General features: G+C 44.4%; 1 protein-coding gene, 1 long non-coding RNA gene, 5 other non-coding genes and 1 pseudogene across 7 annotated transcripts; 6 read left to right on the top strand and 2 right to left on the bottom strand.

Moving 5' to 3' along the window:
• Positions 1-7,711: 7,711 nt before the first annotated feature.
• Positions 7,712-7,794, bottom strand: LOC125987563 (U2 spliceosomal RNA; annotated as a pseudogene).
• A 1,731-nt stretch (positions 7,795-9,525) lies between these two features.
• trnaq-cug (transfer RNA glutamine (anticodon CUG)) lies at positions 9,526-9,597 on the bottom strand. Its single transcript has one exon. It is a non-coding gene; the product is annotated as a tRNA-Gln (tRNA).
• Positions 9,598-19,047: 9,450 nt separating this feature from the next.
• Positions 19,048-19,120, top strand: trnat-ugu (transfer RNA threonine (anticodon UGU)). The gene has a single exon. It is a non-coding gene; the product is annotated as a tRNA-Thr (tRNA).
• A 9,396-nt stretch (positions 19,121-28,516) lies between these two features.
• Positions 28,517-31,039, top strand: LOC137839724 (uncharacterized). The gene has a single exon (XM_068649046.1). It carries the CDS (start codon positions 28,796-28,798, stop codon positions 29,963-29,965), a length of 1,170 nt encoding a protein of 389 aa, XP_068505147.1. The 5' UTR covers positions 28,517-28,795; the 3' UTR covers positions 29,966-31,039.
• A 2,827-nt stretch (positions 31,040-33,866) lies between these two features.
• Positions 33,867-34,056, top strand: LOC125987561 (U2 spliceosomal RNA). The gene has a single exon (XR_007488041.1). It is a non-coding gene; the product is annotated as a U2 spliceosomal RNA (small nuclear RNA).
• Positions 34,057-34,766: 710 nt separating this feature from the next.
• On the top strand, positions 34,767-34,928 carry LOC125987559 (U1 spliceosomal RNA). Its single transcript, XR_007488039.1, has one exon. It is a non-coding gene; the product is annotated as a U1 spliceosomal RNA (small nuclear RNA).
• Positions 34,929-40,061: 5,133 nt separating this feature from the next.
• LOC125987566 (U5 spliceosomal RNA) lies at positions 40,062-40,176 on the top strand. Its single transcript, XR_007488042.1, has one exon. It is a non-coding gene; the product is annotated as a U5 spliceosomal RNA (small nuclear RNA).
• An 804-nt stretch (positions 40,177-40,980) lies between these two features.
• LOC137839685 (uncharacterized) lies at positions 40,981-42,998 on the top strand. The gene is made up of 3 exons (XR_011085745.1): positions 40,981-42,356; positions 42,572-42,789; positions 42,859-42,998. It is a non-coding gene; the product is annotated as an uncharacterized lncRNA (long non-coding RNA).
• Positions 42,999-72,089: the final 29,091 nt, after the last annotated feature.

Here is a 72,089-nt window from a genome sequence, read left to right as displayed (position 1 = left end):
AGAATTCTTCCTGGAGCATGCACTTTCCCTTCTGAAGAAATCACGTTGGATGGTCACCATTTGTTGGATTTTGGTCCACAATTTGGGAAGCGCGCTATTCGCGCCTCACGGCAAAAGCCATAGCCAATCACCTGTTATTCCATTTACTCACTGTGTGCTCGTTTTTTTTTTTTTTTTTTCAGTTTTAGGAAAAGGCTAAGACACCGAAACGGAATTTAGACTTACACAGGTTGGTTGAGTTCAATCACAATTCTTGTTTAGAAAGCTCTGTTTTCAGGAAAGTACAATACAGCGCTGGGCCTTTCGTGCGACCATGCTCAAGAGCAGAAAGTCTCCATTCAGAAAAGGCAACGTTCAAGGTTCTTTGGTCAGCTTATATTCAGTTGCACATGCTAGTGTTGGCCGAGTTTGATGGGTGATGAATCGGGGTGTGGCAAGTTCGCAGGAGAGTTTGATTCCATGGGAGTGGGTGCTGGTTCGGTGAGAGCTGGTTCCGTGGGGGTGGGTGCTGATTATGGGCGATTCGGTGTGTGGGGGGGCTGTTGTCTTCCATCCCGTCTTTCGGCCTTGGCGATCACCTTTGGCCGGGTTCTTGGTTGTTTTCCTTCTGCCGCTCTTTGTTAGGGTTTTCCAGGTTATCTTTATCGTAGGATTATGTTGGAATGTAGACTATAATGATTAAATCAATCTTGTCTTGCCCTCACAATGCAGAGTAAGATGAAGTGGTTGCTTCCTCTGCTTGATTGACCAGCTGCAGGGGAAGCAATCAAAGTTGTTCTGTTTCCCACAACAGTGTAAAACACCCCCTGCTCTGATCTTATCAGAGGCCGGGGGTTCACCAAACCTGTCCACTCACCCCCACTCTGTTCCTCCTAATAAATATGCCCTTGCAGGGAGGAGACTTTTAGATTTCATTCCTGTAGCGAGTGATCTCTCCACCTGCAGGTGTCTAAAAGAACTTGCCTTGTCTCCGTGTGGTTCTTGCAAAATAAGTTGGAGTGAGCAAATCTCTAACACTCTTCCTCTGGCACCTCTACCGGTTTTATCTCCAAGGCTCCTTCCAGTAAACCATTCTTGCACATACATCCTCTTTGCCCACTGCCGCACACCGCCCATTCATCATTCTTTCATTTTTGTCATTTTGTACGGAATTATGTGAGCTTTTGGCTGTGACATCATCAATTTATTAATGTTCCCTGACTATGCAAAGTTTGTACTCACCATGTTTTTGTTTGTTTGTTCTTTTGATACTCCATGTACTTGCTTACGTCATCAGATTCTTAGTTTAATCATGCCTCCAACCATATCTTTTCTTTGTTAGGCTAAATATTTTCCTTTGTCCAGAACGTTCAGTCGTAATCGAAAACTAGCATCAAGCATTAGTCAATACATAAAATATAATCAAGTACTGTACATTCTTAGACAACTTTGTCAGTGTCCGTGATTTAGAAAATAGTCAGCCATGCATTGAACAGTTCCTTAAGGGTCATTAAGCTATTCAGGCAATATATCAAAAAACATGTTATTTCAAAGTGCTCAGAAATACATATCAGATCTGTCATGTAACATGGGGGGAAAATAAGGTGCAAATGGTAAAAAATGGATTCAGGAATAAATTGGCAGAGCTGAAATTTGTCCAAAGGATGGCGCCAGACCAAAACATGAGACCAAAATCTATCTATCTTCTACTAAGTACTTGTACACTACTGAAACTAAAGCTTCTCTGTACAGCAAATATAGTTTGATAGTCTTACTATTAGTGCCGCAGCGACTCATCTGCAAACTCGACGAGCTGGGCCTCAGTACCTCCCTCTGCAACTGGATACTGGACTTCCTCTGTCAGAGGCCTCAGGTGGTGCGTGTTGGCGACAAAATCTCCGCCAGCATCACGCTGAGCACGGGAGCCCCCCAGGGCTGCGTGCTCAGTCCATTGCTCTTCACCCTGCTGACGCATGACTGCACTGCGACCTACAGCGACAACCGCATAGTGAAGTTTGCTGACGACACGACTCTGGTGGGTCTCATCACGAAGGGCGACGAGACTCGGTACAGGTCGGAAGTTGACCTTCTGACCACGTGGTGCAGGGACAATAACCTCCTGCTGAACGTCAATAAGACCAAGGAAATGATTGTTGACTTCCGGAAGGGTCACACAACACACCTGCCGCTGATCATCAACGGTGCTGTGGTGGAGAGGGTGAGCTGCACCAAGTTCCTGGGGGTGCACATCAGTGAGGACCTCTCCTGGTCCGAAAACACCTCGTCACTGGCGAAGAAAGCTCAGCGCCGCTTGTACTTCCTGCGGAAGCTCAGGCGTGCATGTGCTCCTCAGGCAGTCCTGTCTACATTCTACCGTGGCACCATTGAGAGCGTCCTCACCAGTTGCATCGCTGTCTGGGGTGGTAACTGCACTGAACAGAACTTGAAGGCCCTGCAGCGCATAGTGAATACGGCTGGTAAGATTATTGGTGCTTCGCTACCCTCCCTGAAGGACATTTACACCTCCCATGTCGCCCGCAAGGCAACCTCGATTGCCAGAGATGTGAGTCACCCGGCTCACTCTTTGTTTGACCTTCTGCCCTCTGGGAAGAGGTACAGGAGCCTGCGCTCCCGCACCACCAGACTCGCCAACAGCTTCTTTCTCCAGGCTGTTAGGGCCCTGAACTCGCTACCCCCTTCTGCGTAGCGTGCGGCACTGTTGCGCTATTTTCGGGAATGTCTGCTGTACGCGCACTTGCTCCTTTTTTTTCTGCTCCTCCTATTTATTTATTTATTTATTTATTTATTTATTTATTTATTTATTGTTGTGTTATTTATTCATTATTTATTCAGCACGCTTTTGTTATACTTGTTTACTTGTTTGTCTGTTGTGAGCCATGTCTTGTCACCGTGGGATAGGGGGGAACGAAATTTCGGTTTCTTTGTGTGTCTTTGGCATGTGGAGAAATTGACAATAAAGCTGACTTTGACTTTGACTTTGACTTTACTGCTACTATTGGATCATCTAATGCAACATACAGATACGCCTAAAGTTCAAAATTCACTTCATTGGCTAAAAATGTATTCTGTAACCGCTAAAGCAATATTGTTAGTCAATTCGATCAAGAGACCCCTCACTATGAGAATAGTGGCGTGACATAAATTGTTTGGAGAAGCACAAATGTGATTTTTACTTTTTGATTTCTTTGCTTGGCTAAAAAGGTATTCTGTAACCGCTAAAGCAATATTGTTAGTCAATTCGATCAAGAGACCCGTCACTATGAGAATAGTGGCGTGACATAAATTGGTTAAAGAAATAGATCAAAGGTTTAGATTTTTATTTCAGAGTTAATTGAAGCGTAACTTTAAAAATTATTCTCATGCAACAGGAAGTGAAGAAAAGGGGAAGTGAAAGGCTTTACCGGCGGCTAGCTGTACATTGGTGGAAAGTAATGCCTGGTCAAAGCGGAAACATCTGCTGAAGGACAGCAGGTGTATGAGAGGGGGAAAATTGTCCAAACCCTATACAGCGTGGGAAAACTGACCAGATTCTATAGGGCGTGGGAAACTAGGCGGTCTTATCCTATAGAGAGAATATAGGTACCAGACAAGTCTATAAAAAGTTCTGCAGGGGCAGCTACGGGGCTTTTTCCCCCAAAGAGCGCTCATACGTGAAGAAGCCCGAAGGAGTTTCAAGATTTTTTCCAGAGTCCCGGGATCTTTGTGCGAGACGCAGGATCGCTGGTCTGAAATTAACTTGGATTTACTCAAAAAAATTGGACTGGACAACTTTACAGGAGAAATTAGGTGAGGGAAAACGACTTTTATGTATTTTAGCGAGAGTGGGAAATAGTCATCGGGCCGCCGGCTCCCTCGAGGCCAGCCTGTTTATCTAATTTGGATTTTAGAAGTAAGATCGAATTGATCACTCGACTTTGCTTCCACCAGAAATTGCACGCAGCTGGCATCTACCTTTTCCCTCTGTGTTTTGCAATCGAATTGTTCTGGGATTGAATGATTTTATTAACACGGGTATCAGTGAGTGGAATTGTTCGGTTTCTGGAGTAATTGAGATTTGTAATTCGATTTGATGTTTCGTCAATAAATGTGTTTTGTATATTATCTACTTCGATGTGCGCTGATCTGTACTGAATGTGCAATCGAATGTTTGGGGTTGATTTGACGATTTGATTAATGTGCAGGGGATTATTATGGTATAACTTAGGACCGTAATAAATAAGAGCAACCTCAGACAATTTTAGAGAATTAAATAACTCCCGTAGTTATTTAAGACACGGGTTAATTTCAATCCGTTTGGAAGTTTGCTTCGTCTGAATAAATTAACGAAAGTGCTTACAACGGATTATCGGTTTAGTGTAGAACTAAAAATAATTTAATTATTTGAAGGGCGCGGGCCTGTTTCCCCTTTTTGACGGGCCGCGTAAAAAGCAACTCCGAACATGTTAGAGAATTAAATAATTTTCGTAAATATTTAAGGGAAAAGTGAATTTTGTTAAATGTTAATTCGTTTGAAAATTTACTTCCTCTAGATAAAATAACGGCGATGGTTAAAATAGATTATTAGAGTTGGTGAAGGATAAAAAAATTTCGGATTATCGGTTTAGTGTAGAACTAAAAATAATTTAATTATTTGAAAGGCGCGGGCCTGTTTCCCCTTTTTGACGGGCCGCGTAAAAAGCAACTCCGAACATGTTAGAGAATTAAATAACTTTCGTAAATATTTAAGGGAAAAGTTAATTTTGTTAAATGTTAATTCGTTTGAAAATTTACTTCCTCTAGATAAAATAACGGCGATGGTTAAAATAGATTATTAGAGTTGGTGAAGGATAAAAAAATTTCGATTGTCTGTCGGGCGCGGCCCAGTTCCTAAATTTGTCGGGCCGCGTCAAAAGTTAAACAGGACGCGGTCGAAAAATAGACTTGCCTTCCAAATTAATTACTGGGCAAATCTAAATAGAGTAAAACATTTTTATTTGTTTTAAGAAAGTTGTTACTCTTTTTTAAAGCAATCAAGTGGGGTGAAGCACTCCGACCTTTAAGTGCTAGATCTACTTATAAGAAGTTGGAATTAATAATATAAAGTGCAGTAATTTTCTTCTTAAATGCTATTATTGTCACACTTTTATTAATTCGATTCTCTTTCGAATAAACAAGTTGGTCGGCTCGCTGCATGAGCGACCAAGTGGAACAGACCCATATCAACATTTACTTCGGCAAAACTAGTGCTTGGGTGCGCTATACAAACGAATCCCTGAGGTCTTAACAAAGACATCTAAAAATATCCGTAACATAATAAGAACTTCAAACATTAGCGGGGAGCCATCAATACGATGCGGTCACTTCGAAGTCTTGCCTCGAATTGAGTTACTCGGCTCGAGCTTCGGGTGACTTGAGAGGGATTGGCGTCGTACAGAAATTAGATTGATTCCGGTGAAGTTAGACTTAGACTTAGACTTAGACTTAGACTCAACTTTATTAATCCCTTGGGAATACTCCTTCAGGGAAATTCAGGCCCCAGCAGTATCCATACCACAGAGCGGGTTTACAAAAGACACACAGATGGCATGAGCGCAACTCAATAGGCCCTCATAAGGCTGCCATACAACGGCGCCACAAAGAAAGCCAGAAAGTGCGAAAGATAAAAGCCATCAAAGCAAAGCAAAAAGACAAAAGAAAAAAGTAACAGTGCCCAACCAGCACCCCTCAATATCAGAAAACACCCCATAACACACAAAATAGCCTCCACGGGGTCCACAGACAGGTGTAAGGGTAGTCCAGTTCAACGGCACCCAATGGACCGTGGTCGTGAATCGGTGAAAACATCACAAAGCAGGCAAACGTGTGAGCAGCGTCCTGGGCACCCAGTCGGGGCACGTGCAGATGGTCACCACGGGGCTAGCACGGCGAAGGTCGCTGGTTCTGACGAGCACGAGGGAGCACAGGGGTCGCGGCTGCAAGGCAAGGGACCCGGTCAGCATCAGCCGGATAAGCAGGAAGCCGTCGTAGAGGTACGCCGGTCTCGACCGATGTGCGCAGCCATCCCGGTCCCAGGGGAAAAAAAAAAAAGAAAATCATATCCAAAGCAATACCGAGGTGCGGTAGAAGGCACCAGCATCGCCGAATGGACAAAAAGACAGAAAGAAAAAGGAGAAAAGAAGGAAATAAAGAGAAAAAGAGAGAACACTGCTGGGAGGCTGCCACTCACGTCGGCGCCATACCAAAAAAAAAAAACGAAATTAATTAATTTAACTCGGGTGGTTAGATTACGGGCGAATCTCCGAACCCGGCTAAGACAAACCCGCCTTATGGAAAGAGGTGCGTTTGACCCGGCGTTGACGCTCGCCTTCGAGCCCCACCTCGGAAAACGGAATCCATTTATGTTTTTCTTCATAAGGGGCTTGTGAGAGCCGTGCTTTGTCTGGCCCCTCACCTAGGATCCGTTTGCCATGGATGACCCTACCAGGGGCATGAAGCCCAAGACAACATGGCTCCTAGGATGTCTGTGCCTCCTTACAAGCAAATTTCTGGAAGTCCACATGGCGTCTTTGATGGCAGCAAAGGTGAGCCACTGCTTTGTAAAGTCTTCTTGCTTGATTTTCAATGGGCTCACCCCATAGAGTACAAGGTCTGCATACAGCGCTTCCCTTGCCGGGAATTGCAGGTCGCCCACAAGTCTACAGCAGCCCTGCACTACCAGAGCAGGTGCAACACCGACTCCTGGGTGCCACAGCCAGGTCGGGGGCACGTTGAGAGCGCTGACATGCCCCGGGAGTGCATAACGGACCTGACTTGGAGGACATCATGGGCCACCACCCGTAACAGGTCCCGGGGTTTGTTTCGAGAGGGCGCGGTGGTTGACATTGTGTCAAACTGTTGTGGGCTCGCCGAATGCAAGCCCGTGCACTGGACACGCCGCTTCCTGCTCCTGTACGACAGAGATCATAGACCTGTGATTTGTTAAAATTTCACTATTCTCTTGCTCTAATTTAAAGTTCTTCAAAAACTTCTTGACTAAGGAATAAGAAGGTGACAGATTAAAAGACACAGGAATTCTTTGGTCGGTGGGTATTAGCTTTATTTTCCAAAGGTATGAGCCCATCCGGAATCGTGTCATTGCTTGGCTTTTCGGTGCATTTGGTGTAACAAAGCGCGCTTCACAGGTGCAGGGCAACATATCTTCTACCGAGGAAGAGGTTTAACTCCGGGACTCCTTCTCCTCCGTTTTTTTTCTTTTTCTTCATGGTGTCCCTCTTCAGTCACTCTGACTTGGATTTCCAGGTGAAGTAAAAAATGGCTCGGTCCAATTCTAAAAGCAACTTACTTGTTGGGATGAAAACAGAAGTGATTAGTAAAAGCAAGGGTAAAATCACCACTTTTATGGTTAAAATTCTCTCTTCTACGGTCAGCTCTCTTAATCCCCCAAACCCAAGAACAGATACTGTTAGGGTTTTACAGAGTATCCTTATCATAGGATTATGTTGGAATACAACAGGTAATAAATACCTTACCTTGTCCTCCTTATCACAAGATCGTAAAACATCCCCTGAGATGTTTAGACTAGAGGACAAGGGCTTTCTATTCAGCCTACCCATACCCCCACTCTGTTTCTCTTAATAAATATGTCCTTGCAGTTGGGGGAGCTTCAGACTTCACTCCTTCAACGTGTGAACTCTCCACCTGCAGGTGTCTAAAAGAACTTGCTTGTCTCCCGTGTGGTTCTTGCAAAATAAGTTGGAGTGAACAAATCTCTAACAGATACTACACTTGATCTTAGCCAAAAGGCAGAGAAGCGATGGAGTATGCGAGTGAGGGACACGCTTACAGGCTTCCCCGTCTACCCATTCTCACCAACGGTTTGTTAGAATAGGCCTCTTTGGCACATGTGATTAGCTAGGGAGCGTGAGCTATGCCATTATATCGCTGTAACCCTTCTCTTGCTTTATTAGCTTTCTCTACTCTATGACACCCTTTGCACATATGTAGAAGTCGCTCTCGGTTAAGACGACAAGGTCACACATTATCACACAGGCTAGGCAGAGTCGCCTCCTTGCAGGAAGGCGGCCAGAGTAGTATAAGAGCAGGAACCTTGGCGCTGGGAGAGGGACCTTCTTTTGCATCTCGCAGAAAAGCCTCCACAGCTGTGCATCGATCATTTTGGCATACATTAAATAGTTAAACTGTGAAGGCTGCCTCTTGGTAATTACTGTTAGCATATTGAGCATTAAAGATAAAGAACTGGGAACAAACCTAACAGGTTACAGTACGGAACAGAGTGCTGCTCTTCTGGGCACTAATAAATCGGCAAACCTGTCTGCCGACTTATTTGTTCACTCTTCTTCACTCGCAGTAATGCATGAAGTTCTTGAGGCATATATGTGTCCCCTTTGACCAGTCTCTATCCAACTACACAGTGTAGGTACCTATTAAAAGGGTAGTCCCGATGAACATGAAAGGCAAAGATTGATAATTCGCCAAGAACTTTCCAGGGTATCATATGTACAACGGCTGCACCGAAAAGAGTTGGGCCAGAAGAATAGTACGGAACTGACAGAGGATTATAACCCACGCCTTAGGAGAGACTGGAGCCTAAATCCAGCAACTTAGACCGCTCAGCCACACTACCTACCAGCTGCAGTTCCAACATTGAATTTTGTTGACAATTCTATTAAAACATGAAAGTGGATAAAAAGTTGGTTTCTCCACCAGCATCCAGGTTAGTGCTGCCCGACTGAGCTTTGTTCATAATGTAATGAACAATATGAGTGACAATCAGAATCCATTTGCGAGTTGGAACCAAATGCTTGTTTGCCGATTAGAGGACTTGAAGAACTTCTAGCACTGAGCAGCAGAGTGGCACAGCGGGTGCGTGCTGGGCCCATAACCTAGAGGTCGATGGAATCAAGCCATCTTCTGCTGTTTGGAGTTTGTCTGCTTTGGACCTTCTTTCAAGCCATGCTTTCGAGAAGAAATGTCGTGCGCATAATATTTTCCACACGTTGGTTGTGCTGCATGGAAGTCGACCCATCCTCAATGCATACAGTTTATGAGGCATATATGTATTTTTTTTCACTAACGAGGGGTTCGGTGATTGCGCATATGAAACTGGTGGGATTCGGTACCTCCAACAAGGTTAAGAACCACTGCTCTAAACACTTCCTATAGCTTCCAATGAGAGTGTGGATTCTGGTTGAAGGTATATTGGACCATTCTTCTTGACAAATCTGTAACTCCTATAAACTTAATTTCACTTCTCAAATATCACTGTGTCTGTCTGCTATTGCTGATCCGAACAGCCAAGGATTTATGAAGAAAATCTTGAAATTGATTAGGGGTGCCCAAACTTTTGCATATGACTGTATATGACCAAAGATTTGAGGTCCAACCGAGACTGGAACTGAGATCACTGGATTCAGACTCTAGAGTGCTCATGGAACCCTCAGGTGTAGGGAAGCATACGATTTCATGGGGCAGCCCACAAGCTGCTGCCATCTGTAAATTTTTCCCAGCTAAATGACAAATTATTTGAGGTCCCACCGAGACTTGAACTCGGATCACTGGCTTCAGAGTCCAGAGTGCTCACCATTACACCATAGAACCCTAGCAGTGGCAGAAGGAGGAGCATAATTTTTCTGAGCACAATGCACTAGCGCTCATTTTACGAAAGTGACAAAAGTAGTGGAGGCAGGGCTCACACACTCATAGGGCTGTACACAAAGTACTGAATTGGAATTTTCAATTTTTTTTTTCCATGTAAATGACTACATTCTACCGTGGCACCATTGAGAGCGTCCTTACCAGTTGCATCGCTGTCTGGGGTGGTAACTGCACTGAACAGAACTTGAAGGCCCTGCAGCGCATAGTGAATACGGCTGATAAGATTATTGGTGCTTCGCTCCCCTCCCTGAAGGACATTTACACCTCCCATCTCACCCGCAAGGCAACCTCGATTGCGAGAGATGTGAGTCACCCGGCTCACTCTTTGTTTGACCTTCTGCCCTCTGGGAAGAGGTACAGGAGCCTGCGCTCCCGCACCACCAGACTCGCCAACAGCTTCTTTCTCCAGGCTGTTAGGGCCCTGAACTCGCTACCCCCTTCTGCGTAGCGTGCGGCACTGTTGCGCTATTTTCTGGAATGTCTGCTGTACGCGCACTTGCTCCTTTTTTTTTGCTCCTCTTATTTATTTATTTATTTGTTGTTATTTATTCATTATTTATTCGGGACGTTTTTGTTATACTTGTTTACTTGTTTGTCTGTTGTGGGCCATGTCTTGTCACCGTGGGATAGGGGGGAACGAAATTTCGGTTTCTTTGTGTGTCTTTGGCATGTGAAGAAATTGACAATAAAGCTGACTTTGACTTTGACTTTGACAAATTGGAAGTTCCACCAAGACTTGAACTTGTATTGCTAGATTCAGAGTGCTCACAATCACAGCATGCAAACATTGATTGATTGATTGATTGATTGATTGATTGATTGATTGATTGATTGATTGATTGATTGAACATTTATTGATCCGGGGGTGGGGAAATTCAGGCCCCAGCAGAACCCATACCACAGAGCGGGTACACAAAAGACACACAGATGGCATGAGCGCAACTCAATAGGCTCTCATAAGGCACCGTACAACGGCGCCACAAAGACATCACAGCAAACCAAAGCAAAAAGACAAAGGAAAAAATGTAACAGTTGCCAACTAGCACCCCTCAATATTAGAGAACACCCCAAAACACACAAAATACACTCCACGGGGTCCATAAACAGGTGAAAGGGCAGTCCAGTTCAACGGCGCTCAAAGGACCGTGGTTGTGAATCGGTGAAAACATCACAAAACAGGCACCCTGGGCACCCAGTCGGGGCACGTGCAGATGGTCACCACGGGGCTTGCAAGGCTGCGAGGCCAAGGCGAGGGACCCGTCAGCACCAGCCGGATAAGCAGGAAGCCGGTCTCGACCGATTACACGGTAATCCAGAAGAGCATTAGCTTTAAAACCATCCAAGATCTAAAGTAAGTTCCACCAGTTGACATTGTAACTTGGAGAACATGTGATTACTTTATCAAATACTATATGACCAAATATTTGAGGTCCCACTGAAACTTAAAACTCGGATCACTGGATTCAGAGTCCAGAGTGCTAACCATTACACCATGGAATAGACACACACACGCACACACACGCATGAACACACAGGCACACACGCACGCACACACACACACACACGCACACACAAACAATACTCAATGCAACTGTATAATGTGGACATTATTTACCAAATCTACATTGAAATTATAATGAATACATAAAAAATAAACTAACTATGGCGAAAGGATAGCCAAGAATGAGAATATCATCGAATGACAAGATGAACAATAAAAGCAACTCGAAATAAGCGATATGGGCATGAAAAGGTTTTAACGTTCATAAGGGGTGACCATGAACCAACAGATTAGGCTCCACTAGGTTGTACCCTGATAAGTTGCACTCACTGAATGTCTTCTGGATGGATGAACTGGAGGCAGTTCTGGAGTGGGTCTGCAGTCAGCTGGCCAAGCCAAGAAGGAAAGAGTTGGCTTGACAGTTAAAGGTAAAAAAAAAAAAAAATGGAAACACAGATTAGAGGCTGGTTTCGCCCTACACGTGGTCAGGGGAGCATTTTAGCGGAGTGTCGCACACCTGGCTGTTGCTGACTCAGAGAGCTTCTGGCTCACATTTGCAGAGGTGTCCCTGGCACACTTTGCAAAGCAGACAACACTGACAAATAAATTTAGAAAACGTTGTTTCCACCCAGTCTCAAACAGGGGTTGTTTCGCATCTTCGAAGAACATGATGACCACTACGCTATGGAAACTGCTGTGACGTCCAAAGCATTTTGAGAAGCCCGGCAAAAGTTCAACAAAAGTGAGTGAGGAAGAAAGCAGGCACTTATGAACTTTTTGATTTGCTTTTCAAAACTGTGCCAGCAAAAGCAATGTTTTCATTCAAAGAAATGAACTCCGCGCCGGGGAATTGAAGCCCTATTTGCCGAGCCCAGGCTAAGTCGTTTCGCTAAAGGGTACCTGATTTGAGACTGGGTGAAAACTAGGTTTCGCACTTTTGTATAACTTTTGCCAGGCTCTTCAAAAGGCTATGTGTGTCAGCGCAGTTTCCACGGTATAGTGGTTATCACATTTGCCTCACACGCTGAAGGTCCCTGGTTGGAAACAAGTCTTAAGATCCTTTTGATTTTAAACTTTGTGTCAGGGAATTGAAGCTCAGTTTGTCAAGCCGAGGCTGTGAATAGCATAGCTAAAACGGGCTGTTGCGTTGTGTTCAAGATGTCCATCGTTAAGCAAGGAAAACAAAAATGTGGAGTAACAGTTTTTGTAACAGATATTAGGTTGTTTAATGGCGGTCAGTGCACAAGGCACTTCAGCAGAAGAAACAACAAGGTCACACTCCAGATCAGAAGGCTTTATACTGACCAAAAGCAGGAACAAGGAAGGGAATGGGAGGGAAGGATAAGGTATGTTCTGTTATCACCTGAATATCCTGTTATTTACTGAATGTTTTGTGACTATGCGCCATGGAACTTTACTGAGCTCTGTGTGCCGTGTCTGTGCTCACTGCCTATGTGTAAGTGAAAGTCACAAAGCTCTGTGTGCTGTGTCTGTGCTCTGATTGAGCAACTATGTTTGGGTAAATTATTTACACATTGATTGATATGATGAAGTATATATGTTTGTATAAACTAATAAGAGTATCTGCACATTGCTGTGGCTCCCTCTTCAGGCCCTAATTGGATCCCCATTCACTTCCATCCTTTCCGTTCATTATCTGTACCGCGGGGGGTCGCAGGCGAGCTGGAGCCTATCCCAGCAGCCAATGGTGCAGTAGGCGGGGGACATATTGTAACTGGTTGCCAGCCAATCGAAGGGCACACAGAGACAAACAATCATTCGCACTTGCACCACACCTATGGGCAATTTGGATTACTAAATCGGCTGACCAAGCATGTTTTTGTGATGTGGGAGGAAAACCCAAGGAAAACCTACGCAGGCACAGGGAGAACCTACAAACTCCACAGAGGTAGCACCAGATCACAAGTCAAAAGTCCTTATATGATACAAATGGATTTGCTTTCATGTCGAATAGTATGCTTTGCATGTTTGAATGGGGATTTGGGGAGGTTTCACTGAAGATGTGAATGAATGAGGGACACTTTGGGCCAGTAAGTAAGGTGCACCACCGTAGCAGATGTTTCCATAGTGTGATTATCACGTTTGCCTAACACGCGAAAAGTCCCCAGTTCGTGACTGGGTAGAAACAGCTTCGTTACGTTCCGATTGATAGCGAATATGACATGGACCTGAGGACTGGATTTCAGTGATTAATGAATTCTGATTAATATCATAGTCGGTTTGGGCGTGCACTTCCAGGGTCATAATTGTGTGTCTACCGCTACCTCGTGGCAGTCAGGCCTAAAAAAAAGATGGGAACGCCTGAGGGAGTTTCGCCAAGATGAATTAGGAAGAACTTTATAAAATAAAGTTGATGTTAAAACGTAGGTGGACGTAATGTCTGGAAGCTTGTGTTCAACAGAAGTCTGTTTGGCAACAGTGAACAACGGACAAATTCAGCAAAGTAATTTAATTACGCCATGACCCAGATTCGTTCCGAGGATGCTACGGCCACCATGCTATACGATCATGACCGATATGATATCACAATAAGTTTAGGGTCTTTTATATAGGATCTTCAGCCAGGACACCCAGGCAAACCATGAAGGAATGTTAATCTTAAAATGTTGGTGGAACTACCCAACTGTGCAGATCCGATGATCCCAAAGATTTGGGGTAAGACAACATTGAAAAAACCTTTTTCTTTGTTGACAGTGTCACTTCTATTGTGGCTTAGCTCTTCTTCGTTTCACATCTAAAGTATCGTATCATTTTACCTTGCGGCTTATACTAAACCGTACATACCATATCCTGTCACCCATACAACTCATGCATGAGATGCGATGGCTGAGATATTTAGGCGATGGGTTGCCACTCATCATTTCAAATCACATCCTAGTCGGATTTTCATTATCTTCACATCCAAAGTGTCTTGGCACAACATACATACCGTGACTTGTCAACACAAGACTTTCAAGACGAGGTGGCTGAGAGGTTATGGCGATGAAATGCTAGTCCGTTGTGGTCTGCACACCTGGGTTCACAGCTTCATCCCCGTCGAAGGTTGGTTTTAAATTTTTGTACAGTGGAGCCTCGGTTTTTGAATGTCCCCGTTCTCGAACAAATCAGTATTTGAACAAAAAATTCGAGATTTTTTTTTTGTTTCGGATGTCGGACGAAATTCGGTTGTCGAACCTCGCGAGATGAGCCGAGAGAACCCGCATGCCAACTGACTCCGTTCGTTATTAGATTCTCGTTACTCTAAGGATTGCATCAACTCTAATCGTGCCTCCAAAGGAAGCAAGTGGGAGCAGTAAAGCAATCCTAAAACACAAAGACGCTCCCAAAGCAATGCGACAGTGAGCGCCCGGTGCGCTGCGGTTGCGCGATCGGACCAAATTAAGCTCCCTGCGCACTGAGGTCCACTTAAATTCTGGAAAGTACATCAGGACTTTAAAAATATTTTGTAAATTTTAGCGACCGCTCTGTCACAATAATGCGAGCAGCAGTTGTGTGGTCGGCGACGCGCTGCAGTTGCGCGATCGGACAAAAATCATCTCCGGATGATTGATTGATTGATTGATTGATTGATTGATTGATTGATTGATTGATTGATTGATTGATTGATTGATTGATTGATTGATTATAGATCTCTGGGGGTGGGGAAATTCAGGCCCCAGCAGTATTCATACCACAGAGCGGGTATATAAAAGACTCAGATGACATGAGCGCAACTCAATAGGCTCCTATAAGGCTACCACACAACGGTGCCACAAAGAAAGCCAGTAAGCACGAAAGTTAAAAGCCATCAAAGCAAAGCAACAAGACAAAGAAGAAAAGTAACAGCGGCTAACCAGACTCCCTCAATTCCAAAGAACACCTCAAAACACACAAAATAGCCTAATAGGGTCCATAAACAGGTGTAAGGGCAGTCAAGTTCAACGGCGCCCAATGGACCGTGGTCGTAAATCCGTAAAACAGCACGAAACAAGAAAACGTGTGAGCAGCGTCCCGGGCACCCAGTCGGGACACGTGCAGATGGTCACCATGGGGCTGGTACGGCAAGGTTCCTACGAGCACGAGGGAGCGGACCTCCCAAACGGGTCGCGGCTGCGAGGCCAAGGCGAGAGACCCGGTCAGCATGAGCCGGATGAGCAGGATGGCCATCGTAGAGTCACGACCGATGTGTACAGCCATCCCAGCTCCCAGGGAAAAAAAATATCCGATCCGAAACAATCTGCACACGCCGAGGTGCAGTCGAAGGCACCAGCATTGCCGAATGGACAAATAGAAAGAAAGAAAAAGGAGATAAGAACAAAATAAAGTACAAAAGAGAGAACACTGCTGGTAGGCTTCCACTCACAGTGGCGCCAAACCAAAAAAAACAAAAAGGCCTTGCATATAAGGTCACCGCTCGTGGGGTCCGACAAATAGTGGATTTTGAAGTTTCTCTTCAGAGAGAATCTTTGGCCACAAAATGAGTAGGAGACAGGTTTTTCACCTGTGTGTGTTCTTGCATGTGATTTTAAGTTTATTTTCTGAGAGAATATTTGGCCACAAACTAAACAGGAAAAAGGTTTCTCACCTGTGTGTGTTCTTGTATGTGTTTTAAACTCTCCCTTCTCTGAGAATCTTTGACTACAAATTGTGCAGGAAAAAGGCTTTTCTCACCAGTGTGGGTTCTTGTGTTTCTTTTTAAGTTTCGCTTCTCTGAGAATCTTTGGCCACAAACTGAGTAAGAAAAAGGGTTTTCACCTGTTTGTGTTCTTGCATGTGTTTTTAAATTTACCTTCTGAGAGAATCTTTGGCCACAAACTGAGCAGGTCAAGTCAAGTCAAGTTTATTTTTATAGCCCTAAATCACAAGCAGTCTCAAAGGGCTTCACATAGACAAACAATTGACACTTATTCTCAAAGCATCCCCTGATCTTTAGCTCCCAAAAGGGCAAGGAGAACCTCAAAAAAAACCTACCAGGAGAAAAATGAGAAACCTTGAGAAGGGACCACAGATGGAAGGATCCCCCTTTCAGGATCACCAGGCTGCAATGGATGCAGAGAGGGCACCTAAAATACTTAATATGAAAATCAATGAAAAAGTGGATGTCCAAGTCAAAGCGAAGAGCTGCCAGAGGTGCCCTCGATTGTCCTGGCAGTGTGTTCGAGGAAGGTAAGCTGCAGTTCCCTCATCCTGAAGTGGTCCACGAGATAGCCGCTCTCAGCTTGAGTGCCACCGAACCACCTCCCAGCCGGGGAGGGGTGGGGGGACGGGGGATGGGGAGAGGGAGCAAAAACAAACTCCTGCCGAATCGGCCACTACAGGTTAATTAAAGGCCATATCATAGAAATGTGTCTTTAAACGTGTCTTAAATGTTTCTAGAGAGGTAGTAGTTCTAATATCCATTTGTAGGGCATTCCAAAGCTCTGGAGCTCAAATAGAAAATGCCCTAGACCCTGCAGACATTTTCTTGGCCCTCTGTGTCACTAAAAGACTAGCGTTTTGTGAACGAAGGTTACGAGACGGAACATAAGGAACAACTAGGTTGGCGAGATATGAAGGCGCTAAGCCATGCAATGATTTATAGGTTAATAGGAGAACCTTGAAGTCACATCTTAAATGGACCGGGAGCCAATGTAAATTGGCTAATATTGGGGTAATGTGATCAAATTTTCTTGTCCGTGAGAGCAGCCTTGCAACAGTATTTTGTACTAACTGTAGACTTTTGATGCTGGACTTAGGAAGACCAGAGAATAATGCATTACAGTAGTCCAGGCGCGACGTGATGAACGCATGTATAATAGTTTCCGCATCACCGGTCGAGAGGATCGGACGAATCTTAGCAATATTACAAAGGTGAAAAAACGCAATTCTGGTTATATTCTTAATGTGCTTTTGAAAGGAGAGCGTTTGGTCAAATATTACCCCGAGATTAGTTACAGTATCACTCTGAATGATAGTACGGTTATCTATAGTTATAGTGGTTTCCTTAAATAAGTGTTGATAACGAGTTGGACCAATTATCAACATCTCAGTTTTATCTGGGTTAAGACGAAGGAAGATGAGAGACATCCATTGCTTGATCTCCGCAAGGCACGCCTCAAGATTACAACAGTCCCGCAGATCTGTCATCGATAACGGCATATATAATTGGGTGTCATCCGCGTAACATTGACATTATAGAACTCAGAGGACGTATTGCCATGGACCACTCGGTGCGTCCGGTCTGATAGATGTGAATAGAATCAGCCTCGTGCTGACCCTGACATACCAACACAACTTTTAAGACGCTCTAATAAAATATCGAAGTCTACAGTGTCGAAGGCTGCACTAAGATCAAGTAGTAACAATACCGATGAAGTGTTCGAATCCATAGCTATGAGGAGATCATTAGTCACTTTAGCAAGTGCTGTCTCAGTGGAATGATTAGTTCTAAAACCAGACTGAAAAGATTCACATTGATTATTGGCGACCATGTACTCAATAAGCTGCTGCGCTACTACTTTTTCAAGAAGTTTTGCTATGATTGGGAGGTTTGAAACTGGCCTATAATTACTGAGACAGTCGGGGTCAAGATTTGGTCGCTTAAGTAACGGTTTAATGATAGCAGTTTTAAAGGCTGTTGGCACTATCCCAGAGGAGACAGACAGATTAATTATATTTAAGACAGACGGACCTAAAATTTGAACTAATAATAATTTAGGATTGTTTTTATTGGGATTAATGACTTGCGAAAAATAACGAGTTTTTGCTAAGATAAGTGCATCTTTATATTTCAGGAAAAGGGTTCTCACCAGTGTGGGTTCTTGTGTGTCTCTTTAAGCTTCCTTTCTCTGAGAATCTTTGGCCACAAGCTGAGCAGGAACATTTTCTTTCACCTGTGTGTGTTCTTCCATGTGTTTTTAAGTTTACCTTCTGAGAGAATCTTTGGCCACAAACTGAGCAGGAAAACCGTTACTCACCTGTGTGTGCTCTTGCATGTGTTTTTAAGTGTCCCATCTGAGAGAATCTTTGGCCAGAAACTGAGCAGGAAAAAGGTTTCTCATGGGTGTGGGTATTTGTGTGTGTTTTTAAGTCACCCTTCTGAGAGAATATTTGGCCAGGTACTGGGCAGGAAAAAGGTTTCTCAACCGTGTAGGTTCTTGTGATTATTTTTAGGTGACTGTTCTGAGTGAATATTTGGCCACAAACTAATATTTTTCACCTGTGTGTGTTCTTGCATGTATTTTTAAGTTTACCTTCTGAGAGAATCTTCAGCCACAAAGTGATCTGGAAAAAGATATCTTACATTTTCCAACACTGAGAACATTTCCAGTGTTTGGTATAAAATATCAACTTCTGACTCATCATCTGCAGCATCAGAAGCATGTGACAGCATGTCATCACAATCTGATGTTGGAGCTAAGAGGTCGTCTGCTTGCGATCCTCAACGGTGGGCTCGATTATCTTCTGTTGTCGTGTGTTGACGAGAGCTGCTTCTTGCAGGCTCCGCCGCTTTGCTCACCTCATGTTGACCCTCATCTATACTTTTCAATGAGAGACAAGTTGAGGGCATACTGTAGATATCCTCTTCTTCCTTCTCTTTCGCCTCCTCTTTTATCAAAGTTGCTCTGGCTCCGCCTCCTCTTTTTTGATGAAAGGACACACCTTGTCCTGTTGCTCATTAATCATGGCTGTTCCTGGCTGTTGTCACATTCAAACATAAAGACCAGCGCTTCAACCACCAGCTTCAACCAGAGGTTCGAGCACGCTAACTGGTTCTCAAACTTGGCCAAGCTATTTTGCCTTGCTTGCTCGCAGAATAGTAGCATGGGAGGTAGATGCGGTGACATCCTGATTTCCACTTTGCAATATTGTAGTTGAATAGTTTATAGTTTATTATTAACCACAGTAGAACAGGCCTTGTAGCTCAGTGGTTAGAGCACTGCTCTTGTAAACCAGGGGTCGTGAGTTCAAATCTCACTGAGGCCTGATTTTATACTAAGCATTTGCTGCGCAAGCTGGATTTATAAGAGTTGAGGGTGTAATTGCACATACTTTGTCCATGGTACTGGTGACCAGCAGTTGTGTGAAGAGTTATTGTCTTTGAGGATCTTAAGGGAAATTTTATAATTTCCCACGACACACAAATGTGTCCACACTGAATGAGAATCACTGGCTTAGAGTCCTCTTTAGACTACATTTTCAAGCATTTCTTTTGGTCAATATTCTAAATGGTCGACACAGTTTTGCCAAGCAAGGCTGTGTAACTCAGAGGGTGTGAGCCCTGCTTGATAGTAGTGTGTTTGAATTTTTGATTAGCGGTAGGTGCTAAAGCCTCATTGCGAGCAAGAGAACTGGTCTTGCCAAAAAATGATTCACTTGCTGTGTCCAAATTCACATGCTACATCCTCAGAAAGTCGAGGTTTTTTTTGCCAATTATCAGGCTGCATGACGTGACTACCGGTGCGACGCAAAGGCACGTCACGTGACACACGAATTCAGCCTTGAAACTGGCATTCGTTAAATGGCGACGGATGCTGAGCGGAGACTACATATATTTTAAAGTCATTTGCCATATTACTCTTTCAAATATCTATTCAGAAACTCTGAACATATATGGACATATTTATTGAGAGAAAACAGGGGGGGTGGGATTGAGAGTGGACAGGTTTGGTGAACCCCCAACATCTGGTCAAATCAGAGCAGGGGGTGTTTTATGATGTTGAGGGAAACAGGGGGAAACTTGATTGCTTCCTCTGCAGCTGGTCAACCAGTGCAGAAGTCTTAGCACTTTGTTTACGATGTTGTGAGAACAAACAGAAGAAGTTTGTTCCCCTCAGCAACTGGTTAATCAATATAGTCTACATTCCAACATAATCATACGATCAAGATACAGTGGAGCCTCGGTTTTCGACCACAATCCGTTCCAGAAGGCTGTTCGAGAAGTGAATCATTCAAATTCCGAATCATGTTTTCCCTTTACAAATAATGGAAAAAAATTAATCCGGTTCAATCCCCCCCCCAAAAAAACGCCTTTTTTAACCATTTTATTCATTCGCGCAACTGTAGTGCACCGCCGAACGCGCAACCGCAGCGCGTCACCGACTGCGCAACTGCACCGCGCTGGTCGCATTATTGTGACAGAGCCGTCGCTGAAATTTAGAAAATATTTTTAAAGTCCTGATGTACTTTCCAAAACTTAAGTGGACCTCAGTGCGTAGGAAGCTTAATTTTGTCCGATCGCGCAACTGCAGCGCACCGCCAAACGCGCAACCTTAGTGCGCCGCCGACCGCGCAACTGCACCACGCTGGTCGCATTATTGTGACGCTAAAATTTAGAAAATATTTTTTAAAGTCCTAATGGACTTTCCAAAATTTAAGTGGACCTCAGTGCGCAGGGAGCTTAATTTGGTCCAGTCGCGCAACCGCAGCGCGCCGGGCGCTCGCTGTCGCATTGCTTTAGGAGCGTCTTTGTGTTTTAGGATGGCTTTATTGCTCCCACTTGCTTCCTTTGGAGGCATGATTAGAGTTGATGCAATCTTCAGCGTAACAATAATGTAATAACGAACGGAGTCAGTTGACATGCGGGTCCTCTCGGCTCATCTCGCGAGGTTCGACAACCGAATTTCGTCCGACATCCGAAGCAAAAAAAATCTCAAAGTTTTTGTTTGAATACCGATTTGTTCGAGAACCTGGACGTTCGAAAACCGAGGCTCCACTGTAATTTGTCAACCCTAACAATCTTGGGCCAAGAACTGAGAAGGAAAAAGGTTTCTCACCTGTGTGTGTTCTTGTGTTTATTTTTAAGTGACTGTTCTGAGAGAATCTTTGGCCACAAACTGAGCAGGAAAAAGGTTTCTCACCTGTGTGTGTTCTTGCATGTGTTTTTATAAATGTCCCTTCTGAGAGAATCTTTGGCTACAGCTTTTTTGATGAAAGGACACACCTTGTCCTTTAGCTCGTTAGGCATGGCTGTTGCCGGCTGTTGTCACATTCAAACTTGTACATATAGAAGAATCAAAATCAGGACTCAATCCTGCTTTCCAAGACCAGTGCTTCAACCAGCTATGAGGTTCGAGTACACTAACTGGTTCTCAAACTTGGCCCAGCTATCTAGCTTTGCTTGCTCGCAGAATAGTAGCATGGGTGTTGGAAATGATATACTTTTATCATTGGATTCTATGTATCTACTTTTGTGTGCAAGACTCTCCGCAGTATGTGACCATCTAGCCTTGTGAAAATGATTTGGGGGCATATGGCCGGCTAATGACTGGAGTCATTAGCCGCGCTATACAATAAGCCCCATAGTTAGCTAGACATGTTCAGATCATGAGATTGTCATGGGATGGCTGAAGCAGACAGAGGTCTCATTTAAGTTGAAGTCATGAGTACGACACCGGGATGTATTCCCAGGGCCACTAAAGACTATGTTTTTGTTAAGCTAATAGTCATGAGACGTCCAATACTGCTCCGTCCACGAGAGTATCCCCTTTGTTCTGTGGTAATGAGATATAACTTTGGAATGTATTTCCTGCCTGTGAACCTACCCGATCATGTACACTTGCCCAATTGTTTCTTTCTCAATAAAAAGCTCGGCAAAACTCAGAGCAGAGCGCGAATCTCAGCCACACTTGCTGTGTCTGGGATGCGCCCTTCTGCGCAGGAGAAAACGCTAAGCCAAGAAAGACCTACCGTCTCCGAGATTGATTTCAGATAAATGTTGTCAACCCAACATTTTTGGGGGCTCGTCCGGGATTTCCTGAAAATCTGCTCGCTGATCCGAGGAGTGTTGAAGACGCCGAATCCGTGCACGGCAGGGGTCAAAGGACGCCTGAAGAAAGCCCTGGGGAGCGACGTTCATCCACCAGGCCGGCGAAGTCCAGTTCAGCACCTCTCGGCGGTGACGATTGACGGAATCTTCAAGAGGAATCTCTCGGAGACTTGGTGAGATCTCTTCGTTGGCCACGTGGTTGGGGTATTTCAGTCCCCAGAAAAAGGGTACCCGGGTAAGGGCGGCGGAGTCCTTGTTGTGAATTCCAAATAATAGGAATTCGGTCTACAGATGTACTTGTAGACGTAAATACACCTCGTTGTGTTAAGAAAATTCCGTGGTGTGAATGGTAGCACGTATCACTCGGTATTGTGCTGCATGTAACATAGTGGGAAGAAATAACGAATTTCTGTGGAAGCACAGGCAAGAATTCCTCACCAGTAAACTGGTCGAAGCAGGAATTACCACAGAAAGTCGTTATCCCACTAAAGAAACATTCCAACTTTAGAAATCCCTAGGATTTGACAGTTGGACCAAATTGATTAAAATGGGGGGCCGTCAAAGTGTTACTGACAAGGTATCAGGAGATGAAAAGTATATGTTAAATAACTTTCCAGACAGTATCGAATGGTTGACAAAATGGAACAAAAAGTATGGTGTGACTGGTCACCTTAAAGTAGATCAGTGGAAAAATGTAGTTGCCAAACTTGAGGCTAGTGTGATCATGAAGAAAGGAAAGAAAAAAGAAGAAAAGGAAAAATAATTGGGATGTGCGAAGTTATGGTTAAAAGAGGCTGAAAAACGACGCATAGCTGGACTATAAGCTAGAGAGGACCGAAAAGCACAGCAAAATAAAATGACTGATACAATTTGTTTTGTCAAGCCAGAAGACAATGAAGGACAAGGAGGACAAAGACAGAGACAAAATGACGTGGCACCACAAGGACTTGACGGAGTGAATGGAGAAGCAGTTCAAGCACAACCTGAGCATTCCAGTCTATATCCCTCGAGGGAATTACAGGCCGCAGCTAGAGCTGAAGCCAGTGTGCCCCCACCCTATTCTCCGGTTTCTCAGCACACTAGACAAAAGACAAGACGAATGACAGTCCAGCCGCAGGCTGTCCCAGACAAAATGACTGAACTAACACGCGACAAATACTCAGACGAGGAAGGTGACGACCCGATAATGGGCAATTATCCCATGATTCAGGTCCCTAATCCAAATGCCGACGGACCAAATAATCAACACATGTACGTGTTTCGACCTTGGTCAAACAGAGAGTGCAGAGAAGCTGTTGAGGGAATCCCTGATCCACAAGAGGATGTAGAATCCTGGATCAGAGACATGGAAGGAGTAATACACTCATATAGATTAAATGGTAGGGAGGCAGGAGAAGCTTTCCAGTGCTCCATCCCTCGTTTATGGGGAAGAGTGAGGGGAGATTACACAGGTAGAACTAATCAAGGGGAAGTTTTTCAATACCTAAATGATGGACAATTAAGAGGTCCATATTTGGCTCAATTAAACGCTTTATGGGACCGATGTAGAACAACATTTAGGAGAAGAGCTGATTATGGACGTTTGGCAGGGATAAAACAAAAATTGGGTGAGGATGTTGATGACTTTAGAGTGAGATTTGAAAAAGAATTTAGAGTTCACAGTGGAATTCCCGCAGACGACCAAGACGCAGGCCCCTACCAACAGCAATTAAAAAATGCCCTTTTAAATGGAATGGAATCCAAAATCAGTGAATGGATTCGGAAACACAATGTAGAGGTAGACACAGCTAGTGTTTCCACTGTAATGCAATGGGCTAGACACGCTGCTAAAATTGTAAAAAAACCTAAAACTCCAACAGGGTCAGCTGGAGTGTTTTGGGCAGACTCGGACTGCGTGGAAGAATCAGAATTCTTCTATCAGAACCACCTGCCCTATCGAGGCCGAGGTGGACGCAGAGGAAATTTCAGGGGGAGAGGTAGAGGATCAGCTTCCAAGAATCCTCCCCGCTGGTCTGGCGACCCCAATGCCTGCTGGCATTGTGGAGAAAAAGGCCACTGGGCCAAAGAATGTCCTAAAAAGAAAAAAGGACCGCGGCCAGAACAGAGCGCATGACTAAATGTTGAAGACAGGCATGATCTCTTGGATGTTTTTACAGCAGTCGAATCATTGAGTCACTTAAAAGAAAAACCATTAATAGATTTAATTGTTAATGAACAAAAAGTAACCTTTTTGTGTGATTCCGGCGCCTGTTCATCAGTTTTAAGACACAAAGTTAAGGGCCTGACCACTGGAAAACAGTCAATTTGGGTCAAAACAGCTAATGGTCAGACATACTTGGAACACATGACCCTACCACTAAAGGTTAAAGATCCAGAAACAGGCAGCGTGATTTCAGCACCAGTTGTCTATTCACCACACTGTCCTGTAAATCTCCTGGGAAGGGACTTAATGTCAGCCCTGGGCATAGCTGTGTTCCCACTAAAAGATGGGATGACAGCAGCCAGAGTGCCACACCTCTTACTCACAGAGGATGATGAAGCCGTTTACTATTCACTTGATTTCCCACACTCCCTCTGTGACCGAGAAACTGCAGATCTGATCAAATTTGCAAAAACCACTATTTCTGATTTACAAGATGAAATGCAGTACACCAAATTACATGTCACAATGAAAGTTTCACCATGTACAGATAGTGAATATAGTGAGGAGTTCCTAAACCAGCCCTCCGTTCCAGTGTCCATTGACTATATATATTCTGATCACAGATCATTCGCAGGTGCCACAGTAATCTTACCTACAAATCTAAAAAACATGTATAGAGGAGGGTCAATGCCCCACGTGTCACTTTTGAAACCAGAACATATTCAGTGGAAAGACACAGGTCCGAAGCTAAAAATAGCTGTCACAGCAACTGATTATAAGCCTTGTGAAATGGGATGGGAAGCTCCAAGTTGCGAATACAGCCCAAGCTGTGACATGTATAGACATAAATTTTGCATGTTATTCACAGCTACCCCAAAAATCCATGCCCTAGAATGACAGACAGCAACAATTGCATTTTCAGAAGAGGATGAAAAAGATTTGAAGAATGTAGATCCTGTTGTGTGGGCCACGGGCCCGACAGATGTTGGTCTGATTACAGCCATTCCACCTGTGGAAATTAAACCGATATCTTCTTACAGACCCAGAGTAAAACAGTATCCTCTGAAGCCTGAAGCTTCTATAGGCATTGAACCAGTCATTAAAGACCTGTTAAAAGCAGGAATAATTAGGAAATGTAATGACTCTCCATGTAATACACCTATATTCCCTGTTCAAAAAGCAGAGGCATCAAAGTGGAGAATGATCCAGGATTTGAGAGCTGTAAATGGTGCAGTGCAGACCAGAGCACCAAATGTTCCTGATCCGCACACATTACTAAATTCATTACAGCCAAATAGGACTCATTTTACAGTGATTGATTTAAGTAATGCATTTTTCTCTATTCATGTTGCTGATGATTCTCAATATTGGTTCGCATTCACCTATAAGGGTCAGGGGTACACCTATACTAGATTACCACAAGGTTTTACCGATAGCCCAACCATTTTCACACAGGCTATCATGAACTGTATGGCTGGTTTCACACCTTCATCTGAGAGTCAAGTACTGGTCTACGTTGATGATATTTTAATTGCTTCAGAAACAAAGGAAGCATGCAGACAGGATTCCCTCCGCCTTCTGCAACACCTAGGCCAGACAGGAAATAAAGTCAGCAAACAGAAGTTACAATGGGTAAGACCAGAAGTAAATTATCTTGGTCATACACTCTCAGCAAAGGGAAGAGCAGTACAACAGGGCAGGAAACAAGCTATATTAGACACACCACGACCTGTCACAAAGAAACAACTTATGTCTTTCTTAGGACTATGTAATTACTGCAGAGCATGGGTTCCATTCTATGCTGAAATGGCTCAACCACTGATAGAGGTAGCTCATGGACAGCTATTAGCACTCAAAGATAAAATCACATGGACACCAGAAGCAGAAGAAGCATTCACAAAATTGAAAATGGCATTGGTTCAAACAACAAATTTGATCCTACCTGATTATAGCAAAAGGTTTCTGCAAACAGTGGACTGTAAAGATGGGTTTATGACATCAGTGCTGACTCAACAACACGGTATGAAATGGCTACCAATAGCTTTCTATTCCAAAAGACTTGACCCTGTAGCTAGAGCTTTGCCACCATGCTATATGTGCCGCCGCAATGGCAGTAGAATCGTCAGCAGATGTTATCTTGTTCCATCCCACAGACCTGTTTGTACCACATGCTGTTGATGTGTTGCTACTTCAAAGTAAAATGAATATGCTGTCTCCAGCCAGGCATTTGTCCTACACAGCTCTGTTGCTGTCACAGCCACACATAACCATTAAACGCTGCACTATATTAAATCCAGCTACTTTACTCCCTACACCAAATGATGGTATACCTCATAATTGTGTAGAGGAAACTGAACAACTGCAGCTGCCCAGAGCAGATTTGTCAGACACACCACTCACCTCAGGTAAAACGTGGTTTGTAGATGGATCTTGCTCAAGAACACCAATAGGAAAAACGCAGACAGGTTATGCTGTAGTGGAAAACCCAGATACAGTGATAGAAGCGGCAACGCTTCCTTCGCATTTCTCAGCTCAAGCAGCTGAAATTATTGCACTGACCAGAGCATGCACTCTAGCAGATGGACAAGACCTGACTGTATACACAGACAGCCAGTATGCATTTTCAACAGTTTTTTATTTTGCAAAACAATGGGAAAGGCGTGGAATGATAACTTCAACAGGAAAACAAATAACACATGCACAACTTCTAATCCAGCTCCTCCAGGCAGTAATGTTGCCCACAAAGCTTGCAATTTGCAAATGCGAGGCACACACACGGAGGAAAGACTTGGTATCACTGGGCAATGCCCTAGCAGATAAAATAGCAAAGGAAGCTGCTACAGGCAAATATGGAACCTCAGATCTATTTCTGAGCTTGCCATCAGATAAGGAGGAACTAATACATACACAGATTCTGCATGATATGCAACATTTAGCCCCTAAACAGGAACAGAAAATGTGGATAGCTAAAGGAGCACAACTGACAGACAAAGACATATACGTTGTAAATGATAAGCCTGTTCTCCCTAAATCCCTTTTTAAAGCAGCTGCGATTTCGACACATGGAAGTACTCATGTGTCGACAGGGGGGATGCAGGAGCTAATATCACAACACTTTACAACATATGGTTTCAATTTGTACTCAAAACTTTTTTGTAGAGCATGTGAAGTATGCATAAGAAATAATCCACAAGGGAACGTAAGGCCAAAAAGAGGAAAATTCCCGGAACCAACATACCCGTTTCAAATGTTGCATATGGACTTCATAGAACTAAACAGGTGTGGATTGTACAAATACTGTTTAGTCCTAATCGATTCCTTTTCAAGGTGGACAGAAATAGTCCCAGCAAAAAATGCAGACGCTATAACAGTAGCAAAGGCTATCTGCAAGACCATCATTCCCAACTATGGAATCCCAGAGACCATTTACAGCGACAATGGGCCACATTTTGTCAATTCAGTCATTAATAAAATGGCTGAACATTTGCAGATTACATTAAAAAATCATTGTTCCTATCATCCATCGAGCGCTGGCCTTGTTGAAAGGACCAATGGAACAATTAAAAATAGACTAACCAAATGCATGGCAGAAACAGGAAGACCATGGCCCGAATGTCTAGATTTGGTAAAACTCTATATGAGGATTACGCCCTGTAGCAAGGGTTTAACCCCTTATGAGATCATTCATGGCAGAGCATACAGGCTCCCTCTGTTCTCACATGAGCTAGACATAGCCACAGAAGAGCTAACTTTAGCTGACTACATGATCAAAACCATGCAAATGAAAGAAGTCTCAAATGCAAATTTACTGCCCTCCACTCCTTTATCCCCACAGGATGACTCTGCGAAACCAGGCGACTGGGTCTTCATCAAAGTACCGTAATTTCCGGACTATAAGCCGCGACTTTTTTCCAAAATTTTGAACCCTGCGGCTTATAGTCAGGTGCGGCTTATATACGATTTTTTTCATGATTTTTGTGATGACTTGATCACTTTTATACACTCGCAAAAAGGCTGTGGACCACTGTTGTGCGGTATCTTGAAGAACAAAACAACAACAAAAATACTATTTTGAAACACTACTATGGCCGCTGCTTATTCTGGCTGTGTTGCTTGTGACTATTATGAGCTTTAGTAGGAATACACGCTAGGTGACCTGCGTCAAAAGGCTCTAAACCCTTTTTCATTCTTCTGACATTGTCCTCACCAAAAACAAGTTGTAATGAATGTGAACTTTTAATGCATTTTATTCAGAAGGTTACTTTGAACCCTGAGGCTTAAATGGCGGCGCGGTATATTTATGGATTTTTACGGCTTTCTGTGTACTGTCTTTCTTTGTAAAAAAACTCATGTGCACGTGCGGCTTATAGTCCGGTGCGGCTTATGTAAGAAAAAAACTAAAATATCCCTGAATTTTAGCTGGTGCGGCTTATAGTCGGGTGCGGCTTATAGTCCAGAAATTACGGTAATCAAGAGAAAGACGTGGTCTTCACCCCGGTGGGAGGGACCATTCCAAGTCCTACTCGCCACACCCACCGCTGTCAAGATTGCAGAAAGACCCAGCTGGATACATCTCAGCCACTGTAAGCTGCAGAGAGTGCTTGGCCCCTAGGCCCCGGTCAGGACGAAGTCTGGCTACAAAGGGGGTGTCAATTATAGTTTGGCATCAGTCTCAAACCGGTGAAGATCTAAGAATCCTGACCATTTAGCTCCCTGGGGGTTCAAGTGGCTCTGTGGAACTGAACAGAAAATGGCACTCAGAGGAGTGCTTGTCTGTGCTGTGGCTGTAGCATGCTTGCCGATGACATGGAGTGTCCAGGGTCCCCAAGGGGAAAGGGGAACTCCCACCCGAATCAAGAGAATGACGACCGAACTGTTGACAAAGTATATAACGATAAACCCAGATATACCACATGCAGACAACATGTGGTACCAGTATGTGTCAATGTTGGCCAAAGCATCCAACCAAACTGACTGTTACGTATGTTCCATAATGCCACGATCAAGTCAACAGCCCGTCCTACATGCCCGACCGATGCCAGAGAAAAATGGATGGTGTTTCGCATTACTGAGGGCTTTTGGGTTTAATCCCCTCGAAGGACTGAAACAGTCAGGAATTAGCGAGGCACAACTGGCCACCCATCCCTGTTACAACATCTCCAGGCCATTCACAATAGTGGCAAAAAGTTCTGTTGTCACACCCGCTCCAGTGACTCTCGAAGTGAGTAAAGCCATCTCACATCCCTTGTGTTTCCGACGAAGACGTGTTGATGGAATAAAGGTGGGAGATACAAAGCGCTGCATCACCACCGCACTTCTAGAAGGTACCAGCGAGACCTCGATGAATACCACAGTAGCAATCAGACAAATCCTAGCAGGAGGCGAAAATCCCCATTCTATCATCGAAGGGGGATGGTGGCTCTGTGGTCGCCGAGGCTACGCAATCCTTCCCGGACGATGGGATGGCACATGTGCCCCCGTATATGTGTCAGATCACACTGTGTTCCTCAGTCTGACACATTTTCAGGAACATCATCAACGAAAGACCCGTGCAGCTGTGGCTCCCACCTTCCATCCCTACGACAGTGTCTGGGGCTCAGACGTACCAGATGAATACAAGCTTTGGAGCACAGGACAAAAGGTGGCGCTCACACTCTTTCCACAGGCGGGTGTGGCTAAAACTATTCTCAGAATAGAAACCATGGACTACAGGTTGAAGAGCTTTGCCAATTTTACTCTTGAAGCCCTTACAGGTTACCAGACAGAGCTGCAGGCTCTGAAAATAATGGCACTACAGTCCCGAATGGTCTTGGACCTCCTGACTGCTGAAAAAGGAGGTGTGTGTGAAATAGTTGGTACTTCCTGTTGTACCTACATCCCAGGAGAAAATGACACCCACATCGAATATGCGCTACAATGACTTCGGAACCTCCGTAAGGCTATGTCCCAAGATGAAGCTCCAGCCAAGGATGCCCATCCCTTTTGGTGGCTGTTTTACGGTGATTGGAGGCAACTTCTCTTGAAGGTTGCAATTGTTTTAGTTGCCATACTGTTATTTCTCTGTATTTTTACATCGTGCATCATACCTTGTATTCGTCACATGATGACTAAAATGTTGATATCAGCGTTTGCTGTCCAGAATATCATGTTGGTCCAGCGTGAACAAGATGAGTGGGACCACCTTGCGTAAATCACCTACCTGTCTATTTTTCTTCCTATTGATGATCCAAAAGAAAAAAAAGGAAAAAAAAAATAAAAACATTCCATTATGACGAACTCAGCCAAAGCCGAATGGAGAGCTGTAGTTCTGATAAACTCTGGAATGTAAATTTTCATGCTTTTTGATGGTACTATACTATATTGTGTAAGCATATACTCATTTATACACATATGTAGTTATTAGTTGATGTTTTGTTTTCCCATGAATTCCAATGTTAAAAACAGGAGGGAATGTTGGAAATGATATACTTTTTATCATTGGATTCTATGTATCTACTTTTGTGTGCAAGACTCTCCGCAGTATGTGACCATCTAGCCTTGTGAAAATGATTTGGGGGCATATGGCCGGCTAATGACTGGAGTCATTAGCCGCGCTATACAATAAGCCCCATAGTTAGCTAGACATGTTCAGATCATGAGATTGTCATGGGATGGCTGAAGCAGACAGAGGTCTCATTTAAGTTGAAGTCATGAGTACGACACCGGGATGTATTCCCAGGGCCACTAAAGACTACGTTTTTGTTAAGCTAATAGTCATGAGACGTCCAATACTGCTCCATCCACGAGAGTATCCCCTTTGTTCTGTGGTAATGAGATATAACTTTGGAATGTATTTCCTGCCTGTGAACCTACCCGATTATGTACACTTGCCCAATTGTTTCTTTCTCAATAAAAAGCTCGGCAAAACTCAGAGCAGAGCGCGAATCTCAGCCACACTTGCTGTGTCTGGGATGCGCCCTTCTGCGCAGGAGAAAACGCTAAGCCAAGAAAGACCTACCGTCTCCGAGATTGATTTCAGATAAATGTTGTCAACCCAACAATGGGAGTTAAACATACCTGTTGATTTGTGACACATCCTGATTACATTTCGCAATATTGTACATGAATAGTTTATAGTTTATTAGTAACAGCCATAGAACAGGCCTTGTAGTTCAGTAGTTAGGGTACTGGTCTAGTAAACAAGGGGTTCTGAGTTCAGTTCTCACTGAACTCTGATAATATACTTAACATTTGCTGTGCAAGTTGAATTTATAACAGTTGAGGGTGTATTTCCACATATCTTGTCCATGGTACTGGTTTCCAGCAGTTGTGTGATGAGTTGTTGTTGTCTTTGGGGACGTGAAGGGAAATTTTATAGTTTCTCATGGCACACAAATGTGTGCACACTGGTTGAAAATCACTGGCCTAGAGTCCTGGTTAGACTACATTTTCAAGAGTTTCTTTTGGTTCATCTTCTAAAAGGTTGACACAGTTTTGCCAAGCAAGGCGGCGTCGCTAAGTGATAAGAGCACTAGAATTGTAAATCAGAGGGTGTGAGTTAAATTCCCACTAGGGTCTGACAGACAGCTACATCTGCTAACCTTGCTGTATAGTAGTGTGTTTGAAATTTTGATTAGCGGTAAGTGTTGAAGCCTCATTGCTAGCAAGAGAACTGATCCTGCAAAAAAGGGGTCACGAGCTGTGACCAAATTCACAGGCTGAATCCTCAGAAGGTTGGTTTTTGGGCCAGTTATCAGGATGCACGACGTCACTTCCGGTGCGACGCGAACGCACGTGACACAGAGGATGAAGATTTCAATGAATTTAATAATTTGGAGTGACACGGATGGTGCGATAAACTTGGTATTTATGTTAGTTATTTGTTATATAGTTTATTGATTGATTGATTGAAACTTTATTGATCCCGAGGGCTGGGAAATTCAGGCCCCAGCAGTATTCACACAACGGCACCACAAAAAAAAGCCTTTAAGTGTGAAAGTTAAAAGACATCAAAGCAAAGCAACAAGAAAAAGGAAAAAAGGAAAAGCGGCCAACCAGCCCCACTCAATACCAAAGAACACTCCAAAACACACAAAATAGCCTCCACGGCTGGGGTCACCAACACGGTGCCCGCGGGCACGAGGACGCCCATGAGGACCGCATGAGTCGCCCGCAGGACTGTTCTAAAATTAGCTTAAATAGCGGCACTTGTCAGTGAGCTGCATCTATTTCTTTTACAGTCAAACCTCGGTTTTCGAACGTCCTGGTTCTCGAGCAAATAAGAATTCGAACAAAAAATTCGAGATTGTTTTGCTTCGATTGTCGAACAAAATTCGGAGGTCGAACCTCGCGAGATGAGCCAGGAGGACCCAAGACATCCCGACTGCGCAGCCCGGATGCCGGCTGACTCCGTTGTTATTGTATTTTCGTTACTTTGGTAACGCTGCGGTTGCGCAATCGGACCAAATTAAGCTCCCTGCGCACTAAGGTCCACTTAAATAATGCGACCAGCGCAGTGCGGTTGCGCGGTCGGCGGCGCGCAATGGTTGCGCGTTCAGCGGTGCGCTGCGGTTGCGCGATTGGACAAAACTAAGCTCCCTGCGCACTGATGTCCACTTACATTTTGGAAAGTACATCAGAACTTTAAAATATTTTCTAAATTTCAGCGACGGTCTGTCACAAAAATGCGACCAGCGCGGTGTTGTTGCGTGGTCGGCGACGCGCTACGGTTGCATGTTCGGCGGTGCGCTGCAGTTGCGCGATTGGACAAAAATGCGCAAATGAAAAAACTGCTTAAAAAAGGCGTTTTTTTTTTTTTGGCTTGGAACGGAATAATTTTTTTTCCCCATTATTTGTAATGGAAAAATGTGATTCGGAATTCGAATGATTCACTTCTTGAACAGCCTTCTGGAATGGATTGTGTTTGAAAACCGAGGCGCCACTGTATAGAGGTGAATGTAATTCTCATTAATGGAATAAATTACTCCTTTTGACCAGCAGGGGAATTTGTGAACCGATTCGCAAACCGTTTGGTGGGAAAGCTTCAAATCCCAAGTGTTCCAGTTTCTTCACTAAAGAGACGTGAGTTCTTTGTTACAGATGTTTACTGTGATCTTAATTCGTTGACATCACAGCCACACCATAGGACCAGCGACAACACATAGATATACTTAGATTTACAAAACATACATATCAAATACAAAAGTAAAAGTAAAACATACATACCACTTTGGCCTGCCAGTGAACAACTGGGTACTTTACTGTTTTTAACTTAGTAGCTTCGCGATGACGCATCCTAGGTCGGTCGTTAACTATTGCGCTGTTGCATCACGTCACCTTTCCGCTTCTTTCCAGGAAACAGGAAGTGCCCTCGAAGTCTAACTTACCCCCGGTTTCTATCGCAACTTAATATCAACAAGACAGTGCTACAAACTATATACAAATAACAAGGAACTACAATTAATTCACACAAAAATAATTTGCACACCATGCAAACCTTGAAGCTTCGCCAGAGCCGCAACAGCTCCGCCCAGCGGCGAAAGACACATCTGCTTCGGGTTCGGCAGTTACACCAAGGAAGCCTCATGTGTCCATCACTACTCAAAAGCGTTCAGTGTGTCACAGCACTGTAGACCTAAACTCCGTGTACGTACTACTGCGCAAAAGTTTAGTTCTAAACAGAAAGAACGCAATCCCCCACAAGCAGAAATTATGCAGTAGAGATCTCCACATTTGGGGAATTCACAGGGGTCAGTATGTGGCATTAGCATTAGTCGATATATGTAACCATAACTGGAATTGGTCTCTCTATTTAAGTCGTTGCCTCAGACCCATTTCCAGTTATTGCTTCTCGGCCTTTTAGCTAAGATCAAGGGTAGTATCTGTTCTTATCAGTTTAATATCTGATACGTCCCCTATCCGCGGACCACATATTATTATATTTTTGGGTTAGGGAGATGGGGAAAGGGCTTGCCCCGTCCACTCCACGCATTGACCTGGTATTGCAGTGCCTCCAGGAACGGTGCACCTCCTCTCCTGGTCAAATCGGTAGTTCATATGCTAGAGAACCATTTCAATCCGTTCGCTTAATTCTTACAGGGTTAAGCAGTCAATTATGACTTGATGGGGTCTGATCTAAATGTAAGACATTTCGATTTGAGAGGCAGCAAGAATTTATGTAACCGTTCTAAATATAATTAAAATGTGTTTCATTGCTTGAGATTTTCCTATCATTGTTCCAAGAATTTTTATTACAATTCTTATCCTCAATTTTTAAGAAAATGTCATTTTCAAAACTTGTTCAGAAAAAAAACATAATATTCAGTGGTTTTCAATAAACACAAATTCATACAGTTTTAGGGTTCTCAGGTTAAAAGAGGCAATGCTAAGGGGCATGTTTTTGCACATATATTATTTTACTACGATTTTTTATGGTTTGTTATGGTTGCTGCCATCACCGTTAGATGGCGACTCTAAGAAAAAGGAGGTGAACAAAGGCGTGGGGGTAGGGGCAATGAAGGGTAGAAAAAGAAGCAAAGCATGATGGTAGTGTTTCTTAATCTATTTCTTACTTAATTTATAATACTTTGGTTTTGTAATGACAAATGGTACTATTTAAACAGTTCTACAAATCCTGTTTCATCCGCTGAGTGTGTATGTGTGCCACACCTTTTTAGCAATTAAGCCCGTGACTGAAGATGGCGTGTGCGATAAAGACGTCAGCCCGGTAACTTCTACTATTCATACTTGCCTGGCACGGGAGACAACCTGAACAAGAAGGCAAATCACCCAGGGTGAGAATCATCCATTGCACTCCGGAAGTGCCGACTCCTGCGACTTAAGAATCGTGGGAAATCTTGACTGCATATCCTCTGTGGGTGAGGACAGCGTTCGCGCTCTCCCCCCGGACTTACTGATTAAAGCAAAAGTTACACGCAATTGTACGCACATAGATTAAGTCTGAACGCCATTGAGCATGTTAACTGTACTCTAGAACTGTGCATTTGCTTGCTAAACTGTTTCAAACAAATTAGTAAAATGCGAAATATGTAATTACCACGTTCCCGACTCGTTACATGATATGAACGTATCAAAACCTTTTTGTCAGCTGTAGGTCTGTCTTTTTGAAGAATTCGCCCGATTGTTGTTCCTCATACATTACAAGTATGGATTTCTAGAAAGCAACTTTTACTTCCTAAAGTAAACTGACAGATTTCTATTCAAATGTAAAATATCGAACGCCACTGTTGGGTTATCTATTAATTTATAATTAATCGTAATACGTTGAAGAACCAGACGTGACACGGTCGTAGGATTGAACGGTCAAAAGGGTCCCCCCTCGTTTATTCACCCCTCAGGAATACCGCGCTATTCAAAGGTTCCTACTACCGTAGTTCACCTAATACTACATCCTCCTTTCTGAGTAGGAATCCTATTATTTTCAACGTCACTATAATAACCAAACTTTTCATGAAAGTGTTGAGAATATAACTGTTACTATATCTTCCGTAATACACACTCCTTTCAACTACTGAACCATTATCAGTTTCAACTGTGAAATATATGACTAACTACTGAGTAATGTAGTCCTTCAATCCGCTTGGAGGTTGTCTTTCCCTGGTAGGGTAGCGTCTCTCGTTTCCTTGTCTTCGCTGACTCCCATCAACCAGCGTGCTGTGTGTGCTCGTCGGTTCATCAACAACACTGTTGTGCCCGCCCTCAGTCTCTGATTGGACGATTTCAGTCGATGGTGCAATAGGAGTAGTAGAAAGATGTACTCTGTTTCTCCGCAGGATACCTCCTTGCATCTCGACATGGTATGATCTGGGTGTGTCTGCCGTGGAAACTATTGTCCCTCTTTCGTTCATGTCCTTCACCCAGACATGGTCACCTGGATGCAGAAGCGGCAGATCATGTGCTCTGTGTCGAGTGTTCAAATGTCTCTGCTGTTTCTGTCGAGAACTTTGCTCGGTGTTTCTCAATGTCTCCATGTCTGCCCATCTTGGGTCCAGTTGTGAAGGGATAGTTGGAAGTTGCGTTCTTATTCTTCTCCCCATCAGCAACTCAGCTGGACTGTATCCATTTGCCAATGGAGTCGCTCTGTATGCCATTAGAGCTAAATATGGGTCACTGGATTTGCTTAGCAGACTCTTCACAGTTCTGCTTCCCTGTTGCTCTGTGGAAACTTTGGACTAGACGTCGCATGTTCGAAACACCAGTCCCGTGAAAACTTTTTGAAACTGTCTGATGCGAATTGTGGCCCATTATCCGTGCGCATTTCCTGTGGTATTCCATGTCGCGCGAATATGGACTTACAATGCTCCACTACTGCTTCAGATGTTGTAGATTTCAGTGGAGCAACTTCAAAAAAATCGGGAGAAGTAGTCGACAATGAGTAAATATACTTTACTCCCTTTTTGGAATAGATCTGCTCCCACCTTCGACCAAGGCCTCTCTGGGAATTCGGTTGGAATCAATGTCTCTTTATTGACCACTCTTTCTCGAGCACAAACATCACACTTCTCTATGTCATGTTGTATTTGTTTGCTCAATCCTGGCCACCACACTGACTGTTTCGCCCTCTCCCTGCATTTTTGTATTCCCAGATGTCCGTCGTGCAACCTACTCATGATGTCGCAGCGTAGAGCTTCTGGAATCACAATCCGAGTGCCTTTCAACAACAATCCGTCTTGCACACTGAACTCTCCTGAGAATGGCAAGTATGGCTGAACGATAGATGGCGCCGTGAACCTTTCTGGCCACCCTTCAGAACAATATTTTTTTACTTGACTAATCACGACATCGTTGTCTTGATGTTTCTTGATGTCTGCAATTCGGCTGTCAGTTGCTGGCAAACTAGCCATGACAGCGTGCACATACAAGTCAATTTCCTCCTCCTTTAGCTGATCTTCTGAGCTGTTCATCGGTGATCTTGACAACACATCCGCGGTTGCAATACTTTTGCCTGGTACGTGCGAAATGTCATATGAAAACCCCATGAGCCGCATCCTCAGCCGCTGTATGCGTGGTGGAAGATCGTCTAGGTGTCGTGAACCCAGGAGTGGGACCAATGGTTTATGATCCGTTTCCACGTGGAAAGTAGAGCCAATGAAAAACTCTGCAAAGCGTTCACATGCCCATGTTGTGGCCAAAGCCTCTTTTTCAATTTGCGCATAGCGCTGCTCTGTAGTAGTAAGGGCGCGTGACGCGTACGCAACTGGTCTTGCTGCAATCCCCATGTCCACATGTTAGTCTTCTTGAGTAGATGGCTTTGTTTTGTCTGCTAAATGTGGTAGGAATTTCCCCAGGTGATTAACCATGCCGATTAAGCTTCTGGTTTCAGTGATGTTTCTCGGCTCCCGCATGGTGGACACCGCTTTCACCTTGTCTGGATCAGCACTCACTCCTGAGGCTCCCACAATCTGCCCCAGAAATGTTATTGTTGACTTGAAAAACTCACATTTGTCACTGAGTGTGACGCCTGCATCCTTGAGCCGTGTTAGTGCTGCATGAAGTCGCCTGTCATGCTCCTCCTGCGTAGCTCCTAGGATAAGCACGTCATCCATCTGGCACAAAACACCATCCAATCCATCTAGAATTTGTGACATTCTCTTCTGGAAGTGCTCAGGTGCGGACGATATTCCAAAGCACAATCTCTTATAACAGAATCTCCCGAAAGGTGTAATGAATGTCGTCAACAGAGACGAGCCTTTCGACAGCGGTACTTGCCAAAATCCAGAATTTGCATCCAATTTGGAAAATACTTTGGCTCCGGCAAGTTGTCCTAGTGTCTGTTCCACTGCTGGAAGTGGATGTCGCTCCCTCTGCACAGATTTATTTAGTTCTGTGAGGTCAGAGCATATCCGTACTTTTCCGTTGGGCTTGGGCGCCACTACCATTCCGGCACACCATTCGGTTGGTTCCTCCACCTTACTGATGACGCCTTGTGACTCCATTCTCGCCAACTCCTCCTTCACCTTTGGAAGTAGTGGCAGCGCAACATGTCTTGCCGTAGAGATTGAGAATGGCACTGCATCGGGTTTCAACACAATGTTGTATTCTCCTTCCAATTTCCCTAATCCATTGAACAGGTTGGGAAACTGTTGTTTTACTCTAGCTTTTGAGTCGAGAGTCACTGTATCAAGCCTAGCTACTAACTTCAGTGCATTTAGTGCTGGCCGTCCCAATAGTGGGAATCCTAGTTCTTTCACGACATAAATGTCTTGCATTGTTTCCTTGCCATTTTTGTGGAGTTTAGTGTTGAATTTTCCTTCCACCGTTAAAGGTACATTTCCTGGCCCACGCACAACTCTGCTGACGTGCTCCAGCTTTGCCAACTGTCCGTTGTAGAGTTTTGCTGGTATCGCCGTGACATCGGCGCCAGTGTCCATTTTGAATTTTGTGTCTGTGCCACCCATTGATATTGTTACAATCCATGGGTCACCATTTTGGCCATTGCTAAGTGCCCCTAAAAATAAATCATCACTCTCTTCTGTGACATTCATTTCATGCACCATTTTTGTGCGGCACACCTTGGCATAATGTCCTCTTTTCTTGCACAAATTGCATGCTGCTTCTCTTGCTGGACATTGTTGTGGATTGTGTCCTTTCAAATCGCCACATTTCCCACATTTTGTCTGTTTTGGGGTCTCTGAGAACGTCTTTTTAACCATTGTCCTCTTTAGTTGCCCTCCCGTACTTTTCCAGGAGGTGGCAGTGTCGGCTCGCTGACGCTGTTTCAGGCTGACGCTGTTAAGGCATTTACCTGGTTTCCCTCAGGTTGTGTTTCCAGTCCGGATGCTACTCTGAACCTTTCAAAGCGCTTTATCCACTTCGGCCATTCCTCTGGCTTGAACGTGAATTTCTCCGGTGGCGGCACATGGAACCTCTCATGCTTGCGTCTCCTCACCGTCACGCACACGGACTGCACCTGCTCCCCCTTTTGTGAGGCTTTCAATGTCCGGGACCTCCAACTCCGTGGTATCTTCCTTTTAGCACCACTTCTGACACCATGTTGGGTTATCTATTAATTTATAATTAATAGTAATACGTTGAAGAACCAGACGTGAGACGGTAGTAGGATTGAACAGTCAAAAGGGTCCCCCCTCGTTTATTCACCCCTCAGGAATACCGCGCTATTCAAAGGTTCCTACTACCGTAGTTCACCTAATATTACAGCCACCATCGCAGTGGAGGTGAATTACACTCCAAACCATGCCAGCAACGTCAAAAGCCTCAATTATTTGCGACACAAGAGAGATATAGAGCATTTCTGAAATTTGAGAAACCATTTGAGAAATTACGATCGTATTTTGTTTCCCGATTTGTGTTGAATAAAGTTATGAAATTAAAAAAATTCAAATAAAACACAGAGATAGGATCATTTCCCATTCTCTCATACCGAAAGTACTGTCACGTGCTGGCGCCACCTGCGACAGGACCACGCCCACCTGTCAGTGGAATCGCCGTCACCTGCCACGGGCTCATGGACAGCGAGATATCAGCGCCGCCAGCGCACACCTAAGTGTCAGTCTGTCCCTTGATGCTGCTTCGCTCATCAGTCCCTGAGATACTGACTCGCTTGACTATTGGAAATCCCGCAGAATCGTTTGTCCTCTCCAGCCCGGTCGTCACTCTAGCGCCAGCTGTTCCCATCATCCCCTTCCACAATAAAGTCTGTCGCTACGCACTTGGCTGTACTGTCCGATCCCTTACAAGTACACGTACCAAGACATACAACTGTTGCAAAATAGTCGCCCAATCGATAGGTGATACCGTTTGAAAGAACGAGCGCCGTCAGTGTTCGATCAGGTACCTACAATCCTGTGCGCCAACAATGTTTAAAGTAAAAAAGACATTAATGAACACAAAATACTCGTTTAAACCTTCTATTTAAGTTGAGTCCTTGTAAGTATAGTAAATCTATGAACGTCTATTGTTTGTATTAGAAGGAATGGTTGCTGCAATTTGAGTGTGAGAACGCCTGTGAATTTGGTTGACCAGCAGTGGGGTGGCCCGGTTTGACCCAGATTATCAGCTCTCTCTTTCTTCTCTTCAGATGGAATAAATATTTCGCCTTTTACTAAAGATTTCCGTGGGGAGGAAATATAAGAGGCTATCTCAATAGTTTTGATGCTCTGCGAAAGCGTAGCATTCTTTCTCTGTTAAAATATCAATATCGCAACGGATAGCCACCTATATCATTCTCCGCGCGACAGTCATACGTTCACATAATTCATACCGACACATATGTGAACATGTTCACATAAACAGAGAAATTATGCCGAGTGCAGACAGACAATCACGTTTAAGCCCTCGTTTATCAATGCAGTTTAATGTCTGGTGGTACCCATTTGAATGGGCACATGTCAGTCTATTGCAATTTGGCAAAAAATATTGTTATTGAATAAAAACCAATAACCACCCCCCCCCCCCCCCCAATAAGCACTCCTGCTCCTCACATCAAAGAACACGGACTTGAGAAGATCCGTTGCGCTGTGCTTCGTTGAAACGTGGCTTGACGGACGCACCCACCACCACGCCGTGGAGTTAGCTGGGTTTCGGCTATTGCGTGCAGATCGCAGCGCGGCGTTCACTGGAAAATCAATGGGAGGTGGTCTCTGTTTCTATATTAATGAACGTTGGTGTACTGATGTCACGGTGTTGAAAGAGTCTTGCAGCCCTCTCCTAGAAACACTTTTCATGAACTGCTGGCCGTTCTATTCACCACGGGAGTTATCCTCGATCGTCATGGCGGCTGTTTACATTCCACCGCACGCACGTGCGAGTGAAGCCACGCAGATGCTGGCTGACCAGGTGTCAGACATGGAGAAACTTCTACCAAATTCACTAATCATTGTTCTGGACGATTTTAACAGGGCGAACCTCGCAAATACAGACAGCACATAACGTGTCCCACCAGAGGGGCACAGACACTGGACCACTGCTGCACCGTCATTAAAGATGCATACCACTCTGTGGCTCGTGCGGCTTTAGGACTCTCGGACCACTGTGTAGTTCGTTCATCTGATCCCGGCCTACAGGCAGAAATTAAAGACTTCTAAGCCTATGGTGAGGACTGTGAGGAAGTCGACAGTGGAGACAAGGCAGGACATCCAAGCTCGCTTTGACTGCACCGATTGGGGAGTTTCTGAAGCTGCAACTTCAGACCTGCATGAACTCACTGACACTGTCACATCATACATCAGTTTTTGTGAGAATCTGTGTGTGCAGACTAAGACCTTCTGCACGTATGTTGTAAATTTTAGCCTGCATGTGTCTCTGCATGTTGCCTTAGAACACCGGGCCGGCAGCAGTGGGATTACGCATAGGTTATTTGTGCTGGACAGGGAGGTTTAGTTTCAGTAATGTATAGGTACCTAGAATGTAGAAGGGCCAGTTGTCCGTGACCACAAAAGAACCGAGTAGATGGCCTTTTAGGGACAACGAAAACAACAAGTATACTGAGAGTCGAACCGCAGCTGTTATTCAAAGCGATATAAGAGTATAACAGATACGATGCCTGGGAGACGAGAGGGAGCAGCTAACATCTTTGCTTTTGGGTCACTCGAATATTTGGAGAAACTTCACTCTGACATCGGTTGAATAAAATATTTTCCCAATCAGCCGTGTGTCACTGAAGTGTTCCTTCTCTCAGCCAGCCATCTTCCACCAAGTGTTTTTTTGGAGACCAGCGGAGCAACAAAGACAGTTCACCACACGTACAACAACGACAAACCTTGTTTTACACCGAACCTCAGGAGGCTGCGCAAAGTCAAGGAGGAGACCTACAGGAGCAGCGACCGGGACCTGTTCAAGCAGACCAGAAACACACTGAACCGAGAGGTCAGGAAAGCCAGCAAGTATTACGGGGAGAGCCTGGAGAGACACCTCTCTGCCAATCCTGATCCCTCAACAGTGTGGAAAGGTCTGCAGAGCATCACGGGCTTCAAAAAACGAACCCCCTGTCCTGTGGAGAGCCCAAGGCTTGCAAACCAGCTAAACAGGTTCTACTGCAGGTTTGATCGGTCCTCCCACACAACAGGACCTCCTGCAGCACAATCCACATACTCACCTCCCCCCACAACCGCTCTGTCCACTCCTCCACCACCATTGTCACCTACTCTCTTGCAGAGGCCGCGCCCGCACTCCAGATCCGCGAGAAAGAAGTGTGCCACATGTTCCGGAGACAAAACATCAGGAAGGTACCGGGCCCAGACGGCGTGTCACATTCCTGCTTGAAAGTCTGTGCTGAACAACTAGCACCCACCTTTGCACGGATCTTCAACCGTTGCCTCGGATCTATTGACAACAATGGACTTTGTTCGCACTTGGTAAGTTCTCCTTTAATATAAATTCATATTGAAAATGGCTAAGGATAGCCCCGAGGCTAAGAACGTGCAGTGTGAAAAGCCCTAAAATGTGATAGGATGTTAGGAGTCATCAGCAGTAAATATGCAGTCAATTTTGGCTTTAGAGATTACACATGACTAATTTACGTTACAGAGAGTAGCTACAGTAACTCCTGGTTTTGTCTTACCGTTGTCAGGGTCCGGGGTGGTGTACCTCCTTTTTCCACAGGGAGCAACCGTGAGCAGAGTGGCAGAGGACCCAGTTGGAGCTCATCAGGCCCGTTAAAGGAGGGCTCTTAAGGAGCATGCTGTCAATTGCTCGTCGTGTCCTACCTGTTGTGATCACCTCCACGGTTGTGCCTTTGGCTCCTCGATACCCTCTTGCTCATCGACGCCACGTTCTCCTGATCCTCAGGTCTGCTGTAAGATCTCCGCCATAGCCACGTCGTATCCTCTGACCAAGCCTTGTGTATTTTGTTGGCAGATTCCCTCCACGGCTCACCACCAAGATCCACCCCGTCTGGCTGAACTCCACACGCTCCGCCGTTGCTGCTCCTTGCTCCTAGCGCAGATCCTCCCGCTCTGCCTCCACCGCATCTCCTCCAATAAACACTCATCACTCATTCTGAACTTCTGAGTTGGTTTCCTGCATGTGGGTCAAATCATTCGCCAAAACGATGACAACCGCCTTTCTCAGATATGTAGTAATCTAACATAAACGTTAGTCAAACAACCCTAACCCAATGCTAATAATAGTAGTTTCACATTCTTGTTGGGTGTTTCACTAGCATGTTGTGGGTAGTGGAATACCATTAAACAAGACCAAAGAGGGGATCATAGTGGTAGAGAACATTTATATTTGAAACACAATGACAACGTTACTGTTAGGGTTTTTCAGATTATCCTTATCATATGATTATGTTGGAATGCAACCGGTAATAAATAAGATAGCTGTCCCATCCTACACAAGGTCGTAAAACACCCCCTGATATGTTTTGACTAGAGCACAAGGGCTTCCTATTCAGCCTACTCTTCTCCCCACTCTGTTTCTCTTAATAAATATGCCCTTGCAGGAGGGAGAGTTTTAGACTTCACTTCTTCAACGTGTGAGCTCTCCACCTGCAGGTGTCTAAAAGGACTTGCTTGTCTCTCGTGTGGTTCTTGCAAAATAAGTTGGAGTGAGCAAATCTCTAACATTTTGGTGCCGAAACCCGGGATCCCTCATACCCGCTGTTAGGGTTTTCCAGGTTATCTTTATCATAGGATTATGTTGGAATGCAACAGGCAATAAATACCTTACCTTGTCCTCCTTATCACAAGATCGTAAAACATCCCCTGAGATGTTTAGACTAGAGGACAAGGGCTTTCTATTCAGCCCACTCATACCCCCACTCTGTTCCTCCTAATAAATATGCCCTTGCAGGAAGGAGACCTTTCAGACTTCATTCGATAATCGCTGTTCAGACAGCGACGAATGGACTCTCCACCTGCAGGTGTCTAAAAGAACTTCCTTGTCTTCTGTTTGGTTCTTGCAAAATAAGTTGGAGTGAGCAAATCTCTAACATTTTGGTGCCGAAACCCGGGACCCTCATACCCATCATCTGGCTGACGGAGGACGACGCGCTGTACACCGTCGACGGGACAGCGTCCACTAGCCGGACCTGGTAAAGAAAGACCTGGGAAGGAAATTCTTCGCTGGGCCAGCATCTTAGGTCTGCCTTCGTCTGACAGAGGTGGATTGACGGGACCCGGCAGTGCAACGAACCAGGGGACAAGTAAGTTAAAGGCTTGGAATTGTGTTGTGTTGTTAAACGCGTAACACATAGAGGTGCACGGGAGATAGCTTGGGTTCAAGTCCCAGTGGAAGAAACAGGCTAAGAAAGGCAGAGCTTCTTTTTCGTTCATCGAAGAAGTGTGTAGACTCTTCTTTGTCTGTTTTTCCGAGCTGAGGGATCTGGCTTGGGTTAAAGTCCCAGTGGAAGGAACGTGCTAAGAAACACGGAGCTTCTTTTTTGTTAATCAAAGAAGGGCGTAGATTTTTCTTTGTATGTTTTTCCAAGCCAAAGAATAGCTTGGGTTCAAGTCCCAGTGGAAGAAACGGGCTAAGAAAAACAGAGCTTCTTTTTCTTAATTGAAGAAGGGCGTAGATTTTTTCTTTTGTCCGTTTTTCCAAAGCTGTTTGGGAGGGTTTTACACCCATCCCTGGATAGGCCTAAAAAAGCGCTGGAGTTTGTGTGATTGAGTGTGTGACTGGTAGGATAAGTTGACTAAGAAGCAGTTCTAGCATTGATCCACGGCAATAATACAGGCTAGTAATTTGTTGAAAGGTCAATTTAAACCTGCATTGAGGATCCTCAAAGAAAAAAAAAAAAAATTGAAAAAAATTGTAAAACCTTAAGCTACTAAAATTAAGATGGGAAATAAGAACGGTAAATCTCTTGCTCTGCTCTTCTTTAAAACGAGAAGTTCATGGCAAGTAGATTTCTTAAAAGATTTGAAAAAGAATTCAGGGTGCATAGTGGCATCCCATTCAATGATACAGCTGAGAGTGCTTATCAACAACAGCTTAAAAATGCGCTCCTCACTAATTTCCGCCCTGAAATAGGCAACTTGGTGAGGAAACATTTGGTGGAAGTGGATGTTGCAAGTGTGACAACAACTATGCAATGGGCCAGACATGCTGGAAAAGTGATCAAAAAAGGCAAAAGTTCTGATGTATTTCATCTAGATAATGATGATGATGAACTAGATGAAGATACAACAGTCTTCTTCCAAGGGTCCCAGCTAGGCAGAGGGAGAGGTAGAGGCCAACAAGGTCGCAGGCCGTCATATAATTCAAAACCCCCACGAGATTCTGACAACTGTTGGAACTGTGGGAAACGAGGACACTTAGCAAGAGTGTGTCGTTTTGCAAAACAATATCAATCAAAGGGTGGAGGAAGGAGCAGAGGAGAAGCCAAATTTTTAGCATGACAAGCTTCCTCCTCTTTGACCGCTTATGCTCATACAGAGAAAGAAAGAATAGATGCCCAAATGACAGCAAAACATGTCATTGTCAGATTATTAGAATTTTTTTAGATTATTAGAAGTCCTGTCCATCCAAGAAGTGTGACAATGCTGTTTGTATGCCCAAATTACAAATGACTAGAGCTCAAATTGTGTTACACTGAAGTTAAAATATGCAAATCAAGTGGTAAAGAAATGCAACTTGCTTCTAGAAGATAAATAAATAAAATTAGAATGTGCTGTCCTCGTGTGCATGGGAGGGACCAGCTCATGATCGACCACAGGAAATGGCCAGCCTGTGACGAATCATTGTTGCTGGGAACTACCTTTTGCATGCGAGAGCTGTGCATGTGTGTGCGTATATGTTAAAATGATGAACATTGGCTAAAGTTTTAGTATAAAAATTTTTTTGCTAGACTGTGGTCTATCCAATTTGCACCGCAGAACAGAAATGATTTTGAAAGATAAAAATGAGAGGAAAAAGAGAGAAATCTGTTTGCAAGCAGAAACTAATCCACACTAGTGCATGGTAAGTGTCAAGCCCACATGAGAAATTCGGAAAAAAAAAAAAATGACGGAACATGCTTTCAAGAATTGGAAGAAGCTAAATTGTGAATTTAAGATTTTGCAATGCTACATTTAATAGGAATAATTGATTGGTTGTGTTATAAGATTATACAAAATTCTAAATGCAAGCTAAATCTGAGAGATTGAGTTCTTCAAATTTAAAAACAAAGAAAAAAAATTCAGATTAATTTGCCAGTTGTTTGTTTTAGTTAAGTTTTTTTTTGAATTGGTGGATTGTTCTACCAGGAAAGCTAAGTTGAAAATGATATATGAATGTTGTGTGGTGAGCTTGGATGAATTGGGACCAATGTGATAGAAAGACTCCTTTTTGGAGACTGCGTGTGAGATGCAAATGAACATTGATGAATGATAGCCTGAATGAAAAGAAATTACAGGTTGAATGGTTGAAGTCGTTGGCGACTACTATAGAGAATTAGTAGAGCGACTTTGATGAAAGAGTGATTTTGAGCAGGTTGAATGTTAGGAAGAAACGCGTAGCTTTTGGATTGATAATTAACTAGAAAAAAAATGGAGAACCAGTAACACATGTAGAAGATGTGTGAACTGAGAAATTGAGAAGCGTTTTGGAAAGTAAGTCAAATTAAATAATGATGGAATCGTATGTAGTAAAGAACACATTCTCCCAAAAAGTTTGTCAAGGTGTGAGGCATGGGCGTTGCCAGGCCTCAAAAAGGGGGGGAGTGAGTAGGACAGATAGTGGAAGATAGTAATAATACAACACTTTATGACAATGAATTTTCGAATACATTTGGTGTTATATTGTGGTAAATTTTTTGTTCTGGTGTAGATAGGTTAGCAACACGAGAGATTTAGAGGTTCAAAAGAAAGACAGTTAAAAGAAAACATTTTTGATTTGGACAATTGCAGGCTAACAGGAACATGAGAAAGATAAGAACTACGAGGGGAGATCCAATTTCATTGGGGAGATTGAGAATTCACAGCACCATACTCTAAGTCACATTTTTGAGCAAGCATGACAATAACATGTGATAGGTCAAGACATACAGATCAGGGCTTGATGTGGAAAGCAGACCTCGATGAGTTGATTTTCAATAATGATACTGAAGACAACATACTGTCCGATTAAATTGGAACTATAGATAAAATGTAGCTCAAAAATAGGATGAGTTGCAGGATTTACGATATAAAAACGAGACCGCTGTTATTAGGAGAATTTGAAGTTTGGTAAATAAACATTACCAGCAAATTGATGGAAGCAGCTACATTTGGAAATAGTCTTACAAGTTTTTACGTCCCAGCTTGTCATTCTCAGTGTCAGAGTCCCTGAAACCCAATCCGAGACTTCGCCTGCAGCCGTGAACAACCACAAAATGGTGCCTGGCTCTGAAGCACCTTTGACCTTTGGCGAAGGACAAGAAAAGACTGCTGTTGTGCTTGGAGGAGGACAAGTACACTCCGGAGGAAATACAACATCCTCGGGGACGAGAAAAGACAGTGAAAAGCGGAGGAACTCACAATGATGAAAATTGACTCATTTGAACAACTCATTCAAGAGTGATGGATGGGGTCACTCTGAAGCAACAACAAAAGAACACCAACTTGATAGGGTGAAGTGCGGCAAAAAGATATGGACTTGGAGTGTCTGACAACCAAATCGCACTCCTTGCTACGGCGTTCCCAAATTTGGTGGAGCTTGGTTCAAAGTGGAAGGGAGGTTCATTGTGCACTGAGTTTGACAGAACTGAGTAGATTTGGTAAATAAATAATTAAAAATTTGAAAAATACGTAGGGGTACAGATTATAATCAGAGATTGAACGGATTTGGATAAAACAAATAGGCTAAAACGGTAGGAAACAAGAGCAAGATCTGATATTTTGGCTCATCAAGCTTAAGACGTAGAGGTCGAGTTATATAAATTTTAGAACAGGACATTTGGCAGTCAGGAGGAAGCTAGGTTGCTCAATGTACCTACTCAATACAATAGTAAGGTTTTTTATACCACAGTGGAGGTTGGATGGTCAGAAAGTTAGGTACGTTCAATTTTTGACATTCACACAATCATGCATAGGAGTCACAAGGCGACAGTTAACAAGACAATGACTGCAATAGGGGCCACCTACGACTGCACCGACATGAAAAAGTAGAAGTGAGAGAGCAGAGTATGGGATTATATGCTAAAACGTCTGCTATACAGTTACCGATAGGAGATTCTATCAAGAGAAGCTACATGAGAGATGGATTAGAATCTCTTTGTCTGCGTGGGTGCGTGTGCGTGTGTGTGTGTTCACACCCTGTGTGGGTGCGAGCGTGTGAGGACAAAGAAGGCATGGATAAGACAATCTCTTTTAAACCAGGAGGCAATAAATGGGAACGCCCCTGTCATAAATAGTTTTTGGTTAAAGGGAATCATTAGGAAGTGTTCAAACTCTTCCCGCAAACATTCCTATTTGCCAGTTAAATGGGCACTACAATTGACTACGAGAGTTGCAAACAACAGATGAAGAGCAGTCCTTGGCAGATTATATGATCAGGACGCTCAAACTGTGTCAAAGACAAATTTACTGCCGCTTGATCTTTCCTCCTCACAGGTCGACAACCCCATAAATCCAGTAGACTGGGTCTACATCGAGGTCATCAAAGGAAGGAACCGGGCCAGCCACGACGGGAGGGACCATTCCAAGTCTTGCTGACTACACATGTTGCACCCAAGGTTGCAGGACCCACAAATGCATTAACGACGACTGCTCTCCAGGAGGAAACTGGATGGGAGCTTTGGACATCACCGCTGTGTGCCAGGATGAGAGAGCCGTTTTCAAGGTGTAAGGGCTCTACTACCAACATGGCTGCACCATCGGACGGGACCTACTTCATTCAGAAGTTCAGAGGCACTGCCTCACCTGCATCCTATGAGTGCACGTGCCTGTTCAGTACGGATCATGGTTTTGTGGTCACAAGAGTTGTCCGATGCTGCCTGCCAACTGGACACGAGTGTGTGCGCCGGTGTGTGTGACAGACCTCACCTACAGACTAGAACATCATCAGCTGACGAAAACACGGGCACATATACAACTTCTTAGACGTGACAGATGTGATAATGATAATGAGATGTGGATTGCGTAGATGCTGTTCTGTTGAGCATGTTTTACAGAAACTTGATGATTTGACCATCGAAAATGCTTCACAAGTGATGGATACAATGATGTACTGTTTCTGTGTTTTTGTTTTTTATTGATAGCATTCTGGTCGTCTTAGGCAAAGGGACCGTGTAAGAATTTTCCTGCTAATGACATCTGGCCAGCAGGTTTTTCGCTTACACAATAAGTTTGATCTGGGGTATTAAGGTAATGCCTCATCTTCACTGGAAAGTGTTGCTATCATTGTTTGTTGTTTTTATTTTTCCTATTCTTCTTTCTTCATTATACATATATATGTGTTTTTTTCTTACTTGTCTTTGTTGTTTGGGGTAGCATAATCATATGATAAAACAGGAGGGAGATGTTAGGGTTTTCCAGGTTATCTTTATCATAGGATTATGTTGGAATGCAACAGGCAATAAATACCTTACCTTGTCCTCCTTATCACAAGATCGTAAAACATCCCCTGAGATGTTTAGACTAGAGGACAAGGGCTTTCTATTCAGCCCACTCATACCCCCACTCTGTTCCTCCTAATAAATATGCCCTTGCAGGAAGGAGACCTTTCAGACTTCATTCGATAATCGCTGTTCAGACAGCGACGAATGGGCTCTCCACCTGCAGGTGTCTAAAAGAACTTCCTTGTCTTCTGTTTGGTTCTTGCAAAATAAGTTGGAGTGAGCAAATCTCTAACACCCGCTATCTGTCTAACGAAGAAGGACGTGCTGCATTGTCGACAAGACAGCGTCCATTAGGAGGACCTGGAGGAGAAAGTCCTGGGAAGAGAATTGTTAGAGATTCGCTCACTCCAACTTAATTTGCAGGAACCACACGGGTGACAAGTAAGTCCTTTTAGACACCTGCAGGTGGAGAGTCCATTTGTCGCTGTGCGTGCAGCGATGTTCGAATGGAGGTCTGAACTCTCCACCCTGCAAGGGCATATTTATTAAGAGAAACAGAGTGGGGGGATGAGTATGCTGAGTAGAAAGCCCTTGTCCTCTAGTCCAAACATGTCAGGGGATGTTTTACGACCTTGTGATAAAGAGGACAAGGTAGGGTATTTATTACCTGTTGCATTCCAACATAATCCTACGATAAAGATAACCTGGAAAACCCTGAAAAGAATTCTTCGCTGGGCCAGCATCTTAGGTCTGCCTTCGCCTGACAGAGGTGGATTGACGGGACCCGGCAGTGCAACGAACCAGGGGACAAGTAAATTAAAGGCCCGAAGTTGTGTGATTGTGTTGTTGTTTGTGAAACGCGTAAAAAACCACAGGTGCACAAAAGATACGGCTTCGGTTTATCCGAGCTATGAGATACGGCTTTGGTTTATCCGAGCTATGAGATACGGCTTTGGTTTGTCCGAGCTATGAGATATGGCTTTGGTTTGTCCGAGCTATGAGGTACGGCTTTGGTTTGTCCGAGCTATGAGATACGGCTTTGGTTTGTCCGAGCTATGAGGCCTAAAAAAGTGCTAGAGTTTGTGTGATTGAGTGTGTGACTGGTAGGATAAATTGACTAAATAGCTGTTCTAGCATTGAACCACGGCATTAATACAGGCTAGTAATTTGTTGAAAGGTCAATTTAAACCTGCATTGAGGATCCTCAAAGAAAAAAAATGTGAAAAAAAAATGTAAAACCTTAAACTACTAAAATTAAGATGGGAAATAAGAACGGTAAATCTCTTGCTCTGCTCTTCTTTGAGATGAGTTCATGGCGAGTAGATTTCTTAATTGTATGCAATACATGCTGAAGTGAAAGAATATGTAAGGAATACAAGGAAATTTGAAATGTGGAAGAATTGGTAGAAGTGCTAGAGTGTGGTTGAAATCTTCACAAAGAGATAAGAACGAATTCAAGAGACAAAAGCTAGAAAAATGAAAACGGATGAGGTCACAAGTGTTTGTCAGACCAGGACACAATAAGGCCTCTGTGAGCAGGTGCAAGGCCGCAGCTCAAGCCGCGGCTCAAGCGAGGGGCAAGAGGAGTTTGATAATAATAATAATAATAATAATATTTTTGAGGTGGCAAATTACAAATGACTAGAGATCAAATTGTGTTACACTAAAGTTAAAATATGCAAATCAAGTTGTAAAGAAATACAACTTGCTTCTAGAAGATAAATAAATAAAATTAGAATGGGCTGTCCTCGTGTGCATGGGAGGGACCTGCTCATGATCGACCACAGGAAATGGCCAGCCTGTGACGAATCATTGGTGCTGGGACCTACCTTCCGCACGCGAGAGCTGTGCATCTGTGTGCGTATGTGTTAAATTGATGAAGATAGGCTAAACTTTCCATTTGAAGAAATTTGCTAGACTGTTGAATTTACACCGCAGAACAGAAACAATTTTGACAGATAAAAATGAAAGAAAAAGAGAGAAATCTGTTTGCGAGCAGAAACTAATCCACACTAGTGCATGTTAGTGTCAAGCCCTCATGAGAAATTCGGAGTAAACAAAACAACAGATCATGCTTTCAGGAATTGGGAGAAGCTAAATTGTGAATTTAAGATTTTGCAATGCTACATTTAATAGGAATAATTGATTGGTTGTGTTACAAGATTATACAAAATTCTAAAGTCAAGGTAAATCTGAGAGATTGAGTTCTTTACATTTAAAAACAAAGAAACAATTCCGATTAATTTGCCAATTGTTTGTTTTTGTTAAGTTATTTTTTGAATTAGTGGATTGTTCTACCAAGAAACTTGAGTTGAAAATGATATATGAATGTTGTGTGGTGAGCTTGGATGAAATGGGACCAATGTGATAGGAAGACTCCTTTTTGGAGACTGTGTGAGATGCATATGATGAGCATTGATGAATGATTGCCTGAATGAAAGGTTGAATGGTTGAAGTTGTTGGCGACTACTATAGAAAATTAATAGAGCGACTTTGATGAAAGAGTGATTTTGAGCAGGTTGAATGCTAAAAAAATCGATTGATAATTAACTAGAAAAAAAAACTGGAGAACCAGTAACACATGTAGAAGATGTGTGAACTGAAAAATTAAGAAGCGTTTTGGAACGAAAGTCAAATTAAATAATGATGAAATCATATTTTTTATCTGCCGAGGGAATTTACCGCGATTCTGCTAGTCGCGGTATACATCCCGCCTTCCAACATCGAAGGAGACAGGATCGCGGCGCTTGGTGAACTGTACCAGGCTGTCAGTGAACAGCAAACAGCGCACCCTGACGGTTTCACCATCTTCGCTGGAGACTTCAATCATGCCAACCTGAAGTCTGTTTTCCCGAGGCTTCACCAGCATGTTCCTTTTCCGACACGTGGCGACAGCTTCCTGGACCTAGTCTACTCGGCGCAAAAGGGAGCTTTCAAAGCCACCCCCCTCCCCCATCTGGGGCTTTCTGACCATCTCACCGTTTTGCTTTTGCCCGCATACAGACAATTGGTAAAGGCATCCAGGCCGGTTCGGAGGCAGGTTCGAGTGTGGCCTGAGGGTGCCTCCGATGCACTTCGTGACTGCTTCGACACCACTGACTGGGACTTGTTTAAGCAGGCAGCCACCTACAACGATTGGACGGACATAGAGGAGTATACTGACTCTGTTACCTCTTACATCACGAAGTGCATCGATGATGTGACTTGCTCGAAATCCGTCGTCACTCGCGCGAACTGGAAGCCGTGGCTGACGGGGGCTGTCCTCAGACTCTTGAGGGCCAGAGACAAGGCTTTCAGAGCGGGGGATGAGGCTGGCTTGAGGACAGCGAGGGCCGACCTGTCCCGAGGCATCAAAGAAGCGAAGAAGGCGTTCTCGTGCAAGGTCTCCACCCACTTCAAGGACAGCAAGGACGCACGTAGCCTTTAGCGGGGCATTCAGACCATCACGGACTACAAGCCCGCGCCGAGGAGCTGTGAGGGCGACGTCCGTCTGCTGAACGATCTGAACCGCTTCTTTGCTCGCTTCGACGCCCAGAACAGCACTCGCCCGCTGAAGACCACTCCCCCCCCCACACGAGCAGCCCCTGCGCCTCTCTGCCGACGGTGTGAGGAGGGCGCTTGCCGCTATTGACACCCGTAAGGCGGCGGGCCCTGACAACATCCCGGGTCGAGCGCTGAAGGACTGCGCTGGGGAGCTGTCGGGTGTCTTCACGGACATCTTTAACGTTTCCCTGCAGCAGGCCATCGTCCCCTCGTGTTTCAAGGCTGCCACCATCGTTCCTGTGCCGAAGAAACCTGCACCGTCCTGCTTCAATGACTACCGCCCTGTGGCACTGACGCCCATCATCATGAAGTGCTTTGAGCGGCTGGTCATGGAGCACATCAAGTCCGTTCTCCCCCCCACCATTGACCCTTTCCAGTTTGCGTACCGTGCCAAGCGGTCCTCTGAGGATGCCATCTGCTCTGCCCTCCACTTGGCCCTCACCCATCTGGAGAGAAAGGACTCATATGTGAGGTTGCTGTTTGTGGACTTCAGCTCTGCCTTCAACACCATTGTGCCGCAGCGACTCATCTGCAAACTCGACGAGCTGGGCCTCAGTACCTCCCTCTGCAACTGGATACTGGACTTCCTCTGTCAGAGGCCTCAGGTGGTGCGTGTTGGCGACAAAATCTCCGCCAGCATCACGCTGAGCACGGGGGCCCCCCAGGGCTGCGTGCTCAGTCCATTACTCTTCACCCTGCTGACGCATGACTGCACTGTGACCTACAGCGACAACCGCATAGTGAAGTTTGCTGACGACACGACTCTGGTGGGTCTCATCACAAAGGGCGACGAGACTCGGTACAGGTCGGAGGTTGACCTTCTGACCACGTGGTGCAGGGACAACAACCTCCTGCTGAACGTTAATAAGATCAAGGAAATCATTGTTGACTTCCGGAAGGGTCACACAACACACCTGCCGCTGATCATCGATGGTGCTGTGGTGGAGAGGGTGAGCTGCACCAAGTTCCTGGGGGTGCACATCAGTGAGGACCTCTCCTGGTCCGCAAACACCTCGTCACTGGCAAAGAAAGCTCAGCGCCGCCTGTACTTCCTGCGGAAGCTCAGGCGTGCATGTGCTCCTCAGGCAGTCCTGTCTACATTCTACCGTGGCACTATTGAGAGCGTCATCACCAGTTGCATCGCTGTCTGGGGTGGTAACTGCACTGAACAGAACTTGAAGGCCCTGCAGCGCATAGTGAATACGGCTGGTAAGATTATTGGTGCTTCGCTCCCCTCCCTGAAGGACATTTACACCTCCCATCTCGCCCGCAAGGCAACCTCGATTGCCAGAGATGTGAGTCACCCGGCTCACTCTTTGTTTGACCTTCTGCCCTCTGGGAAGAGGTACAGGAGCCTGCGCTCCCGCACCACCAGACTTGCCAACAGCTTCTTTCCCCAGGCTGTTAGGGCCCTGAACTCGCTACCCCCTTCTGCGTAGCGTGTGGCACTGTTGCGCTATTTTTGGGAATGTCTGCTGTACGCTTTTTTTTCTGCTCCTCTTATTTATTTATTTATTGTTGTGTTATTTATTCATTATTTATTCAGCACGCTTTTGTTATACTTGTTACTTGTTTGTCTGTTGTGAGCCATGTCTTGTCACCGTGGGATGGGGGGAACGAAATTTCGGTTTCTTTGTGTGTCTTTGGCATGTGGAGAAATTGACAATAAAGCTGACTTTGACTTTGACTTAGTAATACAACACTTTACTATATATGGATTCTCTAAATCATACAGTCGAGTAAAATAAAACATACATTTTGATTTGTATTCAAATTTCCAAGATTCTTATGATAAACAATGAGAAAACGATTGAAAAGTAACTAAAGAAACTACAAGAAGGTGAAAATGTCTAATCATTTGCTAGCTGAGTTGCTCCCCATTCGTGGAGGCCATCCATTTACTTGCTAAGCTAGTTGTCAAAACAGTCCAATTGCCACGAAAAGTAGCTATGTGCACGTGTGCAGTACACACACACACAAGACTGATAAGGTGTCAAGAGGTAACAAGCTTGCAGACAGAACCACAAAGCTGCAGCACAAAAGACACTTCAAATTTTATACACACAAGAAGCAGATCAAATCACTGGAACATTTTTAAAGATATGCAGCGACAAAGTCCATAGAGTGAAGTTCCATTATGGACGAAAAAAGGGGCAAGATTAGTGATTTGGCACTATAAATGACCTACCCTACCGAAGAACCTATGCAAATGGGCAGCAATATTGAGCCATGGTGCGTGTCACATGGCTCAAGAGGAGGGATAGTGGGGCAGGTCAGTCAGCTTTATACAACATATGGATTTGATTCATATTCAAAACATTTTCAAAACAAAACAATTTTTTATTTTTTTTGTAGAGCTTGTTTCAACAAAAACAAAAACACTGAATGCCTTCAATTTAAAAGATCAATTTGACCTTTGCAGGACGATCTGCTGTGTCGGATCTGGACTGCCATGAATGTATGATGTTTATATGTGTACTTTGTCAACAACCGCTGTAGATGTTAAAGAATGGGATGAATATCTAGAATGAATGTGGATATTTTTTTTTCCAGGTAACTAACTATAAGAGTAACTGAAAAAAGAAACAATTGATTGCTTATGGCAAAACAAGCTGCAAAGACAGAAAAAAATTGAATATGTCATATGTATGGATTTGCGACCGATTATTTATGTTGTACCGTTGCCATTGACCAAAGATTGTGTGAAATCTGTCACGACTACTGGATTGTGAAATGTGTGACAGAGCATTCTATATAATATCCATTGAGAGAAAAAAGGAAAAAAAAAAAAGCCATTGCTTTCAGAGAATGTAGTCAAGCAAAAGTGTATATACATCAACATGCCAAGATCTGGGAAAAAAGCTGGTAAAAACCAAAATATCTTTAAATTTGAGAGGCGACAATGATTTGACCGAAATTGATGCAATTGGAGTCCCTAGAGGAGTTCCTGATTAATAAGAATTAAATGACCAAATTGCAGCAGGATGGGAGTCCTCCATTTGCTGCTGGTGAACGATGAACAAGAACGTAGACAGGATAAATTACATCCATTACAACATGCAGAAATTGGGCAAACAGACACAAGCAGGGCTCGAGGCAGTGCATGAACAGCTAGCCACGCCTTCCCTAATGTCGATCCAGAACCACAATGCTCATGATATGTTGTTGTCTGAGAAAGGAGGCGTCTGCGCAATGTTTGGAGAACAATGCTGCACCTTCATCCCCAACAACACCGCCCCTGGTGGGAGCCTGACGGAGGCGATTGCAGGCCTGCGATCCCTCAAAACGAGGAGGAAAGAGCACTACAAGTGGATGACTGCTTTTGGGAAGTATAATGCCCTTGTGTCCTCAATTTTACCATCAGTCGCAGTGTTGCTGCTATGCTCACCTTGTATGGATGTTCCATGCCAATCTCCATGCTTGGTTTAATCGTCTCGTCACTACAGTAATATCGCCCATGGAGGACGAGATTGCTCAGATATACCTAATGTCTGAGCGGCAACATAATGATGTTGATGGCAAAATTCCTGCATCTGTGTTACCAGACTTTTCCCAGATCCGTGGGATTCTAAATGATGACATCGCAACGTTTATCCTTTGGTGTAAACATATTTGTCCTCATGAATGTGATCCGACGACTGAGAGTCGAGAAAAGGGGTTGTTTACGGTGATGTGTGAATTTGAGCAAATATGTGATAAACAGTGGGGAAATGTCAGGATAATTAGTTTTGTAGAAGCGCTGGCCGGCCTGAACCGGAGGTCTCATACCTTCGCTCAAGGCCAACACATCTGCCAGGTTTTAGGGAGTTCTTATACTCCCTTCCTTGTCTTATCTGTGAGAGGCTCTCACTAGTTATGAACAGGACACCTTTGTTCCTTGTTTAGCTAAAGAGAAGTTCTTTATTATACCTTGTAGTTTCTATTTATGACCGGGACAGTTTTTACGTTATCCCATATTTACTCAATGTTTGGTTAAGTAGACTTCATGCAAGTTGTTGGGAGAAATATACTCTTTATCATTGGATTCTATGTAACTACTTTTGTGTGCAAGATTCTTCGCAGTATGTGACAGTCTGGCCTCGTGATAATGACTTGGGGGCATATGGCCGGCTAATGACTGGAGTCATTAGCCGCGCTATACAATAAGCCCCACAGTTAGCTAGACATGTACAGATCATGAGATTGTCATGGGATGGCTGAAGCAGACAAAGGTCTTATTTAAATTGAAGTCATGAGTACGACACAGCGATGTATTCCCAGAGGCACTAAGACTACGTCTTTGTTAAGCTAATGGTCATGAGACGTCCATACTGCCCCGTCCATAGGAGTATCCCCTTTGTTCTGTGGTAACCAGCTCAGTGGCCTAGTAGTAGAGTGTCCGCCCTCTACGAGACTGGAAGGTTGTGGGTTCAAACCCCGGCCGGGTCATACCAAAGACTATAAAAATGGGACCCATTGCCTCCCTGCTTGGCACTCAGCATTAAGGGTTGGAATTAGGGGGTTAGATCACCAAATGATTCCCGAGCGCGGCACCGCTGCTGCTCACTGCTCCCCTCTCCCCCAGGGGATGGATCAAAATCACATGGGGATGGGTTAAATGCAGAGGACAAATTTCACCACACCCAGATGTGTGTGTGACGATGATCATTGGGACTTTAACTTTAACTTGACTTTAACTTTAATGAGATATAACTATGGAATGTCCTTCCTGTTTGGGAACCTACCCGATCATGTACACTTGCCCAATTGTTTCTTTCTCAATAAAAGGCACGGCTAAACTCGAGAAGAGCACGGATCTCAGCCACACTTGCTGTGTGTCTGGGGTGCGTCCTTCTGCGCAGAAGAAAACGCTAAGCCAAAAAAGACCTACCGTCTCTGAGATTGATTTCAGATAAATGTTGTCAACACAACACAAGTGATCGCACATCTACTTAACGTTTGTTGGAGTGTATGCACGAGAGGTATCTGATGATTTACTCATCATTATTATTGTGTGAAAGAAGGTCTAGAGCATTGTTTTACAGGGACACGGCATCCAGGAGTTGGATATCAACACCGTGCTGTCACAGTCAAGGATGCCGACCCTTACCGCCCTGGACTTGCAGACGGTGCCTGTGATCAGCTATTCTGGACAAATCTCAATGTGACCGTTAAAGGACGAACAATACCGCAAGTGGCCTACACAGAGAGACCAGCTGGAGTGGACCAGTTACATCCAAGGTAACGTGACCCACGTCTGCGTTAACGATGACTGCTCTCCAGGAGGAGACTGGATGGGAGCTTTGGACATCGCCGCTGTGTGCCAGGATGAGAGAGCCGTTTTCAAGGTGTAAGGGCTCTACTACCAACATGGCTGCACCATCGGACGGGACCTACTTCGTCCAGAAGTTCAGAAGCACTGCCTCACCTGCATCCTATGAGTGCACGTGCCTGTTCAGAACGGATCATGGTTTTGTGGTCGCAAGAAAGTGTTGCTATCATTGTTTGTTGTTTTTTATTTTTACTATTCTTCTTTCTTCATTATACATATATATGTTTTTTTTTTTACTTGTCTTTGTTGTTTGGGGTGGCATAATCATATGATAAAACAGGAGGGAGATGTTAGGGTTTTTCAGATTATCCTTATCGTATGATTATGTTGGAATGCAACCGGTAATAAATAAGATAGCCGTCCCATCCTACACAAGGTGGTAAAACACCCCCTGATATGTTTTGACTAGAGCGCAAGGGGTTCCTATTCAGCCTACTCTTATTCCCACTCTGTTTCTCTTAATAAATATGCCCTTGCAGGGGGGAGAGTTTTAGACTTCACTCCTTCAACGTGTGAGCTCTCCACCTGCAGGTGTCTAAAAGGACTTGCTTGCCTCTCGTGTGGTTCTTGCAAAATAAGTTGGAGTGAGCAAATCTCTAACGGTTACCATTTATTATTAACAGTGTTCAGACAGTCCAAACACACAAACACGTGTGAGGGCGACGTCCGTCTGCTGAACGATCTGAACCGCTTCTTTGCTCGCTTCGACGCCCAGAACAGCACTTGCCCGCTGAAGACCACTCCCCCCCCGCACGAGCAGCCCCTGCGCCTCTCTGCCGACGGTGTGAGGAGGGCGCTTGCCGCTATTGACACCCGTAAGGCGGCGGGCCCTGACAACATCCCGGGTTGAGCGCTGAAGGACTGTGCTGGGGAGCTGTCGGGTGTCTTCACGGACATCTTTAACGTTTCCCTGCAGCAGGCCATCGTCCCCTCGTGTTTCAAGGCTGCCACCATCGTTCCTGTGCCAAAGAAACCTGCACCGTCCTGCTTCAATGACTACCGCCCTGTGGCACTGACGCCCATCATCATGAAGTGCTTTGAGCGGCTGGTCATGGAGCACATCAAGTCCGTTCTCCCCCCCACCATTGACCCTTTCCAGTTTGCGTACCGTGCCAAGCGGTCCTCTGCGGATGCCATCTGCTCTGCCCTCCACTCGGCCCTCACCCACCTGGAGAGAAAGGACTCATATGTGAGGTTGCTGTTTGTGGACTTCAGCTCTGCCTTCAACACCATTGTGCCGCAGCGACTCATCTGCAAACTCGACGAGCTGGGCCTCAGTACCTCCCTCTGCAACTGGATACTGGACTTCCTCTGTCAGAGGCCTCAGGTGGTGCGTGTTGGCGACAAAATCTCCGCCAGCATCACGCTGAGCACGGGAGCCCCCCAGGGCTGCGTGCTCAGTCCATTGCTCTTCACCCTGCTGACGCATGACTGCACTGCGACCTACAGCGACAACCGCATAGTGAAGTTTGCTGACGACACGACTCTGGTGGGTCTCATCACGAAGGGCGACGAGACTCGGTACAGGTCGGAAGTTGACCTTCTGACCACGTGGTGCAGGGACAACAACCTCCTGCTGAACGTCAATAAGACCAAGGAAATGATTGTTGACTTCCGGAAGGGTCACACAACACACCTGCCGCTGATCATCGACGGTGCTGTGGTGGAGAGGGTGAGCTGCACCAAGTTCCTGGGGGTGCACATCAGTGAGGACCTCTCCTGGTCCGAAAACACCTCGTCACTGGCGAAGAAAGCTCAGCGCCGCTTGTACTTCCTGCGGAAGCTCAGGCGTGCATGTGCTCCTCAGGCAGTCCTGTCTACATTCTACCGTGGCACCATTGAGAGCGTCCTCACCAGTTGCATCGCTGTCTGGGGTGGTAACTGCACTGAACAGAACTTGAAGGCCCTGCAGCGCATAGTGAATACGGCTGGTAAGATTATTGGTGCTTCGCTACCCTCCCTGAAGGACATTTACACCTCCCATGTCGCCCGCAAGGCAACCTCGATTGCCAGAGATGTGAGTCACCCGGCTCACTCTTTGTTTGACCTTCTGCCCTCTGGGAAGAGGTACAGGAGCCTGCGCTCCCGCACCACCAGACTCGCCAACAGCTTCTTTCTCCAGGCTGTTAGGGCCCTGAACTCGCTACCCCCTTCTGCGTAGCGTGCGGCACTGTTGCGCTATTTTCGGGAATGTCTGCTGTACGCGCACTTGCTCCTTTTTTTTCTGCTCCTCCTATTTATTTATTTATTTATTTATTTATTTATTTATTTATTTATTTATTTATTTATTGTTGTGTTATTTATTCATTATTTATTCAGCACGCTTTTGTTATACTTGTTTACTTGTTTGTCTGTTGTGAGCCATGTCTTGTCACCGTGGGATAGGGGGGAACGAAATTTCGGTTTCTTTGTGTGTCTTTGGCATGTGGAGAAATTGACAATAAAGCTGACTTTGACTTTGACTTTGACGTCTGTACAAGGTAGGTGTTTCACAGAAGCGCTTGTATCCTCTTTGATACTGTATGTTCCCTGTGCTCTTGTCTTTACCATTTTTCTCAGTTACGTGTGCCTCTGCATCTTCTACATTTGAAAGGGAAACAAAGTGGGATGGGGGTGTTAGATAGAGAGATAATGTGATGACTAATTATGTATTGTAGTAGCATTGCTCCAAAATGTATTGGTTGTTTTTCTTTTTCCCCAGATGCTCAACCTTGGACGACACTAGATATCTTCCAGGCCTAATTGTCACGTCTCGTCCACAGCCGTGTTACTATGTGTCTCTGTCTTGGTTTATGTCTGTGTGCTCGCCCCTCCCCTCCTGTGTGACCATGATTAGTTTGATTATTCTCACCTGCCTCTTGTTACCTGTCGTGTATATAATTCCTGTCTGCCCCTCACACCCTGTCGGATCATTGTACGTGTGTGTGTTGTTGTCTTGATGTCTTTTGGTTCTTGTTGTCGTTTAATGTCTTCACGTCCTTTGTTTCACGTCCCTGTCAGTTAGTCCTCTAGTTATTTTGTTAAGTCATGTCAGTTTGCAGAGTCTGTTTTTGTTTTCTCCAATAAACCCTGGTCCAAGCTGCATTTGGTCGCCCTGCTCCATCCGATCCATGACACTAATCTAATCTAACCTAGCCTGAGGGGTCTATCATAATCTTGCAAGATCAAAGATTGAGCTGGACACCCCTGCACTGTAGTTACACATTACAAAATCAACATTCTGTTGATTCCTGTCTATTCCAGACTAGATTTGACCTTGACTCATACATGCTGTGCCCAAGTTACAGGATTAAGATGCTGTGTCCATGTTACAGGATTAATACACATCTCTCACACCCATATTCATAGCTTTCTCCTTAAGAGAAAAAACAGAGCAAATTTCACGGCCAGTCCAGTAAAACAAAATACAGTAATCATGTGCCATATCTTTAAAGTAAAGTGCATCATCAAAGACTCCTATCATCCCAACCGCAGACTGTTTACTCTTCTTCCTTCTGGGCAGCGATACCGGACTCTTTGGGTCAAGACGAGTAGACTGAGTGTCAGGTTTATTTTATTGACACGTGAACTATAAAGTAAAGAGAAAAGACTCAGCAAACAGAAATCACAATGAGAATATTAATTCAAATGTACGCGCGGAGTGCAGTACAGATAGCTTACAACAATCTTACTACACTAAATATCTTGTTGCACTCCTACTCTTTTTATTTGGATTTGTCCTACCCACAATGTGAGACAAAAGCCCCTAAGGGAGGGGGGAAAAAGCATGTGGGCTTTGTCTCGAAAGCAAAAACAAACACAAGGTGTTGCATACTTATATAGCAATGTCTGCAAAACAATTTAAGCAATCAGCATCTCTCTTTGTCTCTATGACAGAAACAGGAAACTTGACGTTTTCTTGCCGCTCCATCTGAGAGTGTAAAACTGTGGTCAGGCATGTTGTTTCTATGAATTGTCTCGGTAGACGTTCTCTTATTGGAGAGTTGCAAGCTGGTAGCTGCGTCCTGCCTGACCCAGCCGTCACCTCTCTCGTGACCCAGCTGTAACCTTTCTTTTCTGTAGCACAACATAAAAAATCAGCAAAGCCAAACAGCAAGCATATATTGCAGTCATATTGCAGTAAGCATTGATTAGAGAACGCATGATAACATATATATTTTTTTTCTAACACTGAGGAAAAGCTTTTTCCCCTTTGCCGTCATCGCCCTGAACTCCACAGCACAACACCCCTGTCATCCCCCTGAACTCTTATCATTCTGAACCCTGCAGCACAACCCCACCACAACAACACCTGTATTACCTGCATATACTGTCCAAATCTGCATATAATTGCTGCATTCCTATCCTATACATTTATTCATCACTCTCACTCCGCTTGTACATATCTGTTCATATCTGGTTATACTGACACTATGTTGCATATTTATAACCCAATATTTACAATTAGTATTCTAGTACCGCCCGCAAATATTTGTTCTCCTGCTCCTTATTGTAAATACTTAGCTAGTCATATCTGTACTCGTCCCTCATGTATATTATCTTGCATATCTCACCTCATATTTACCTGATTGCACTGTACCTACTGCTCAGTATTACTTTTTACTCTGCACTTTACTGCTTTTTGCACTTCTGGTTGGATGTCAAAGTTCTTTTCGCTGTACTGTACTTGTGCTGTACGTTGACAATAAATTTGAATCTAATCTAATCTAATTTGGTACGATCCTTTTGCGGTCTTTGACGTTTTTTCCTTCCTCTCGCGGGCAGCCTCTATGTTCTGTGTGTTTGCAAATTGCACGTAGCATTCTCTGTGGTAACCTCCATTAGCTGGCACATCTGGAATCAGGCTGTTAACTATTAAGTTGAATGTTTTAACAGTAAATTGTGCTATTGCACTATCTGGGACATCTAAATTAGCCCACTGCAATGTACAATTGATAAATTTAACCCAACTTGTCTCTGAAAATGGAATTATGTATTTTAGTGGGCTCTTTACATGAATGGCACACATGCATGCAGCACCCCATCTTCAAGCTTTCCCACTAAATAAATAAATAAATAAATAAATAAATAAATAAATAAATAAATAAATAAATAAATAAATAAATAAATAAATACGCCACCTAGTAACGTTCAAGCACTAACGTTAATATAACGTTAACGTTAGCCATCTAGGTTAATTGCAAGCAAGCTCGGTAACGTCAGTATGGCTGAATACAGTTTACGAAATACAAGAGAAAATATGCCAGGGTTCAACTATCTCAGTAAAAGTTAATAAAAACACTTCACAAGTTGGATCATATTCTTGAAAGTTTATTTAGAACTGTATTTACTGTCTTCCGATGCAATGCAGAAAGCATGCAGTTCCATCTTGTTTACATTTGGGGAGGGGGGTCCTTAATCCCCATATGCGAATTGTCATTGGTTCATCAGCTAGAGGTGTCCAACGATATGCATGAGAAAAAATTCATTAAAATGTAAGATTGTGAAAAAGGATGACCAATAATTAGCTCCCAACAAATTGTTTTTGACTTAATATGATAACTAGATATCACACACAAAGAATCGTGTACTCCCTCGATGCAGATCAATCAAGTTCACTTTAATCGCCTTCGGATTCGGATTAAGGATAACTGATTATTTCGCCTTGCCATGTCTCTCATGTTGTTAGGGTTGATAGATTAGTTTGATCCTATGCTTATGTTGGAATGTAACCTGTAATAATTAACCTAGCTTGTCATGTCTTAACAAAAGTAGTAGAACAAAGTGCTAAGATCTTTTGAACTGATTGACCAGCTGCAGAGGAAGCAATCAAAGTTGTTTTGTTTACACAACGTCGTAAAAGAACCCCTGCTATGCTTTCACCAGCAGGCCAGGGGCTTCAACCCCATCTTGTCCACTCTCACCCCCACACTTACCCCCATCCTGTTTCTCTCGATAAAAAATGCTCTTGCGAGAGGCCTGAGTCAGACCTCATTCGATCATCGCTGTACGTGCAGCGACGAATGACTCTCCATTTGCAAATGCTTAATAAGGGCATACTGTCTGCCGTGTGGTTCTTGCAAAAATAAGTTAGAGTGAGCACCACTCTAACACATGTCTTTGTAGTCTGTGATCAGTGTTAAGATAGAGTAGGTCACGTGACTAGAATCAAGAAGTAAGGGCATGTTTCAGCACAGTGTTGAAAGAGAACGCTGCTTGTTCTATTCTCTCCTGCAGTTCGGCAAAACAACTACCTACATTTTGTGTTGTACAAGGCATTGTTGTTATGTATCTTTAAGTTATTATGGATCAAAATAGATCTTTTAAGTTCTGAAATAATAGTTTTCTGTGATGTTAGACGTCAGGAGAAAAGCATGATTGAGATTTCATATCTATTTAATTCATTTAGTTCGTATGACTGATTATACAATGTGGTTTGTATTCTCCCAGTTTCAGCCTTTCCCTTGTTATTAACCTGGAGTCAACCTTCAACCTGGCCTTCAGAGTCTTGATTAGTGAAAGTGGTTGAGCTTACTGTCTTCGGATATTCAAAATATTTGGAGGGCAGGATAGTGAAACAACGCCTTCATCACACAAGGTAACAAAGTTAAACGCCAAACTCAGACTATGGATGGACAAAAGGAACAGTCACTGAAGTCGAAATCTTACAAATCATGTTCTACAAAAACGTCCTCTGGCAATGCTGCTGCCATTGCCCGCGCCGAAGCCAAGGCAGCGAAAGTACTCCTTTCCTTCACAGATAAAGAAATGATTCTGAAAATGGATAAGGCACAATTAGAGCAGAGATGGGACCAAGTCACACATGTACAAGTCTCAAGTAAGTCTCAAGTCTTAACCTTCAAGTGTCAAGTAAGTCCTAAGTCTTTTTTTTTCTTAGGCAAGTCAAGTCAAGTCAAGTCAAGTCAAGTCAAGTCAAGTCAAGTCAAGTCAAGTCCTTAAATAGGTCAAGTAAAGTCCAAGTCAAGTCCTTAAATAGGTCAAGTCAAGTCCAAGTGAAGTTAACTGTAGTTTTTATTTATTAACTTGCTCCATATTAAGTCATATTTACTTAATTCAGTTTCATCATCATATTCATTGCATTAAAGCTACATATACACACACCTACTTAGATACATGAAAAGCACTTACTTGGCAGAATGGCTCTTCAGATGACAGACACAGTTTGAAGTTGTCGTCTGGCTGTCCAAAATGTTTTTGTTGCATATCTCGCACGAACCAGCTATACACAAGAGCCTCCAGCGCCGCCACATGTACTCTCCCAGGATTAGCCTGTTCAGCTACGTATAACACGTGTGGCTTATAAACTTGTGTGTAACACTTTTGAAAAAATAAAAAAAATGGGTGACATTATTTGAATATGCCATGACGCTTTATCCATTGCGCCACTCGCCCTACAAGTTAAGTCTATCGACCACAAACGTGTGGAAAATAGTTATTGTCCAAAAGATGGCTGTTCAGCAATAGTGAGCAGGGACAAATTCCACCCAGTAATTTGAGTATGCCATGACCCATATTCGAACCGGGGTTGCTGCGGCCACAACGCAGCGTACTAACCACTATACGATCATGTCCAACGTATTTAACGCTACTGCATACAGGCTATGATCGTGTAGTGGTTAATGGTTGTGTTCGATTCGAATCCGGGTAATAGTATAATCAAATTACCTTGATGAATTTGTCTGCTGGTCACTGTTGCTAAACAGCCTTCCTTTGGACAATGACAGTTTTCCACACAAGTTTACAGTCGATACAGTCTTGTAGGATGAGTGGCGCAATGGATGACACATGACGGCAAGTGATGAGAAAAAAAAAACAGATTTAAGAGACCCAAGGTAAATTAACTCAATCGTTTCAATTGACAGCCCATGTGACACTCAACTCAGATGAAATGGGGCTAGTTGATCAACAGCAATATTTTAACGAAGGGTTCATCTGGGAGTTGAACCCCGGACCTCTCACACCCAAAGCAAGATTCATACTCCTAGAGTCTAGGGGTATGAATCTTGTCTAGGGCCTAGACAAACAAGCCTCAAAGAAAGCTTGCAGACCATGTTACATTCTGTGTAACATGGGCCTGTCAAACACTCCACACAACAGACAACAGTGTTTCAAAGAAGAGATCGTCCGGGAGTTTAACCCGGGTAATCAATGAACGCTAGGCGAGAATCATTCCCCTGCACCAATGAGCCCCATAGTAGACCAGCTGACGCCGTTATATTCCGATTGGTAGCCCATGTGACATGGACCTGAAGACTGAATGTCAGTGATTTATGGAATAAATGGAATCTGGTTGGCCTAAGGCTCCCAATTCCCCAACTTCAAGCCCTAACGCTAAGCCTAAAACCTTAACAAATACCAAACCCTAATAATTTAACCTTAACCTGCTAACCCGCCTACTGTAACCCCGTCACCTTTAATCTCTAATGCTCCCCCTAAAGGTAGTGCTTTCTAAACTTGAAGGCAGGCATATGTGAACTGGAACAAACAGCTGTCGATTCCGGACCTACGTGCGGCGCTTGTATTGTCAGTTGGCGGCTCCAATTATTCCTCAGACACGTAACCAGTCCGTGGCACAAAAAAAGGTTGGGGCCACAGATTTAGTAGAAAGTGGATACAGATGAAAGTTTGAGTTCGATTTGAAAAACTTACAGGTCACTCACTTACGTTCAGACGCATGCACAACCAATGCAGCTATATAATAACTCTGCTGCAAACATAGGTTAACGCACTTGGGTTGAAAACCGAACCCCGGTCTTTCATGCGACAAGCAGAGATACTATCCAATATACTAACGAGGAACATGCCCTGTGTTGGGGCAAGATGCACTGCTTGGTGGGAGAAAGGAAAGGGAGGGGGCAGAAAGGGGAACGCTCACGGAACACATGCGCGTATAACTATTATGTGGATTTTAACCATCTGTAAAGGTTTCTAAAACAGTACTGATATGGGGCAATCTGCTGGTCTGGTTCATATATGCCTGCCTTCAAGTTTAGAGGGCACTACCTTTAGGGGGAGCATTAAAAGTTAGGGTTAAATGTGAGGGGGTTACCGTTAGCGAGTTAGCAGGTTAGTGGTTAATTATTAGTGTTTGGATATTGTTAGGGTTTTAGAGTTAGCGTTAGGGCTTGAAGTTAGGGAATTAGGAGCATTAGGCCAACCAGATTCCATTTATTCCATTAATCACTGACATTCAGTCTGCAGGTCCATGCCACATGGGCTACCAATCGGAATGTAACGGGGTCAGCTGGTCAACTATGGGGCTCATTGGTACAGGGGAATGATTCTTGCATGATTCTTGCTTAGGGTGCATGATTGCCCGGGTTTAGCTCCCGGACAAGCTCTTCTTGCAAACACTGTTATCATTATGTGGAGCGTTTGATAGGCCAACATTACACGGAATGTAACATGGTCTACAAGCTCTCGTTGTGGCTCGTTTGTCTAGAGGTATGATTCTCGCTATGGGTGTGGGAGTTCCTTGGTTCAACTCCCAGACGAGCCTTTCTTTAAAACATTGCTGTTGATTAACTAGCCCAATTTAATCTTGGGCGCTAGCCCGAATCCATACACGGTGGATGGCGACAGTGATATTTGAGAAGTGAAAAGAAGTTTATTGGATTTGCAGACAGTGTGTAATCATTATTTCAACAAAAGTAGGCAGGTATATACATTTAGTAGATCCTCCTTTTGCAGAAATAACAGCCTCTAGACCAGTGGTTCTTAAACTGGGTTTGGTCAAACCCTGGGGGTTCGGTGAGTCGGTTTCAGGGGTTCGGCAGAGCCTCCACTGCAGAGGTCCGGACACACCTGATTTATATATCCACATATCTGAACTGGTCTCGCAAAGGCAAAAGCAGAAGTCACACTGATTTGCTGGTATGTCATTTGTTGTGAATTTATGCATTGTGCTTGTTTCATTCTTTGAACAAGGTGATGTTTATGCACGGCTCATTTTGTGCACCAGTAAAAACATCTCTGTCTTGAAAAAAAAAAAAAAAAAAAAACTAAAGAGGGGTTCAGTGAATGCGCATATGAAACTGGTGGGGTTTGGTACCTCCAACAAGGTTAAGAACCACTACTCTAGATACTTCCTATAGCATCCAATGAGTGTGGATTCTGATTGAAGGTATATTTCACCATTCTTCTTGACAAATCTGAAAATCCCATGAACTTCATTTCACTTTTATAATATCATTGTCTCCGTCCACTATGATATATTTAACTGATATTGCTGATCTGAACAGCCAATGATTTATAAAGGAAAATCTTGAAATTGATTTTGCATACGAATGAAACTTTTGCATATGACCGTATATTACCAAAGGTTTGAGGTCCAACCGAGACTTGAGCTGGGATCACTGGTTTCAGAGTCGAGTGTTCAAGGAACCCTCAGGTGTATACAAGCATAGGCTTTCATTGGGCAGCATACAAGCAACCATTTCACAATTTCTACCCAGCTATATGACAATATATTTGAGGTCCCACCAAGACTTGAACTCAGATTGCTGGATTCAGTGTCCAGAGTACTCACCATTACATCATGGAACCCTGGCAGTGACAGAAGGAGGGGGATCATTTTTCGAAGCACAATGCACTCTCTAAGGCGCTCATTTTACTAAACTGACAAAATTAGTGGAAGCAGTGATTACACACTCATAGTGCTATACACAATGTACTGGATTGGAATTTCCAAATTTTTGTTCCAGATAAATGACTACAAATTGTAAGTTCCACCAAGACCTGAGCTTGTATTGCTAGATTCAGAGTGCTCACAATCACACCATGCCAACATTATACGGTAATCTAGAAAAGCATTTGCTTTCGAACCATCCAAGATCTAAAGTATGTTCCACCAGTTGACATTGTAACTCGGAGAACATGTGATTACTTTATCAAATACTATTTGACCAAATATTTGAGGTACCACTGAAACTTAAAACTCGGATCTCTGGATTCAAAGTCCAGAGTGCTAACCATTACACCATGGAATAGACACACACACGTACTCGCACTTACACACACGCACGCACGGACACGTGCACACGCACGCACGCACGCATGCACGCACGCACGCACGCACGCACGCACGCACGCACGCACGCACGCACACATACACACACGCACACACACACACACACACACACACACACGCACACAGGGCAGTGACTCTTTTATACACATAAATACCAAATAGTCAGGTGACGCTTTCCCGCCTTTTCCGGACAGTATAAAACCTTCTGACCTGGAGATGGGGGGTGTTGTTACATCTGCTGAAGTGCCGTGTGCATTGACCGCCATTAAATAATTCCAAGATGTTGCCAATAAAGAACAAACCGTTACTCCACATCTTAGTTTTCCTGACCCAACAACAGACATCATCAACAACATGCAACAGCTGTTGGTGGAATCGAACCCGCACTTTCCTAACTGTGAAGCGGACGTGCTAACCAGTGTACCAACGAGCCGCCAAAGAGTATAAATATTACTATGTAGAGTCAAATACAAGCCAGATTCCAGATTTAAAACCACTGTCAGGTTCAAAGTGCTAACTGAATATCTGAATAAGAGAAAAGGATCAGCAGACAAAAAACAAGTGAGGAAGAATATTGATTTTTCTCGCGAGGAGTGCGATACAGATTGCTTTCTACAATCTGACTACACTAAAAATCTGTTTACACTCCTCACTCTTTTTATTTGGAACGCCCTACACACAGTGTGAGACGATTAACCCCTGAGGGTGAGGGGAAAAAAAGATTATGGGCTTCGTCTCGTAAGAAAAGAAACAAAAAGTAATCAGAAATCAGAAATCAGAAAACCTTTATTGTCATTCTACATAGTACAATGAAATTGGAGACCTCCATCCAGTGCATGAGGTAGATACGAGTTACATAGTCAAGTAATCGACTAGTAGAAAAGTAGATGAATAATCAGAAACAGTAGTGCGGACAAAGTGCAGTAGTAGTGCAGGAGGAAAGTGTCATCAGTGTCGGCTGGAGATGAGGGCGGCTATGGCTTGGGGAAAGAAACTGTTTTTGAGTCTGTTTGTCCTGGTCTTCATTTGCCTGTAGCGTCTTCCAGAGGGCAACAGGTCAAACAGGGCGGAGCCAGGGTGGGAGCTGTCCGCTGAGATGGCCTTAGCCCTGCTGAGGCAGCGGGTAGTGTAGATGTCCGTAAGGGAGGGGAGAGGGCGGCCGATGATCCTCTGGGCTGCCTTCACCACTCTCTGCAGCTTCTCCCTGTCAGCGGCGGTGGAGCTGCCGAACCATACTACGATGCAGTAGGTCAGTAGACTCTCGATGGAAGATCGGTAGAAGGTCAGCAACAGGTCGGTGTTGAGGTTGTACCTCCTGAGGACTCTCAGGAAGTGTAACCGCTGCTGAGCCTTCTTGACGATGGTGGTGATGTTCTCTGACCAGGAGATCCGGTCAGAGATGTGGACGCCCAGGTACTTGGTGCTGTGGACCCTCTCCACCTGCTCGCCGTTGATGAAGAGGGGAGTTGGCTCAGGGCTGTGTCTTCTGAAGTCTATGATGAGCTCGTTGGTCTTCTTGGTGTTCAGAGCGAGATTGTTCTCAGAGCACCAGTCGACCAGCTCCAGGACCTCCTCTCTGTAGGCTACCTCATCGCCATTGGAGATGAGACCGACCACAGTGGTATCGTCGGCGAACTTGACAATCCGGTTGTGGTTGTGAGCCGGTCTGCAATCATGAGTGTAGAGGCAGAAGAGGAGGGGGCTCAACACACAGCCCTGTGGGGAGCCGATGCTCAGCGTACGGGTGGAGGAGAGGCGGGAGCCAACTCTCACAGCCTGGAGTCGGTTGGTCAGAAAGTCATTAATCCAGGCACATGTGAGAGAGGGGAGTCCGAGAGTGTCCAGCTTTGTGGTGAGTCTGTCCGGGAGGATGGTGTTGAATGCCGAACTGTAATCCACAAAGAGCATCCGGACATAGCTCTGCTGCTGCTCCAGGTGGTTCACCGCACAATGGAGGGCTACGGCGATGGCGTCCTCTGTGGATCTGTTGGTCCGGTATGCAAACTGGTGGGGGTCGAGGTGTGGGGGAAGATAATCCTTGATGTGCTGAAGAACCAGCCTCTCAAAGCACTTCATGATCACCGGAGTGAGGGTCACTGGTCGGTAATCATTCAGGCTAGAGATGGCCGACTTCTTCGGCACTGGGATGATGGTTGAGGTTTTCAGGCAGGGCGGGACGGTTGCTAGGGCCAGGGAGCGGTTGAAGATCGTGGTGAAGGTGGGGGCGAGCTCCTCAGCGCATGCCCTCAGCACCTTGCCGGGGACCCCATCCGGGCCTGCGGCCTTTCTGGGATTCACTGTAAGGAGCACCTTTCTGACCTTGTGCTCCTGAACAGTGAGTGGAGTGATGTCAGAGCTGGGTGGGGGAGGGGGCAGGGCAGGGACAGGGGAGTGCTGCTGGGATGTTCCAAACCGAGCAAAGAAGCTGTTTAGCTCCTCTGCCAGCTGTGCGCCTTGGTCTTCGACTTGAGCGGCACTGCCCCTGAAGTTGGTGATCTCCTAGATGCCCTGCCACACCTTGCGGCCGTTGTTGCTGGACAGGTGGGACTCGATGCGTTGTCTGTGGTCCGCTTTCGCCCGTTTGACTCCTCTCCTCAGCTCAGCTCTGGCAGCGCTGTACAGAGCTCTGTCTCCTGACCTGAAGGCGGTGTCGCGGGCTCTGAGGAGAGAGCGGACCTGGCAGCACATCCAGGGTTTCTGGTTAGGGAAGACACGAATGGTTTTGGTCACAGTCACATTGC

The sequence above is a fragment of the Syngnathus scovelli genome, chromosome 19 (genome assembly GCF_024217435.2).
Source record: "Syngnathus scovelli strain Florida chromosome 19, RoL_Ssco_1.2, whole genome shotgun sequence".
Lineage (NCBI taxonomy): Eukaryota > Metazoa > Chordata > Actinopteri > Syngnathiformes > Syngnathidae > Syngnathus > Syngnathus scovelli.
Note: the sequence above shows the minus strand (reverse complement) of the source record. Positions and strands in the feature narration are given on the sequence as shown.

What these genes read in the sequence shown, in the direction of transcription:
- LOC137839724 (XM_068649046.1), top strand. Translation starts at nt 28,796, where the DNA reads ATGGCACTCAGAGGAGTGCTTGTCTGTGCTGTGGCTGTAGCATGCTTG.